This window comes from Microtus oregoni, unplaced genomic scaffold (genome assembly GCF_018167655.1).
Source record: "Microtus oregoni isolate MIOR12 unplaced genomic scaffold, Mior012 000111F_ref0000342, whole genome shotgun sequence".
Classification (NCBI taxonomy): Eukaryota; Metazoa; Chordata; class Mammalia; order Rodentia; family Cricetidae; genus Microtus; species Microtus oregoni.
The window spans coordinates 171,841-243,929 of record NW_024544729.1 but is presented as its reverse complement, the minus strand read 5'-3'; positions in this window follow the sequence as shown (position 1 = coordinate 243,929).

Genomic DNA, 72,089 nt, shown 5'->3' with positions numbered 1-72,089 from the left:
TCTCAAAATTCTACAAAATCTTGCATTGTAGTAATCAAATATTTCTTCTAGGACCTAACATAAAACAGAAGAACATTTGTCTATGCCAGAGATGAGAGGTGTTTGAGTAGCTATATTTTATCACTCTATACAAGAATCCATCTGTTCTCATTGCCAGATAGTGCTAGGTTTTTAAACCAAAACAGCATGTTCTTTTAAAGGAGAGAATTTGTTCAAGCACACTGTTGTTCTCCCTGCTGAACAGTTTGAATCAGAAAGTCTGGCTGGCATCCTAAGAATTTGCATCACTAACAAGTTATTATTGGTGCTGTTGCTGGACCACATGTTTTAAAATTGATACATTGACAAAAATAAAATGATAAGAGACTAAAATAAGAATATGAATGTATGAATTTTTAAAGATGAATTTTATTTTTATTTTTTGAATGTATGTATGAGTGTCTGTATGTATATATACAATGTGTATATGGTGGGTGTTCACAGAAACCTGAAGAGTGTATCAGATCCCTTGCAGCTACAGTTATGATTCATTGTAAGTCACCCAAAGTGAGTGAAGCAAACCACACTTGGGTTTTCTCAAAGAGCAGCAATTGTTTTTAATTACTGAACAATCTCTCCAGCTTCAAGGCATAAATTTTTAATCAATAGTGAAAATAGATTTTTAAAAAGTTTTAGAGATATTTTCACTATCTTGATATTTCTAACTTAAGCAAAATTTTATATGAGACAGTATGCTGATTGTATTTCTATTAAAGATGAGGAAATAATGGAATGGAAATCTTGAAATACAATCTGTCTCTCCCTGCACTCTTTTCTTCATCTGACAGAGCAACAACCGGATATCTCTTGTCACAAAATGAAGTCTCCAGTTTTGGGAGTGGGTTACATACAATTGAGTTATTTACCAAACGTGTGCCATAGGGGGCCCAAAAAAACTAAGAAAGTTGCCAAGTCTATAATAGATTACTCTCCTCAAACTGAAGGCCAGATCCTATTGCTGAAAACAACACCCACACAAATCATTTAACGTGAAAAAGTTGAGCTGGTTCCTAAACAGAGCTTTCACTCCTATGTTCTAGCATCTTTGTACAGGAAGGTACTCTGCACACTACCAAAATAGAAACAGAAACACCGATCCAGACACAAGAGCTTTGATCTACAATGGTCTCTTGCCTGTAAAATATGCTAGTATAATAATGGCGCAAAGTGTGTAGAAGTAACCAATCAATATCTGATTTAATTTAAGGCCCACTCCATAAGATAGAACCCATACCTGACACTGCTTGAGTGATCAAGAACCTGAGACTAGATAGCTCGAGAACCTAAGAGAAAACCAAATAATATTGGTTTACTGAAAGAATATGGCAATAAAATGACCCCAATGACGCATTCTGCTATGCTTATAGAACAGTGCCTTGCTCAGACATCATTGGAGAAGCTTCCTCTTACAGCAGATAGGAACACAAACAAAGACACACAGCCAGACACTATGCAGCCCTATATGGGATGTCTCCCTCAAATTCCTTCCCTCAGGTCTCGGGGAACTCTGGGCAACAAGAGGTGGGTAGAGTGTAAGAGCCAAAGGGGATGGAGGACACAAATAATCTAGGTGCTCTAAATCAACATAACTGATGCACATATGAACTCACAGAGACTGTGGCAGAATGCAGAGGGCCTGCATGTGTGTGCACCAGATGGTCTAAAAGAGCGGAAAAGAGCAGACACATGCACACATCCTTAAACCAGAAGCTATCTCCAATTGATAAACACTTGTGAATGAAAATTTAGTTTACTCCATGGGAGCCTCAAGAGGGTAGGCTGCTGGTGAAGTGGTAGATGACCAACGGAAAATGAATTTAGTGGCATCTTTGGAGGTTCTTTATCTCATAATGCCATATCAGGGCTTTTAAAAGACTAAACTTTATCTTATTTATTTTATTTTTGCAATATATAGACTATCCTTTTCTTTTTACCCTACAGGTCCTTTTAAGACTTGCAGTTTAGTGTTCTTTTAGGGACCCTGGGCATGTGAATGAGTGAATCTCTGTGTCTATATCTGTTTCCTTTGCCTTTTCTTGAGCTTTTTTCCTTCTGTGTGTTTTTTTTACTATTTGCTGTGTTTGTTTCTATTTTATCTTATGTTTTTTATTATTATGCCTTATATGCCTGTTTGTCTTCTAATTAGTGAAAAAAGGGGGTGGATCTGGATAGAGGGATAGGTGAAGAGGAAATAATAGGGGTAGAGTGAGGGAAAAACATATCAGGACATAATATGTGAGTAAAAAACAATTTCAATAAAAGGGATAAAACAAAAAGCAGGCAAAACAAACAAATATTGGAAACTAAGCTATTCAGAAATATTATTTCTGTTTTAGTCAGGGTTCTCTAGAGTAACAGAATTTTCAGAATGAATCTCTCTAGATATATAAAGGGGATTTATTAGAGTGATTTGAAGGTTGTGGTCAAACTAATCTAACAGTGGCTGATATAAATAGAAAGTCCCATTAATTCAGTAGTTTCTCATTACACAAGACTGGATGTCACAGCTAGTCTTCAGTAGACTCTAGACTCCCAAAGAAGTAGGCTCTAATGCCAGTGAAGTAGTGGTCTTAATAGCAAGGCAAGAGCAAACAGGCAAAGAGAGAGAGATTCCTACTTCCACATCCTTATAGACTTCAAGCAGAAGGTGTGACTCAGATTAGAGGTAGTTTTTCACAGCTCAAATGATCTGGATTAAAGGCATGTGTCTCCCATCCTCAAGACTCAGATTAGAAGTAGACATTCTTCATATTTCGAATTAAGCAAAAGTCCCTCACAGGTATGCCCTCTATTTTGGGGTTTAGCTAATTCCAGAAGTTGGTAACTAAGAAAAGCCAACAGAATTTCCAAGGACAAATCCTAAAGTAACCATCCGAGTTTCAATGTTATGTAAATTCAATCAGCTAGAGTTTTTTTTTTCATTTTATCTTATTGTTTTTCTCTCAAACACCAACAAAGTTGTCTCAATCTTCTTTCTGAGTGTATTTCTACATTGTTTCATCAACATGTCTGATAACCCAAAAGAGAGAACTTCACTTTCCTCAGGTGTTAAGGAATTTTTCCAGGAAGAAGACAAATCATTGACCAGTTTAACCTTAGATATATCCTGATCTTATCCTGCACCTGGTGAGATTTTTGTTTTGTGGTTTTCCAAAAATAATACAGGTGGCAAGCACATTTCATACATTTCTGAGGAAAGGAGAGAAACAAATTATGCTCAAGTGGTTTCATGGATTAAGAGCAAGAAAAGCTGTCATCTCTCATTCCCACGAGAGTCCCTATTGCTACTTCACCTTCATTTTGTATCAGTCTTCTTATTCCATTAATTTTGGGTCAAATCCTTGCTTAACTCTATATTCAAAGATGTTAACTATGTAAGGTATGTTCTTCTAAAGCTGGTGATTCTCCGTTTTCAGGACAGAAGGCTTTAAGTTAAAAATTGATAATATATGTTCAATATTTGCAACTGCAGCATCTATCAAGAGATTATGGGCCGGCTTTTGCAGCTATAAGTTTTCAGAGTCTGGGTGAAACTGACCCATCTTGCCTATCCATCTTATCTTTTTGATAACAACTGGAGATAAAAAATTATCAGATAGTATCAGGACAGGAATAGATTAGGTCCTTGTTTAGAGCTGGAAACACCCTTGGTTTTGTCTTGGCTGGAAGAGCTCTTGTTTGTGATCTGTTTATTTTGATACTTTTTGTTTCCTTCTATATAACTTATATAGGTACCTCTGTATGTGTGACTCTTCAAAACTTCACTTTTTTCTGTATCATTCTTCTTTGAAACTTTGTATCTTAAAGGTACACTGCAGCCTGGGGGGGGGGGAGTTCATCAATACACATCTTGTAACAAGAATGAAACTAATCCCCAAACAACATAATTATTTTTGTGGTTAATAGAATTCCTTTGATGTATTTTGCAATAATTTTCAATCAGGATAATTTGGCAAGGCTGTCTAACTATGCATACATCTTTCTGTGCCCCATTCTTTATTCTTTTAGTTTCCTGGGCAAAGAGGCTGGATCTTGTATACTGTACCTGTCTCTCATCATGAAATCAGGCTCCTCAATTACCACCCTGGCCTGGTTATTCTGTTATTTAAACAAATTTTTAAAAATTTTGTATTGAGAAAAAAAAAAGTTTCCGCCTCCTCCCAGTCTACCATTTCCCTCCCCCTCCTCCCACTCCTCTCTCCGTCCTCCCATTCCTCTCCCCCTCCCTCTCCAGTCCAAAGAGCAGTCAGGGTTCCCTGCCCTGTGGAAAGTCCAAAGTCCTCCCCGCTCCATCCATGTCTAGGAAGGTGAGCATCCAAACTGGCTAGACTCCCACAAAGCCAGAACATGAAGTAGGATCAAAACCCCGTGCCATTGTCCTTGGATTCTCATCAGCCCTCATTGTCCTCCATGTTCAGAGTCCGGTTTTATCCCATGCTTTTTCAGTCACAGTCCAGCTGGCTTTGGTGAGCTCCCAATAGATCAGCCCCACTGTCACAGTGGGTGGGTGCACCCCTCGTGGTCCTGACTTCCTTGTTCATGTTCTCCCTTCTTCTGCTCCTCATTGGGACCTTGGGAACTCAGTCCGGTGCTCCAGTGTGGGTCTCTGTCTCTATCTCCATCCATCGCCAGATGAAGGTTCTATGGTGATATGCAAGATATTTGTCAGTATTGCTATAGGATAGGGGCATTTCAGATTCCCTATCCTCAGCTGCCCAAGGAACTAACTGGGGACATTGCCTTGGGCACCTGGGAGCCACTCTAGGTTCAAGTCTCTTGCCAACCCTAAGGTGGCTCCCTTAACTAAGAATTGTGCTTCCGTGCTCCCCTATCCAGCCTTCCTTTATCCCAATCCTCCTGTTTCCCCAAGTTCCTCCCATCCTCCCCTTCTCACTTTTCTCTCCCCATCTCCCCTTACCCCCATCCCACCCCACCCCCAAGATCCCAATTTTTTGCCCGGCAATATTGTCTACTTCCCATAACCAGGAGGATAGCTATATGTTTTTCTTTGGGTTCACCTTCTTATTTAGCTACTTTAGGATCACAAACGATAGACTCACTGACCATTATTTATGGCTAGAAACCAACTATGAGTGAGTACATCCCATGTTCCTCTTTTTGGGTCTGGGTTACCTAACTCAGGATTGTTTTCTATTTCCATCCATTTGCATGGAAAATTCGAGAAGTCGTTTTTTACCGCAGAGTAGTACTCTAATGTGTATATATTCCACACATTCGACATCCATTCTTCCATTGAAGGACATCTAGGTTGTTTCCAGGTTCTGGCTGTTACAAATAATGCTGCTATGAACATAGTTGAACAAATGCTTTTGTCATATGATAAGGCATCTCTTGGGTATATTCCCAAGAGTGGTATTGCTGGGTCCAGGGGTAGGTTGATCCCGAATTTCCTGAGAAACCGCCACACTGCTTTCCAAAGTGGTTGCACAAGTTTGCATTCCCACCAGCAATGGAAGAGGGTACCCCTTTCTCCACAACCTCTCCAGCAAAGGCTATCATTGGTGTTTTTGATTTTAGCCATTCTGACAGGTGTAAGATGATATCTCAAATTTGTTTTGATTTGCATTTCCCTGATCGCTAAGGAGGATGAGCATGACCTTAAGTGTCTTTTGGCCATTTGAATTTCTTCTGTTGAGAATTCTCTGTTCAGTTCAGTGTCCCATTTTTTAATTGGGTTAATTAGCATTTTACAGTCTAGTTTATTGAGTTCTCTATATTTATACTTTCCTAGTTTCAGGTAAAGCAGGGACTTTTGCCATAAAATACTGGTTTAAAAAAATAACACTCTGGCGTAGAATCATCCTATATAGCTTAGGATGGCTTTGGGTTTACCATTTAGAATTTATTTCCAGAGCACAGTAATTAGAAGTTGCTTTTAATTAGCAACTTAAAAATCTTTGCTTCCTTAAGAATTAAAATTTAGCCAGGCAGTAGTAGTAGCCAATCCCTTTAATCCCAGCACTTGGAAGGCAGAGGCAGGCAGATCTCTGTTAGTTCAAGGCCAGACTGGTCTACAGAGTGAGATTCAGAATAGCCAGGGATACACAACATAGGGAAACCTTATCTCAAAAACCAATAAGAGAATTAAAATTTAAAACAAACAAAAAATTATCAGTGTGTGAACATTTAATCTTCAATTATATAAATCAACTGCAAGAATAATATAATAATAGTATGATGTGGGAGTGTCATATCAATCTGTTGCTTTCATTGGTTAATTAATAAAGAAACTGCTTGGGCTGATAGTTTAGAACATAGGTGGGTGGAGTAAACAGAACAGAATGCTGGAAGAGGAAGTGAGCTAAGACACCATCCCTCTCTTCTCCAGGGCAGACACGATGAAGCTCTGAATCCAGGATGGACGTAGGCTAGAATCTTCCTGTTAAGCACACCTCATGGTGCTACACACATTAAAAGAAATGGACCAAGCAGTGTTTATATGAATACAGTTTGTGTGTTGTTATTTTGGGTAAAGATAGCTGGTGGCTGGGAGCCGGGCAGCAGGAACGCAGCCTGCAGCTCCTACAACAATAGTAAACATGGAAGTGTACTATGTTGTTCCTGAATAATAGTTTCTACTTGTTATTATTTTTCTGTTGTAACAATGATGTAAGTTTAATTCCTTTCCAATTTATTTATGAAATTGATGCTCAGTTTGTAACTATTGTCAAGATTCACAAATAATAAGTATCAAAGGAGAAGACAAAGACATTTTCATGTCTTTCTGACTTCAAGAGTAGGCATTAGACTAATTTATTGTGTGCATTGTTTCCTTGGATAAAAAAACTTTGCTTGGCCAGGCAGTGGTAGTGCACGCCTTTAATCCCAGCACTCGGGAGGCAGAGGCAGGCGGATCTCTGTGAGTTCGAGGCCAGCCTGGTCTAGAAGAGCTAGTTCCAGGACAGGAACCAAAAAGCTACAGAGAAACCCTGTCTTGAAAATCAAAAAAAAAAAAAAAAACAAACAAAAAAAAACTTGGCTTGATTCAACACTAAAAAGACTGACAGCTGTATCATAACAGCTCTGTGGTAGCATTTTTGTATTGCTAAATCAGGTTGTTACAATAGAGCAAAAAATAGTTTGCTAATCTTATGACTTTCTAATAGTGAATCCAATTCATGTGTATATTAGTATGATCCTGGAACATTTAGGAAAAGAAGTAGTTCATTAAAATTCAAGGGCTACGAAAGCTGAAAGAATTGCATAGGATTTTATGCTTGTGACTAAGACAAATATATTGTTTCCAGCCTTCTAGAAATGAGCCATCATTTTAAACTGTCTAGTTGGTGTAACAAATAACTGATGCTATTTTTCTTCTTTTTTATTATTATTATTATTAAAAATTTCCACCTCCTCCCATTTCCCTCCCCCATCCCCCCACTTCCCCTCTCCCTCCCTCTCCAGTCCAAAGAGCAGTCAGGATTCCCTGCCCTGTGGGAAGTCCAAGGTCCTCCCTGCTCCATTCATGTCTAGGAAGGTGAGCATCCTAACAGACTAGGCTCTCACAAAGCCAATACATGCAGTAGGATCAAAACCCAGTGTCATTATCCTTGGCTTCTCAGTCAGCACTCATTGTCTGCAATGTTCAGGGAATCCAGTTTGATCACATGCTCCATCAGTCCCAGTCCAGCTGGCCTTGGTGAGCTCCCAATAGATCAGCCCCTCTGTCTCAGTGGGTGGGTACACCCCTCGTGGTCCTGACTTCCTTGCTCATGTTCTCCCTCCTTCTGCTACTCATTTGGACCTTGGGAGCTCAGTCCAGTGCTCCAATGTGGGTCTCTGTCTCTATCTCCATCCATCACCAGATGAAGGTTCTATGGTGATATGTAAGATATTCATCAGTATGGCTATAGGATAGGGCCATTTCAGATTCCCTATCCTCAGCTGTCCAAGGAACTAGCCATGGACATCTCCTTGGACACCTGGGAACCCCTCTAGAGTCAAGTCTCTTGCCAAGCCTAAAATGGCTCCCTTAATTAAGATAATATACTTCCCTGTTCCCATATCAACCCTTCCTCCATCCCAACCCTCCCATTCCCACAAGCTCTCACCATCCTCCCCTTCTCACTTTTCTCTCAGGGCCTCTCTCTGCTATTTTTAAGACTTTTACAATTATGGTCCCATCATTAGTACTATTTCTTAGCTGTCATTATTTGTTTCGAAACAAAGACATTTTCCCATCACTACATTATGCTGAACTATTCCCAGGTCTAAAACTTACTTTTTAGCTGATATCCCCATGCATGATTTCCCATCAAATAGTTCAAAGATGGGCCATCTTAAAGCACTTTAAATATGTTCTAAAATCTAAATCTAGAAGACATTCAACTCTTAATATAATTCTGTTATCATTTATTACATTTTAAAATCATTGAGATTATTATTATATTTTAGGTAGAGAGAGGAAAAGAGTGTTGACAGACAGGTATTGAGTTGAATTGTCTTTGATATTGTGAAAAAGAGATTCAGCCTTGCAAGGCAAATCAACCTAGACACTTTTAAGGTTCATGAGAGAGAAGGAGGTTTTCTACTCTAAGAAAGCACGTCAGTTAGTATATGACCTATACTACATGACAGAGGTAGGGATTGAGTCATGTGTGACATAAACTATATGATAGAGGTCACTCTTTCTCAGGGTAAGGAATGACGGCATGTTTAATGTATGACCTCTATAAACAGGACAATGGTTCTACCCTGGTGGGAAGGAGGAAGATGTTAATGTGTTTTTGTCCTGCTTGCAGCCCTTTCTGTTCAGGGCCTGAAAGAAAGCATGGTGTAAGTAACTACTTTGAATGCCAGATGAAAGTCCTTTTCTTATTTTAGTAATAAGTGATTTCTTTAATTGTATATTTATAGCTATAAAATCTAATTATCAGTGTGCACATTCAATTTTTATTACTTTTTGATCACTTCTCACTTTTCTTTTGTTTCATCCTTACTTACTCCCTTTCTTTTATCATCACTTTCCTTACTTTCTAAATTAAATTTTTGCTTTCAGGCTAGCATACAAAGTAATAACTTTCATTATGCCATCTTCATACAGAAAAAGCAGACATAAAATGTGTAGAAAAATAATATGGACACAATATCTATATCTATCAGTGCTAATAATATTAAGAACTGTGCTTTCTTAACCTAGGAATACATCTCAGTTATTAATCCATAGTTGAATGGTATTTATTAATGGCCTAACATATAGGATAGTTTTATAGCTCAAATGTATATAAGAGTCTAGATGTGTATACTTACTTTGCTTCTGTAATCTCTGCTGGAAACCTAGTGTTTTTCCTTCTTCAATAGATATTTATTTTGTAACACTATTTGTGATACCTATTTCATCATCACCGGAACTGCCAAAGAAAAAAAAAACGAAACAAAAATCTAAAGCATGACTATGATAAAAGGACACTGTACAAGTTTTGGTTCTTGTGAATGTGAACTTATTAAAAAATTGCAGTCTTTGGAGATAATAAAAGATTAAGGCTTGTTTAGTCAGGAAACTACAATCCTCTTTGCTGTAATGTCATTTGCCTGCCCTGACAACCTAGGTGGGGGTCATATATTCTTAGTTGATCAGTTAAAATGATAAGTAGTAGTGAAAAGCAGAAATTTGTTCATTGTAGCCACATATCAATAGTATGTTGGCAGAAGAAAAAGGCACCCATGTATGTCTCTTTAGAATATCTTCATTCCTTTCAGGATGACTACACAGTTAGAAAGCTAACAAAGCTTACAAGGTTCCGCAAGGTTAGAAAGTCACAAAATTCACAAGTCTAATCCCCTTAGTTGTAAGAGCAGTAAGAAGTGTTAGGAAATGTAGACTCCAATCAAACAAGCTCCCTGCCACTTCCATAAGAAGCTAAACAGATTAAATATTCATGAATTCTCACCCATGCTAAGGTAGGAGTTTTGGTTGTGAAGCAGCCTTTAAGTTGCCCATAATCCTGTAAGTAACCCTTCACTCATGTTTCTATAAGTAACTCCCATATATTCATAGGTTCACTGAGGTATAACTGGGTGAAATCCTGTCAGTCACTGGTGCCCTATGTATTGTGAATAAACATCATTCACAACTCCCTAGGAAAAGTTTCACAACAGGATTGTATTAAAATAAATAATGTGCAGCAAAGAAAACAATGAACAAAATGGATTGCTGGTATATAAAAATGGGCTCAGCATCCCTGAAATACCAGTTGTGCAAATTAAAAGTACAATGGCATATCAATTTATATATGTGAGAATGCCTATTATCAAAAGGATGGAAGACAAAACTGAGAGAGAGAGAGAGAGAGAGAGAGAGAGAGAGAGAGAGAGAGAGAGAGAGAGAGTTAAGGGATTAATAATACATGCTACTCTAGGAGAAATATCTGGTTCTGTTCTAAATTCTCATGTCAATAGGTTCTAGGGTAATCTGACACATCTATCCTCTACAGGCACCTGCACCATTCATGTATACATACTGAGACACACACACACACACACACACACACACACACACACACACACACACATTGAAATAATAAAAATCTTTAAAAAGAATATAGAATAGGGGTTGGGGAAGATAGTAACTACAAGTACACTGTTGATTGCCATGCAAATTTGTACTGCCATTGTGAAGAACAGTGTAAAGTTTCTTCACAAAAAAACAAGCGAACAAAACAGAATTACCATCTTTTATAGTAATACTGCTTTTCTATGTGTTGGAGATCAGAGATATTTGCCCTATTCTGTTTGCTGAAGCTTGATTCTGAAAAACTAAGGCATGGAGTGATGTGGGAGTGTCATATATCAATCTGTTGATTTCATTGGTTAAGCAATAAAGAAACTGCTTGGCCCTGATAGGTTAAAATATAGGTGGGAGGAGTAAACAGAACAGAATCCTGGGCAGACCCAGGGATAGCTCTGCTCTCTGAGGCACACGCAATGAAGCTCCAACCCAGGATGGATGTAGGCTTGAATCTCCCTGGTAAGCCACCTCGTGGGCTACACAGATGATTAGAAATGGGCTAGTCCAGGTGCGAGAATTAGCCTAGAAGAGGCTAGATAGAAATGGGCCAAGCAGTGCTTAAAAGAATACAGTGTCCGTGTAATTATTTCGGGGTATAAGCTAGCCAGGCAACCGGGGTGCTGGGGACGCAGCCCGCCCGTTCCCTGTTACGACAATGGAGGAAACAATAATGGAGAAGCATTAATAAGAATAGAGGGATAATTAAATAAAATCTGCATGTTTATACAATGGCATATTATTTAGCTTTTAAAAAGACAGAAGTCTTTTTTATTTGCAACAACATAAGTGGAAATGGAGGAAAACATGCTAAGTGAAATGACTGAGACACAGGAAGAGAAATATTAGCTTGCTTAACCTATATTTGTGATCTGAAAGAGGCGGGGCTGTAGAAATAGCAGCAAAAACAAGAGTTGCAAAGGGAAGGGAGATAGAGTAAGGGTAAATGATGACAAAAGGGCCCAAGTTTCAGTTCTGTAAGATATATAAGATCTTGGGACTTGCCCTATAGCCTAGCATTCATAGCAAAAAAATGACTCATTGTGTACTTAAAATTTCCTAAAAGTGTACATGTTATATGAAAATAATAATGAGAACAAAAAAAGGAAAATTGATAGACTATAAATATGACATGGTTTCATAAACGTGTTTATTCTCCAAGTAATACAGACATATACAGTAAATATGTACAGCTTCTGAGATAACAGTCACAGTTCTAAAATTGCTTTTAAAAAACAATGAATCTTGTTAACACTAAAGCGGTATATTTGTGTATTCAGAATTCATTCTCAAATCAGTAGTAGACTCGCCCTCTCACTTTACCTTTAGCAAGTGAATTTAAAATTATGCAGACTCTAATTTATTAAAATTTACTACTGAAGTGGGAATGACATGGATTTCTTTCTACTTCTCAGTATGGGACTGCAGTTTTATTAGAATGGTTGCCCTGTGAGCTCAGCAAGGAGCACGTTATAATTAGATGAGTATTACAATGGAGACTCTGTTAATGGGATTTTTGCGAAACAGTAAAAAGGAAAACCTACAAGAGTACGTCTATTAGACTCTGTGTAAGTAAGGGAAACCTGTCTTAGGGGACTACTAAAGTAACTAGTATAAATTAGTTAACTGAAGGTCAAATAAAATGACATGATATGCCTTGGGGAACACTATGAAAGTAACCATTGCAGACAAGGGACTGATGGTCAGGTCTGCTTCTGCATAGTTCTAATAAGAAAGTGAAGATGGCTATTAGAATAGCAGAGATTCTCTCTTTCTTTTGGTAGAAACTTGAAAGCTACTTATCAACAAACTCTATCAAAACATATTTATTCTGTACATTCAAAGTATGAAATAATAAAGCATCCCATAAAGAAAATATTTCTCTACCATGTATTTGATGTCATTTTTCTTTGAAATTGAACAAAATGCATATTTTAAGCATTTGGTTTTTTTTATATATGCAAAATATGCTAATTCTCTAAAAATCAGTATATAAAAAATATAAGACAAATCATATTCAATAGTACAATTGAGGAAATTTTTCTGTTTCTTTTTAATTTATTTACATTTTATTCTTATGAATGACATTAATATACTTATTATGTGTACCTGTTTTTATCCCCATCAATTTCATTGACTATTTTAATTTAGTTGGTCATTTTATGTCTGTGATTTATTTTTTTCATTATCTTGGAAAAATCATATAAAGAAACCTTGGAAATGATTACAGAAACTTTCATCTAATCAGTATGAATTTCCTCCAAGGGAATTAAAAGAAAACCAAATTGTTGGTTTTTTTTTTCCTTCCTTATTGAGCACAAGTCTGCTCTGCCTTGTTAGGATACAAAAGATAATCCTATTCCCTAAAAAAGAATAAGAACAGATAACATGAGAGGTGTCATGCTAGTTGATGCTTCATTTTCAGTGCCTAGTTTCAGAATTGGGATTGTTCTACATGTCCTTCAGGGATATGAGAGCCGGAGGAGTAAGAACGAGGAATGGAGTAGGGACTTTAACCTTGTAGATTTTATTTCCGTATGAGAAAATTAACTTACTATAGTCAGACATTCAGCTTATATATGGTAGTGTATGATAGACTTTTCTTGGGAAGTCACAACAAACTGTCTATTCACCCCAGAAAGGGAATTTATGACAGGCCAAAGTGATGATTGCAAGAAAATTCAGCTTTGTGAACCAATGAACTTGTATTGGGGTTACTGACAGGTTTATGAATGAGGGGCTATTTAAAATGAGCAGGGATGACTTGAAATCAGGTACATTACCAGGTAGCCCACATTAACACAGATGATGACTCACAAATGTGCCACCCAGGAGCTCTCTCTGCACAGCTTGCAAAGAGCTCAACAGTCAATCAGAATACATTTTCTCTCTGCAGTTAGGCTGATCACAGTTCCCCAAATCTCAGCAATTGTTTGCTCCTTTTACATTGCTGGAGAGGGGCCTTACATTGTTTTTTAATCTTAGACTTATGACCTTTGGTTTACCACCTGAGACTGGTGAACTTTTTCCTCCCCCCTGGAGGGAATGTTTTAATTTAGAAGAACAACACATGGTAAACTTCAAAGTCTCAACACCTACTCTAAGACAAAATGGGTTCCATGTGGATTTGTTGACTCCTTACTGTTTACATTTGAGCAATCATAGTCAGGGTGTTCAAGATTATGACTTAATTATTTTCTGTTCAATGTTTGTTGTTATTTACAGAAATGGGAAAACTGAATGGTACTGCTCCAACACAAACAGCATATTTTTTTCTATTTCCTTGAAAAGAAAGCTGCTAACTAAGCTAGAGAAAAAGACACCTAGCACCTGTGAAATTAAAGAAATGTGGAAATTCTGTATGTGTTTGTTCCCTAAACAGGAAGATGAAAGGAAGCTAATTATTTTAGCTTACTGTCTGTGAACAACAGCACTTCTTCTCCTACTTCATTTTTGGGACTGCATGTCAACTAAGGAGTTGATTGCATAGGAGTTATGTGTAAACACTAAGAGATAATGACTTATTATTGCTATTGTCTCTCTTTTGAGACAAGGTCTCACTTGACTGGTCTGGAGCTTGTTATGTAGATCAGGCTGACTTCAAACTCATAGAGATGTGCCTCCATCTGCTTCATCAGCACTAGGATTAAAGGCATGTACCACCATTTTCAGCTCACCTTTTTTTATTACTTTTAATGTTGAAATTAAAAGTGCATTACAGGACGCTTAGATATGTTCAGATTCGTTGCCTCACCCTTCTGTGAATACATGAAATTGGTCTTAAGTTTTAAAGATGAAATAGTATGACCCTAGGACATTTTGCTCCTCAATTTAAAGCAAAGGTATAAGCAATGGATTTGGATCTGTTGATCAAATTTTAAATGAATAAATTCACAAGGTGTATTAGCTATTTTCCTCTTGCTGTGACAAAAATACCTGACAATGGCAGTTTAATGAATGATGGAGTCATTTTAGTTCACAATTTAAGACGGTATATTCAATCATGACAAGGAAGGTATTAGAAAATTCACGGTCGCATGGATGTTGTTAGGACTGCATACACATAGAGGCTGTGAAGTGGAGATCAGGGAACCTTGGCACTCAGTTTACTTATGTTTTTGTTGTTCTTTCTGTTTATTCATTCTGTGATGCAACCCATGGGATAATGCCATCCACATTCAGGTTGTATTTTCTATTTTCTATTAAGACACTCAGGAATTGCCCTCACCAATATGTCAAAGATGTGAGTCCTAAGTGATTCCAAATCCAATCAATTTGAGATATATATTATATATAATTTATTAATTAACTATATTAATTAAATCACTGCTTGGTCTATTAGTTCTAGCTTTTTATTGGCTAGCTCTTACATAATAAATTAACCAATTTCTATTAATCTGTGTATCACCATGTGGCTCTGGTTTACTGGCAAGGTTCTGGCACTTCTGTCTCCTGCGGCAGCTACAGAGCTTCTCCCTGACTCCGCCTTCTTCTTCCCAATATCCAGTTTGGTTTTCACCACCTAGCTCTAATCTGCCCTGTCACAGGCCAAAGCATCTTCTTTATTTATTAACCAATAAAAGGAACACATATACAGACAGACTTCCCACATCATGGCCCAGCAGTTAAGACCACTTGTTGTTTTTTCAGAGGAACAGGGGTCATTTCCTAACACCCACATTGGGCAGCTGACAACCATCTGTAACTCCAGCTTCAAAAACATCCAATGCCCTCTTGTGATTTCCCCAGGTACATCCAAGTGGTTCATATTCAAACATATGGGGGAAGATACCAGTATACATATATTTTTGAAAATCACATTTTGAAATATTTTTAATGGTTATATCAAACAAGATCCTGAACTGTAGCTGCTACCAGTAATATTACACATTTTGTTGTAAACAATATTAATAATTAAAATTATTTGAATTTGTGTTGTTCATGTTTAATTATTGGTACATGGAATTATTCTTACTGATAATTTAAAATCAAAATTGACCCCTCTATTTGCCAACATTAGTGTCTATTTTACTTTTGTGCTTTGCATATGCTTTCCTCAAAATGTTTTAGGGTTTTCTTTGTGTCTGTTGATCTTGGGAGCACAGAATAGTGCTAAGGAAATATTAAAATGTTTTAAGAGAAGTAAAAGTAGTTTAGTGAAATCTGTCTGTACAGATACGAGCTAGTTAATTTCCTTTACTTAAAAACTGAACTAAACCATAAGCCTTGTGAAAGAGAGAGAGAGAGAGAGAGAGAGAAAGAGATACTAAATGTGAGAATTAGACATTCATTTTTTCCTTCTTATTTGCATCAAGTATAAGCACACTGAAACCAACTTCTCAGTCAAATGGTGGCAATGCACACCTTCAATTCTAGCACTCAGGAGACAAAGGCAGATGGATATCTGAGTTCAAGGTTAGCCTGGTCTATAGAGTAAGTTCTAATTCAGTCAAGGAAATACAGAGAATACCCATTTCCACTTCCCACTCCTAAAAAGATCTCCAGATGTTACCATGGTGAACATATCTCCAAACTGTCTTTCTCTTTCTCTTTCAAGCTGACGCTCTTTTGAAAACTGATCCTTTTACATTTGCATTGGTGTATAAAAAGGCCACCAGAATTACATGATTGTATCATGGGATAGTACTTCTAGTATTATTCTATTCTTTCATTATGACATGATAATACCTAATACTTTCTGAAAAGATAATTAGTTTAGGTTGTGAATACAAACATGGATCATGGAATAGGATTGCTGCTTTCAGATTCTGGCTCTGCTAGTAACTCTTGTAAGCATACTCCTAAGCATCTCTTTGTTAACACAGATCAAAAAATACATTTTATCATAAGGGAAATAATTTTACCTATAACTTATGCTTTTATGAATATAAAGTAAGGTACATATTCAGATTCTACAGTAAATAGTCACATATATAGTCAATGTGTCTTGATTATGAGACATGAAGAAAAATACTTAAACATACTAATGTTTATAATCCTAACATGGGTGTCACTGTCCACACTATTCACACACCTGAGAGATTATTCACATTCAGTTTCACCCCTCATTGACTTTAGCCTTCAATTTATTTGGAATAATCATGGCTCTGTGGTACTGAGTTTGACGATGGCAGCAGGAAGAAACAAATGTGTCAACAGTGGATGTTGATTTCATTTAATACTTCCAGTAGTAATCTGAGATATAATTCTAATTATTTAACAGAATCTCCTAAGGTTCATATAAGTCAACTACTCTGACCCAAATAACACAGTTAATAAGAGTAATAAATGCCAGAACAGGAATTTACTTCTAATATCAGATTATATATATATTTAGTTTCAACAGGAAAAAGGAAAACATTTTTAGAGGATTTTTTACTAAGGAAAATTGAGTTCCACATGTGCTTGAAAGGTCACAGGTACTGGCATTTCTCAAACTTCACAGCTTCTAGAAATTTCTAGAAGCTGGATTAGAAAAGATTGTAAAGCATCCTTAGTAAAAAATTGACATCTCCTGAAAAAAAAAATTTGAAAGTATACAATTCTTTATACAGGACAATATACATTGTTTCATTTTTTTTACTTACCAAATTTAATCATTAAAATTCTGCAGCAGTAGGCATTAATGCCTGGCATTGAAAGGTGTATTTAACATGGTATACAACAGTATCTTCTATGTCTTGATCACCAAAATAGACAGACAGAATGCAATCCAAATACTTACTTGCCAAATGAGATTACAATTTAAAATGTTTATCACATTAGAACTAAGATATTATAACCCAAATCTAGGAATTGACTACAAGGACCTCAGAAATATATAGGCAGAGGATAATGAGCCTATAGTCCACGATCCCAGAGAAGCTAGGTAACAAGGAGAACCCTAAGAGAAACATATATGGGAAGGAGAAACAGACAAGTTCTCTAGAAAAGCTTGTGATTACAAAAGGGTAGAAGAAAGGGTGAAAAGGGGAGGAAGAGAGAAGAAGGGGAAGGAAAAGGAGAACACAAGGGAACAGGATGCTCATGAAGGGGGAAGGACAGAGGGGGGAGAACAAGAAAAGAGATACCATGATTGACAGAACAATTAAAGGGCTAGTGGAAAAATATGGTACTAGGAAAATTTTCAGGAACCTAGAATTATGACCCCAGATAAGACTCTAAGCAACAGTGGAGAGGGCTCCTAAACTGGCCTTCCTCTGTAATCAGATTGATTACCTTAACTGTTGACACAGGTTTCTGTCCCTCCTGGTCCTGCAGCCATTCTTTTATCAGGAAGGCATTCTCATCTTGTGCCCTCTGTGTCTGGGTCACAACTGAAGATTTCACCTTTCCTCTTCCCAGAATTCTCCTGTTCTCATTGACCCACCTCTATTTCTTGCTTGGTCGCCCTGCCTATACTTCCTGCCTGTCTACTGGCTACTCAGCATTTTACAAATAATTTTACAGCATTTTACAAATAATACAAGTGACAGTATACAAGACCATTCTCCCACAGCAATTCCCCCCTTTTTTTTCAAAACAAAAACTCTGAATCTAATCTCCTTTGTTTAGCTCTTTCCCAACCATTATTCATAACCAACACTCTAAACAAAGACAAACATCCATAATTTGTTGCCTGAGATTTCTGTCCTGCCCAATCCCACAGTCACTTAGTCCCAAAGAAACACACAGAGATCTAGATTAATTATAAACTGGTTGGCCTATTAGCTCAGGTTTCTTATTAACTCTTATAACTTACATTAGCCCATAATTCTTCTCTGTGCTAGCCACATGACTTGGTACTTTTTTATCAGTGAGGCATTCTCATCTTCCTTCCTCTGTGTCTGGATGATGACTGCAGACTGCACCTTTCCTCTTGCCATAATTCTCCTGTTCTTATCTCCTGTATCTGCTTCTTGCCTGGTGGCTCCACCTATACTTCCTGTCTGGCTACTGGCCAATCAGCATTTTACTAACACAATATAAGTGATAAGATACAAGACCATTGTCCCACAGCACTTAACTATAATCATAAAATCTTCCTTCAGCAACTGATGGAAGCAGATGCAGAGATCCGCAGTTAGCACTGTATCGAGTTCCTGGAGTCCAGTCATAGAGAGGGAGGAGCACTAATATGAGCAAAAGGGTCGAGACCATGATGGGGATACCTACAGAAACTACTGACCTGAGCTAGTTGGAGCTCACTGACTCTGGATTGAATGCTGGGGAAACTGTGTAGGACCAAAGTAGGCCTTCTGAATATAGGTGACAGTTGTGTGACTTGGATAGTTTGTGAGGCGACTAGCAGTGGAGCCAGTCTTTAACCACAGTGCTTGAACTGGCTCTTGGAGGTCATTCTCTTTGTAGGGATACCTTGCTCAGCCTAGACATAGGGGGGATGGCCTTGGCCCTACCTTGAAGTGATGTGTCAGACTTTGTTGGTTCCTCATGGGAAGCCTTACTCTCTCTGAGGAGTGGATGTGGCAGGGGGAACATGTGGACTGAAGGGAAGGATAGGATAGGAGGAAGGAAGGGAGTGGGAAAAAGGGATAGCCATGTAAAATGAGAAAAAAATTTGTATTAAAAATTCTTATATCAAAAATTTAACAGAAAAAGTATCAATACACGCAAGAAAACTGTGCCTTCACTTCACTAATAACAGTTTATAATATCATTTTATGCTTACATAATTAAAGGTTTTATAAAAATAATTTCAAAAAAATCTTTAAAATGAATGATTTTCATAGTATTTTCCACATAAAAAGTATAAATATAAAGTCTTAAATATACCACATGCTATTAAAGTTAATATTCACTATTTGAATTTATTGCAGGAGATGCCCTCAACTACATATATATTTTAGCACAATTTGGTACATATACAATTTTAAAAGATCAGGTACTCCTATCAAATGAATTCCTTTAGAAAATTACATTTGATTCCATTATGAAAAAAAGGCAAAACTTTTCCATATTTTCAGAGAACTTGGTATACACTTGGTATAATACAAATGGAAATTTGTATTTTTCTGTGTTTTATATGATGCAGTTTGCTTTGTTATTAATTTTGTGTTGTTTGTCAGCACATGTATTTTTGGTAGCTGTGTACTATACTACTGTTTGTATAATTCTATAGTTTGGCACAAAGAGATGGAAAAAACTGCAATTGATTCAAGTTGATCTATAATTTTATAGTAATACATTGATAAATAAGGATACCCAAATAAATATTTTTTTTTCAGTTTTGGCTTGTTAAATGACAGATAGATATTAGGAGCTTTTAGTAATTATTTAATGAAAATTAATGTGTCCTGGCTATTATTGCTGTCTACCAAACCTCTTCAGAATCTTAAAAATAAGTTGACAATTTTATTGTGTGCCTAGATTGTGTGAATTAGAAATTTAGGTACCAGAGCAGACATGGTCTAACATTGCTCTTTGACCTCTGGGATCTAAATTGTGAAACCAAAGGCATCCCTTAAACATCTGTATTACTTTAAATTTCCCCATAGTTACATTCCATTTCAGATGCTATTCCAGAAAGAATAGAGAAGAAAGTGAAGGAAATGATCAAAACTGACAGCATGTTAATTGGCAGATTATCATTATGGGCAGTTGGGAACAATCTGCTGGGGCCCATCACTCTATAGAGAACTAAGAAAACAGAGCTTTTAACCAAGTACAATTTCTATCGTTTGAGGACTTATACCAAGTTCATTTGCAGCTAGCATTTGCTCCCACTGGCAAGGAAGCCTTCAAATAGAGGAGAGAGACTTTCCAAGCCCTGGAGGCAAGGAACTGTCAAATTATGTGGGAATCATCTACCATAACAGCCATTGGAGTTCTTGTGGACCTAGGGAATATAGCATAGGATATCAACAACATCTGTTCCATCTACTTTATTGTTCGATAATTATTTTTATAAATATGTTTGCACACATTTTATAATAAGCATATGAGCTAAAAGATTTACAAAAATGAATGATGTTTTTTATTCCACGTATTTTGAGCCTTAAACTGCATACTTCCAGAGGTAATTATTTCCACCTCTTAGTATTTACATCTACATTTCTAAGAAATATAAACATTTTGATATCTCAGTTTTGTAATTCATGTGTTGTTCTGCTATTTCAGCAGTTAAGGATGGTGAATTGTTTTGAGAATAATTTGTTTCCAAGAAGAGGAAATAGCATTTGATCATCCGAGTTAATTGCCAATTTGAATAATTATAACATTCTGGCTCAAATATAATCTTTTCATAATTTTGAAGATAGTCTTTAATTGTCTTCTGGTTTCCAGATGCTAGCATTGGGAGTTACTGTCATTATAAGCACCACATCTTTGCAGTGTCTATGCTCAGCTATTTTGTTGTTGTTTGTTTGTTTGTTTTTGCTTATTTTAACATTCTTTGCTAGAGAGTTTATGGTGTTCCCATTAATACTCAAATATTAGTATTTTCTGAATTTGGTGGTTGGTGTGGTGTCCAGTATTCTCTAATCTGGCCCATTATACCTATTAATCTTTATGTTTGTGCCTTAAATTTCTGGAAATTTAATTGTTTTTATTTTATTTTCAAATTTATTGGTAAAAATTTATTTCTAGCCATTTTCTCCTCTACCTTCCTTCTATGTAACTTTCATAAATTAAATAAAAACTTTCTAGTTTGACCATTTCCTTTATTCTTCTGTTTTGCAGATCTTACTGATTTAACTACTCATTGAATGTATTGAATCTGTATTTTGGTGACGGTGGTTTTAATTTCAACGAAAATAATTTATAACCTATTATTTCTGATATAAGTTACTTTCCAGGTCCATATATGTCATAACCCTATGAATACTATCACAGCAATATTTGTTTTATTTTCCTAAGTACACTATTACAGTTTATTAGGATTTTCTATTGCATTCATGAATTTTTATTCTGCAGTATTGTTTGTACCTTTGTTTCATTTTCTCCCTTTCACCTTAGAAGCTTTACTCAGTGTTTCTGTTATCTCTTATCTAGAAGAGATCAGATATACATGCAACTGCTACAACATAATTACAGTTTCACTTAAGGATGACCAGAGAGTAGGTGAGCAATCAGAGAAATAGTTCTGTGTTGTAGTCCTAAATGCTATGTAACTCTCTCCTTGAAATATATTATTATGTATCATCCTGATAAATATGACTTCTATTATATATGATTTTAGATTTAAAGCTGTTTTTGAAGAAAACGGTCCATCTTATCAGTTTTAGACTTTTCTTTTAGTTGCTTTGCTTTCCTTATTTTGGGATTTGGTAGACAAGACTTCACAAAATTCAAAATCAATTTGGAACTTGTTATACAGACCGAGTCATCCTGTCGCCACCCCCCTATGGCTGGCATTACATGTGTGTACCACCATATTCAGCTTAACTGATTCTTAAAAGATAGTCTCATCCAAAAATTAATAGGTCTGGAGACATGGATCAGTAAATAGAAACACTTGCTTCTCTTGCAAAGAAGACCCAGGTTTGATTTCCAGCACCCACATTAGGTGGCTCATAACTATGTATAACTACTTCGGGGGACTGACATTTTCCTTTGGCCTCTGCTAGCATCATCAGGCAGAAGGTACACTCAGGCCCATACATATACACATAGAATCATAAAATGAATGTTTTTGAGTACCTGTGAATTACATAATGATAGATATATATCAACTGTTTCAGTAATCCATTCATACAGAATGCACTAGAAAGTATCATCAGGGATTAGTTCTAATCATGGGATGGAAAATTGGTTTGACATTCTTTAAAATTAGATATAAAATGATAGGTTAGACACTATGTATTTTTTAACCACAACTAAAAGAAATATAAGAGAAAAGAATCAAAACAAACAAAAACACTGATTTTTTAAAGATATTGGACATACAACAAAAAGAACCATGATCCTTGAGAAATGAATAACTTCTTCAATCTCCAAGGCACAGTGAAGGTGAGATCAAAGCCCATCTTCCAAGACTCCCTCGCATTACACATGAAGGAGAGAATATAGGAAAAATGTGGTATCTTTGTTTTTAGGAGAGAGTAATAAATGGGTAGTTTCACAGAAATTGATGGAGGAAGGTCATTGGTTAACTATAATAAAAAAACTGCTTGGCCCTCATAGGTTAAAACATAGTTGGGAAGCGTAAACAGAACAGAAGGCTGGGAGGAGGAGGAAGTGAGCTCAGACACTATGCTTCCCCTCTCTGGGCCAGATGCGATGAAGCAAGCCGCCAGGTCAGACATGCTGAATCTTTCCCAGTAAGCGCACCTAGTGGTGCTACACAGAATATTAGAAATGGGTTAGATCAATATGTAAGAGCTAGCCAATAAGAGGCTGGAACTAATGGGCCAAGCAGTGTTTAAAAGAATACAGTTTGTGTGTTGTTATTTCTGGTGTAAAGCTAGCCGTGTGGGAGCCGGGCAGGACAAAAACAGGCCTGCAGCTCCCACAACAAGAAATAAATAGGTATCCAAACACAAGAGGCATAAAGAACTTCAAAGGAACATGATCAGAGAAGAAACTCTCCAGGACACAGTAGAATCAGGATATCAAAACCACAAAGTAAGCAAATATCTCTAAAAATATTGAAAGAGGAACCCACTTATGAACACAGTTGGAAATACCAGAATTACTCCAGAGTGTATAGCACAAAATAAAATATTTTATGCTCTGATAGTAAGCAACAATGATTTAAGAATGTCATGCCTTGCAAAACTATCTTTCAAAATTAATGAAGAAATAAAACCTTAGTCCTACACATAAAATTATGAGCTAATAAGGAATGCAGAGAGCAGGGGAAATGGTCTTCGAAGTGAAAGATACAATAGGTTATTCAATGTCAAATGGTCAGCCCTGAAAAATACATACAAGTACATTATACAGACTGAACAGGTTATATTTAGAAATATATAGGTTATATTATGCATTACATATTATATATTATGTTATATATGTGTGTAATAACATTAATGCAAAAAGAGATCACAAATTTGAAAGAGAGCAAGGAGGAGAATGAGAGAGTTTGGAAGGAAGAAAGAGAAGTAAGAAAAAAATGGTAATTATATAATTCCAATTTTCAAATGAAAATAAAAAAGGTACAGCAAGTCTTAATGAAAGTGACAAGTCATAACAAATATATAACAATTGTAAACCTTTATACACCAAATATTGGAGTCTATATTTAGATAAAAAAGAAACCTAAAAGCCATTAACCGCCACATAGGTCCAAACAAAAGAGCAGTAGGAACTTTGTTTTTCTTTTTTAACTTAAAAAATTGACTCTAATAGAATCATAGTATAAATGCCTCAGTGTTTTAACTTGAAATCGGGACACTGGTATTTTGCAAAACACTATTCTTGGTGTTTGAACATGCCACCTCCCCTATCCTCTCCCATTCCACACATTGCTTCCATTCCAGGAAACTTCTCTTCTAAAGTATTTTCTGCCACTACAGTGTCCACTGTACTTATCAGTTAGGCTGCCCCAGCAGCATCCAGTAATGCAGTTCTTTCTTTTTTTTTTTAAATTTTTATTTAATTATTTATTTTTTTGTTGAAAAAAATTTCTGCCTCCTCCCCGCCTCCCATTTCTCTCCCACTACTCTTCCCCTCTCCCCACTCCTCTCCCCCTCTCCCCACTCCTCTCCCCCTCTTCTTATCCCCCTCTCCCTCCCTCTCGAGTCTGAAGAGCAGTCCAGATTCCCTGCTCTGTGGGAAGTCCAAGGTCCACCCCCCTCCATCCAGGTCCAGGAAGGTGAGCATCCAAACAGGCTAGCCTCCCACAAAGCCAGAACATAAAGTAGGATCAAAACCTAGTACTATTGTCCTTGGCTTCTCATCAGCCTTCATTGTCCACTATGTTCAGAGAGTCAGATTTTATCCCATGCTTATTCGGTCACAGTCCAGCTGGCCTTGGTGAGCTCCCATTAGATCAGCCCAACTGTCACAGTGGGTGCGTGCACCCCTAGAGGTCCTAACTTCCTTGCTCATGTTCTCCCTCCTTCTGTTCCTCATTTGGACCTTGGGAGCTCAGTCCAGTGCTCCAATGTGGGTCTCTGTCTCTATCTCCATCCATCGCCAGATGAAGGTTCTATGGTGATATGCAAGATATTCATCAGTATGGCTATAGGATAGGGTCATTTCAGGTTCCCTCTCCTCAGTTGCCCAAGGTACTAGCTGGGGACATCTCCCTGGACACCTGGGAGCCCCTCTAGAGTCAAGACTCTTGCCAACGCTAAGATGGCTCCCTTAATTAGGATATATACTTCCCTGCTTCCCATATCCACCCTTCCTCCACCCAAACCATCCCATTCCCCCAAGCTCCCCCCATCCTCCCCTTCTCACTTTTTTCACCCCATTTCCCCTTACCCCCATCCGACCTCACCCCCAAGTTCCCAGTTTTTGCCCTTCAATCTTGTCTACTTCCCATATCCAGGCAGATGACTATTTGTTTTTCTTTGGGTTCATCTTCTTACTTAGCTTCTCTAGGATCACAAATTATAGGCTCAATGTCCTTTATTTATGGATAGAAACCAATTATGAGTGAGTACATCCCATATTCATCTTTTTGGGTCTGGGTTACCTCACTCAGGATAGTGTTTTCTATTTCCACCCATTTGCATGCAAAATTCAAGATGTCATTGTTGTTTACCGCTGAGTAGTACTCTAATATGTATATATTCCACACTTTCTTCATCCATTCTTCTATTGAAGGGCATCTAGGTTGTTTTCAGGTTCTGGTTATTACAAATAATGCTGCTATTAACATAGTTGAACAAATGCTTTTGTAGTATGATAGGGCATCTCTTAGGTATATTCCCAAGAGTGGGATTAAGTCTCAACAAAAGAAATTCAAATGGCCAAAAGACACTTAAAGCCATGCTCAACCTCCTTAGCGATCAGGGAAATGCAAATTAAAACAACTATGAGATACCATCTTACATCTGTCAGAATGGCTAAAATCAAAAACACCAATGATAGCCTTTGCTGGAGAGATTGGGGAGTAAGGGGTACACTCATCCATTGCTGGTGAGAATGCAAACTTGCGCAACCACTTTGGAAATCAGTGTGGCAATTTCTCAGGAAATTCGGGATCAACCTACCCCAAGACCCAGTAATGCAGTTCTTGCAAACATTGTGCAATCAGTGATTTCCCTTTCCACCATGTTCACAAAATTCCTGAGCATAGCATCATAACCAACTTCTGAGAAACTCTGAAGAATTTTTTTCATCTATAAAAGATCCTTCAATACCAGCATTCTTGGCAATAGTCATTGTAAATACATGGCTGCTCTTAGAATAATTTTTATATCTACTTTCTGATCTTCATTACTAAGTTTTAATGAATCAAGACCTAGGATTCACCAAAGCAGACAATCCCCTCCTGAAACAATGCCTTCTTTAACCACTGTTCTCATAGAATTGAGGGCATTTGTAACTTTGTCTTCTCCTTCACTTCAACATACTTGTCTCTTCAATCTTAAGCACACCTACTCCATCTAAATCAATTGATTTTGCAACAGTGACCCCATCTTTTTTAAGTCTTCATTTCTGTTACTGACAGCATCTTTAACAACTTTAGTTTCATTATTTTTGTAACTTTGGGAGCCCTCCCCATTTCTTTTCAATAATCTCTATTCTCAGTTGGGAGGCAGAGGCAGACAGATTTCAGTGAGTTCGAGGTCAGTATGGTTTACAAAGGGTTTTTCAGGACAGCCATGAGTGTTGCACAGGGAAAACTTGTCTCAGAAAAAAATTCAGAGGTACAAAATATTATGGATGATCTGTATCACAAACAGAGTTATAGACATAGACATTAACACAGAAACAGACAGAGATATAGACATAGATATAAAAGGTACAACCATAGATGATATATATGATCTAGACAAAGAATTTTTCACACAACAGATAAACATTTTTATCTCAACTTGACTCAAGCTGAAGTTATGTGAAAGGAGCAAACCTCAATTAAAAATATTCCTTCATAAGATCTGGCTGTAGCCAAACCTGCAGGAAATTTCCTTAATTAGGCATTGATGTGGATAGGCTAAAACTATTGTGGGCAATACTGTCCCTGGACTGGTGGTCTTGGGTTCTGGAAAGTAGGATAAGTAAGGTACAGGAAACAAACTAGTAAGCAGCACTGATCTATGGCTTATTTATCAATTACTGCCTTCAGCTTTCTGCTGTGCTTGAGTTCCTGCCCCGATTACTTTGATGATGAGCTGTTAAATGGAACTGTGAATGAAATAAACCCTTTCCTTCTGAAGTTGATTTTTGTCATAGTGTTTCATAATACTTGTAGTAATTCTAACTAAAACAACACAGAACCTTCTCCAAAACTGAAAACAGCACAGGATATATATGGGTCAAGGCTTAGCAATACAAAATATTGAAATGATTTCCTGTCTGCATTTAGATTGTAATGAAGTAAAACTAGAAATTAACAACAAAAGAAACTACAGAAACGAAAAAATATTTGGAATTAAACAACACATTTTGTGTGAACACTGGGTCATTCAAGAAATCATAGAGGTTGAGCTTCACTACAAAATATTAGTACAAAATAGCCTTAATTTATGCTAATGGTCTATTTTCCATGAGAAAAATAAAAAGAATATTCCTTTCAAAATACTTCCCCCAAATAAAGTATTTAGGAATATTTCTAACTAATGAAAGGTTTCTACAAAAAAAAACCTGCAAGATATTGAAAAAGGAAATCACGTAAGAGAAGAGAAGATGGAAAAATATTCCATTTTTCTCTATAGGCCATATTAATATTGTGGGAATGTCTGTCCTACCAAAATCAATATAAAGAACCAATACAATACCTATCAAAATCCCTGTCATGTTTTATAAGTTTAAGATATTAATACAAGAACATATGAAACCACAAAAGATCATGCACAGCCAAAGCAATCATAAAGATTAAAAACAGTGTTGGAGGTAATACAATAACCAACCTCAAATTATGTTATAGTGATAAGCCTGGTAATGGTATAAAAACAAACAGGTAGACAAAAAAAAAAGAGTATAGGCAACCTGGAAATAAAACAGCAATTTTTTAGCAAAGTTTGAAAAAAAAAACGTACTTCAGATAATTATAGCCTATTCAACAAATCATTCTGACAAAAACTGGATTTCTATCTGAAGAATAAGAATATTAAGTTTATATATTTCACGTTGTATAAAATGAAATCAAAATGGATCAAAGATCTTAATTTTAAACCTGAAACTCTGAAGCTTTTAGGAACCTTACAGGATGCCTTTCAAGATTCTGAGGAAGGCAGGGGCTTTTTGAAATAGATCAATAGAAAAGAAATTAACCTCCAGTATCAACAGATGGGTCTACATGAAAATACAGGTCTCTGTACAGCAAAGGAAACTATCTTTACCAGCCACACTTCAGACAAGGGCCTAATACCTGAAATTTACAAAGAATCACAGAAATTAAATCTCAAGGGAATAAAATAAATGTCAATTGACAAATGGTCAAAAAGAGATACAAGTGGTCAAAATGTGTTTTAAAATGTGTTCAATATCCCTCTCAAGAAAATGCAAATTAAAACTACATTGAGACACCACCTAGTTGTAGACTGTGAAGAAATGTATCTCTTATTTTCTGTTGGTGGGAGTGCAAATAATACAGCCATTGTGGAAATAAGTTAGAAGAGTTCTCAAAAAATTAAAAAGAGAACTACCATGTGATCCAGCTACTTCACTCCTTGTCATACACCCAACTCCATATCCTACCATGGAGATATTTGCATATCCCATGCTTATTGCAAAGAATTATAATCAACCTAGTTGTTCATCTGTAGGTGAATAGCTAACAACAATTTGATATATATCTAACTGTATATATCTATATCATCTATCTCTCTGTTTCTATATCTATAAATATAACTTGCCATTAATGAAGAAGGAAGTTTAACATTTTTGAGGAAAATGGGTGGAACTGAAATGTATAATACTAGGTGAAATTAAACCATGTCAGGGAAAAATAAACCGCAAGTTCCCTTTCATATTCATAATATAGGCTATAAGAATCTGTTTAAATAAGGTGTCTAGTGTTTTTATTTATGTACAAGGTTTTTTCCCAATGATGTTTATAAAATTAAGAAAAAATAGTGGAGATTCTCATAAGAGAGAAATAAATTCATTAGATCTGAAAATGGATCCCTTCAATTCTCCCTAGAATACTAATTCTTAGAGTACTTATAGTGCAAGAAATATCCAAAGATATGGAAAGAACCCACTCAAAGGATGCAGTTTCATAATTAGGACCTGTCTACAGTAACAAGGCCAAAAAATTCCAACTGATATGTCAAAAGTGTATTTTCAGAAATATTACCTTATCAGTGAATAAACTTAGTGCCAAGCTAAATGTTGTTTTACTCTTGCCTAGCAACATGCACCTTTGAATAGAAGGGGTATTTGCTGATTAGAAGAAATTACAAATGAACTTCTGATGTGTTTAGAAACATTCCATTTATTGACATATCATGTAATTACAAGGGTTGTTGCATTAACAAGTTGATCAGATCAGATATATGAGTCAATCAAGGTATTTTAAAAATAGTTTTTTAAAAAATATAATCACATGTAACATCTAAACATTTTACTTGGACGTAAAAAAGAGTCTTTGAGATCACCAAAGAGGACAGGTAATAGAAAACTCAGATGGCTACTAAGGATTTCTGCTTACTGTAGCCACTATATATCCAATCCTTTGTATGTGTGTATGTGTAATCTCTGCCTAGTGACTTGATTTGAACAAGGCAAATGTGACAGGCTATTACATCTAAGATAAGGTTAAAAGGGACTCTTCCTTCTGTTTTATCTGTGCTCTCTCTTTCAATTTCTTGTTTTCTTTAACCATATGTCATTTTGTGAACTACCAATGTCATTTTGTGAACTACCAATGAACCCCAAAGAACAGGGAACTAACTGAAGGAGACTGATGGCCAACAGGCAGTGAGAAACTGATCCCTCACAACATCAGTGTAAGTGAGATTGAAAACATCTTGTCCTATTCAAGTCTGGCGGATGTGGGGTTCCGCAGCTGTAGCTGACTACAGATTTGTAAGAGTCCTTAAGTTCATGACACTTAGCTAAGATTCACCCAGGTAATCCTCGGCAACTGTGAGATAATAAATGTTGTTTGAAGGCACTGGGGATAAATTTTTAAGCAAGTATAGGTAATTTGAAAAGAGCAGCCTGGTATTTCCTGAATGTGTCACTTTTGAATAAAACAGGGCAAGAAATTGATAAAATGAAGAGAGGACAAACAAGAACACCCTTAAATTTGTGCTTCAGGGAATTATGATGTTACTCATTCTGCTAGGGGTTAGCATATGCCACAAACTGTCACTAATATCCTGTATGTGCAACAATGCTATTCTCTAAACCAATTTTCTGAACTATTGTTATATAACCTCTCAGTGGAAATCAATAACCAAAGCAATAGGTAACATACCGATACAGCACACAGCTAATTCTGACTGCAAGGGCACAAACTTCAAATTTACTAAAACTGAGAAAAAAATAATCTCTCATGCACAAACCTGTGTAGGATACAAATTACTTTGCAAATAGCCCTTGGAATGGTATAACTGAGTCATATGATAGATCTATTTCTAGCTTTTTGAGGAGCCTCCACATTGACACTCGTGACCACACAAGCTTGCAATCCCATCAGTGCTCAGTAAGTGTTCTTCTTTCCCCATATACATTTCAATCATCTTTTTTAAAAAACTTAGCCATTTGAAACAGGTAAATTGGACTCTCAGTCACTTTAATTTGCATTTCCCTGAGGGCTAAAATAGTTGCACATTGAAAGTAATATTTCTCAATCATTTTTATTTCTTAGTTTGAGAACTCTCTGGTTAATTACGTGCTCCAGTTTTAATTAGGTTATTTGTTTTTATGTTATTGTTTATTAGATATTTCTTTTAGGATTTTGTATATTTTGTACATTTACCTTCTGTCAGATTTTGTCATAGTTTATTTTTCTGTTGCTATGATAAAGACCATGACTAAAAGTAACTTGGGAAGGAAAGGACTTATTTCATCATACAAGTTACAATCCATCAATGAAGGAAGCCAAGAAAGGAACCTGGAGATAGGGACGAAAGCAGAGATCATTTTGGAACACTGCTAACTGGCTTTTTCTCCTTGGTTTGCTCAGTCTGTTTTCTTATACCGTTCCAGACCACTTGCAAGCATTGGGCTCTCCCACATCAAACACTAATCAAGAAAATGACCCCACAGATTTGCCTATAAGTCAATCTGAGGTATTTTCTCCACAGAAGTGTCACAACAGAAAAAAATACTACTATAGTTTTATATTCAGTGCTTACAAACTTTATGGTCCTATATTATTTGTAATGGATTTAAAACATCTTAACTCCTTAGCTATACTCTGCAATTTAGGCAGATAGTAGACAAATAATGTGTTAAGATTAAAAGGTGACTGCAGTTAGTGTAACTATTCAAAGGAAAAGTTTGTTTTTTTTTTCTACAGCATGACTGGGTTTATTTTATTTTGAATGTCTTTAGCTATGCTCCCTTGAGCTATTTCTTCCAAAAATTTACTGGAGAAGTATATTAATGGCACTATCATAAATTTAACATAATGTATTCTTCTTTCATTTCAATTAATCCTTTGATATAATAGGTTAGTCTAACTTGTCTCTTCCTTTTGGTTGTTATAAGTGTTGGTTTAAATAAAAATGCATACATTTAACCATAAGAAACAACTTTACTGGCAGGGACCTTGAAATGCCATAGAGTTGTGGCAGTAAACATGGCTACAGCCAGTACCTCAACCATGAGGTTGGAAAGCTAAGGAATGGGCTGGATCTAGCTGCCAAAGCCACAGCTTTAATCCCACCCATATTGCTCAGTAATTTAAAGGCTCGTGTGGTCAGAAAAAGAGAGATATACAGTAAAGAGAGATTCAAAGACAAAGAAAATTTCTAAATGGTTTACAGTGTGTTAAAAATATATGCAAGCTAAATGTTAAAGTTCTTAAAAATAAAAAAAAATGGGAGAAAGAGAGTAGTTGGGTGTGGTAATACACACCTTTAATCCCAACACTTGGGAGGCAGAGGGAGATTGACCTCTGTGACTTCAAGTTGTGGTAGCACACGCCTTTAATCCCAATGCCTGGGAGGCAGAGACAGGTGGATCTCTGAGAGTTCAAGGACAGCATTGTCTACAGAGTTATTCCAGGTCAAAGATACAGAGAACCTGTCTCAAAAAGCAAAAAATAAAAGTAAAAATAAACAAAATAGAGGTTAAAATAAAGCGCACAAAGATGGAAAATACACAGAGAATTTTGATACTGTATGCTATTATGCTCTCTTTGAATTGTTTGAATGCTGAGCAAGAAGCAACAGCTGCTAAAAGATATTTGTTTATAAATGCTGCTGAAATAATCCAACATAGATATTTTGAAAATGCCTTGACTTTGAAATTTGGATTTAAGGACATGATGCTTTGGAAAGGAGTTTCTTATTTTGTTTTCACAGAGGGTGAGAGTCTGTGGATCGCTTCTATCCCAGTATGGTATGATGGACCACGCTCTCCTGAAGGGTTGCTGTGAACACCTTCAGAAAATTGCTTCGCTCAACTGCCAACTGAGATGAAACTAGCACACAGGTTATACCATGAAAGACCTAATTAACGACGCCCCCCTTCACCAGGAAGCAGTTTGGAGAGAAAAAAACTGCGCCCATGTTCCTAAATATGGTTTATAAATGCTCTTTTACATTTAAAGGGGGATATGATATAGATATGAATAATTTGCATTAGTATAGATTTTGCTTTAGTGATAGAGATTTAAGGTCAATTTTGTTATATGTATATGTATTTCTGATCTTGATTAAGGTATTGTGATTGTGTAGTTCACTTAAAAATGTAGTGTATATAGGTTGTTAACGGATAATCAATAATAGCCAAGCTTGTAGTCATGTTAGTTAAGATTTTCTAGATGTACATAAATATATTTTAGATAGACATTCTTCATATCTTTCAAAGATTACAGAATAGGACATTTAATGTTTTAATAACTTAGTATTTTTCATGACAATGAGACACTCCACTCCTGGCAGCACCAATCTACTTCAAGAAGAAGATGGTCATCGAAGAGGCTCCTTATGGAGTTTGATAGCCATTTGGGCAAGAAACTGCTCTTGCCTGGACTGTTGCATAAACTGGACACAAAGAACCCACAGAGAGAGGACTGCTGAACTTGCCTAAAGGTGAGATGATCTTTTGGGGTTCCTGATTCATGAGTCTGCAAGACATTCTGCAGGACACAGCAGATAGTGACTGAACTGACTTTGAAATGTCCTGCTTCATGGAAATGTCTCTGGATACCATGGGCCTGTAGGCTGAAGATGGATGCCCCAACGGTACAGAGGAACTTTGGGTGATTGTCCAGGCAGCAAAATGTCTCTGTCATTTCTAGAGTTTGAAAGTTCCTTATTTCTTGTTTGCTTAGGTAATATTGTATCTTTCTGGAGTCTTTGATGGAGTTGAAGAATAGTTAGTTATAGTTATAGTTTTCCTTAGTTATGATAAAGATAAAATAGATATAAATATTGTAATTTTTACTTGTTAACTGTTTTGTTATATGTAATTTTGCTCTGTTAAAGTTAAAGCCTTCCTTTTTTTTGTTAAAACAGAAAAAGGGGAAATTATGGAGGAAGGTCATTGGTTAAAAAATAAAGAAACTGCCTTGGCCCATTTTATTGGTTAGAACATCGGTGGGTGGGGTTAACAGAACAGAACGCTAGGAGGAAGAGGAAGTGAGCTCAGAGATGCCATGCTCCCCTCTTCTGGGCAGATGTGGTAGCTCTGCCCTCTGAGGCAGATGCGATCAAGCCCCGGCCCAGGATGGACGTAGGCTAGAATCTTCCCAGTAAGCACACCTCGGTGCTACACACTTTATTAGAAACGGGCTAGTCCAGGTGTGAGAGTTAGCCGAGAAGAGGCTAGATATAATGGGCCAAGCAGTGTTTAAAAGAGTACAGTGTCCATGTAATTATTTTGGGGCATAAACTAGCAGGTGGCCGGGGCACTGGGGACACAGCCCCACCGCTCCAATTACAACAAATTTTCAAACAAATTTTATCATGTAATTTCATTTATTATTTCTAAAAGTAATATGCTTAAAAATAAAAGCCTGGTTTTTGTAATTCCTACTTGTTATCCATGCACTTGGGAAGTGCAGTCAAAATAATAAGTAATTCAAAGTCATCTTTAGCTACATAACATCTTTGAAGACAGCCTAGGATATTATACATAAAAGAGAAAAGGAGTGGAAAAAACATAAGATAGACAATAAAAATCATGACAAAATTCTATGATTTCAGATATATTTTAAATTCAGACTTAGACCTTACTGCCATAACTATACTTGGGTAGTTTGTCATTTATCATTTTGTAATAAATCTTCCAAATTTAATATTTAGTTTGTCATTTATATTTCTGTAACAAATCTCCACAAATTTAGTATTTAGTGGCCTAAGCAACAATATTTCTTGTATCACATTTTCTGAAATTAGTTAATTAGAGGTAGGTCTGGCTCAGAGTATCTTATGATGCTAGCTGTAGCTTCAGTTACCAACATCTTGACTCCAACTAGAGAATCTGCATGAAATTATTCTACCTGTCTCTAATCAACAATCTTCCATTTCTCTAAATGTGAACTCTTCTATAGGATCTTTCAGAATGTGGCAATCAAACTAACAAGCAAATCCAGAAAAGGGAGGAGAGATTATAAGAAAGGAGGTAAAGTTAGTGACAATCTTAGAAGCCAGTATGTACAAATAATGTGCAATCTAAATTTACTTGGACAAGAAGTGCCAATGAATAATATAAAATAAGTACAATAAGTAATATAAACTAAGAATCTTTATGTTGGTGGTATATTTTCTGCAAGGGTTTATAAAGTTAAAAATTCTGTATCTGATATTGTTATAAAGTTATGAGGGCTAACAGTCAACAAGGAAACTTAGTACAAAAGTGAACTGGAAGTCACAAGGTCAAATTACAAACATAATTTTGTGAGAAAACAGATAACAAAACAGAAAGAAAGGATGATAAATTAGAATAATGTGGGCCTACCTTTAGTCTGTCTATTTTCTATGATGTGGGAAATTACAAGATCAATTTGACTCCTTTCCTGTGGAGATGTTCATGACCTGGCCCAACAATCAGGGACATAAAAGAATTTCCTAGCAGAATTATTTGGCAGATATATCTGTTATGGTGTGCTTCAAAAGGAAAACCTTTATTCAAGTGCTTAAGGCGTTATTAAGTTTTCCAGAGTTTGTAGGCTTTCTGTAATTTGTGTTGTTTTTGAATTCCAGCTTTAAGCCATGGTGATACAATAAAATCAGGGATTTATTCCATTTTTTGTATCTTTTGAGATTTGCTTTGTGATCAATTATGTAGTCAATTTTAGAGAACGTTCCATGAGGTGCTGAGAAGGTGTATTCTCTTGTATTTGGGTGAAATGTTCTACAGATATCTGTTAGGTTCATTTGAGTCGTAATATCTGATAGTTCCCTTATTTACCTGCTTAGTTTTTGTCTGGAAGACTTGTCCATTGGGAAGAGTGGGGTGTTGAAAACTCCCACTGTTAGTATGTGGGATTCAATGTGTGATTTAAGCTTTAGTTTCTTTTACAAATGAAGATGTCCTTGTATTGGGAGTACAAATATTCAGAATTGAGACTTCATCTTGATGGATTTTTTTGATGAATATAAAATGTCCTCTATCTCTTCTGAATAATTTTAATTTGAAGTCTTTTTGGTTAGATATTAGGAAAGCTATACCAGCTCGCTTCTTAGGACCATTAGATTGGAAAATCTTTTTTCTACGCTTTTCTCAACAAAATACTTATAAAGTGAATTTAGCAAGATTATATGTTATGATCAAGTGACCTCTTCATCAAAGAAATGCAAGATTGGTTCAACACATGCAAATCAGTAAATCATATATACGAAGTCAAGGATGAGATCTACATAATTATTTCATTAAATGCTGAAAAACTGTGACAAAATTCAACATGTTCTCTTGATAAAAGTTCTGGAGACTTTAGGACTAACTAAATAGAATATACCTCAAAATAATAAGGCCTGTATATAACAATCTTATACCAAGCATTATTATTAATTGGAGAAAAAATGAGAGAATATCTTTTAAAATTAGAAATGAAATAAGAATGTCCACTCCTTCTTTTATTTGACATAGTTCTCAAAGTCTTACCTAAAGCAATTAGACAAGAAAGGCATAAAGGGTATAATGATAGGAAGGGAAAAACTCAAACTATCCCTACTTGGTAAGATTGCCATTTTTACTATGTTAATTCTGACTACCCAAAAGCATGGGAGATCTTTCCACTTTCTGGTGTCTTCTTCAATTTCTTTCTTTAAAGATTTAAAGTTGTTGTCATACAAATCTTTCACTTGATTGGTTAGAGTTACTCCACGATATTTTATGCTATTTGTGGAAATTGTGAATGGTAGAGAACTCTCAACGGAGGAATCTAAAATGGCTGAAAGAAACTTAGGAAAGTGTTCAACATCCTTAATCATCAGAGAAATGCAAATCAAAACAACTCTGAGATTCCATCTTACATGTGTAAGAATGGTCAAGATAAAAAACACTGGCAACAACTTATGCTGGAACGGTTCTGGGGAAAGAGAATACTTCTGCATTGCTTGTGGGAATGCAAGCTTGTACAGCCCCTTTGTGGTGTAGGAGGTCCTTCTGTATTTGTGTTGCTTTCATTGGTTAATCAATAAAGAAACTGCTTTTCCTGATAGGATAGAACTTAGGTAGGTGGAGAAGACAGAACTAAATTCTGGGAGGAAAAAAACAGAGTCAGAGAGACACCATGGTGCCATCAGAGACAGACGTGCTGACTCTTTTCTGGTAGGTGACTGCCACGTGGTGATACAAATTAATATAAATGGGTTAAATCAAGATGTGCGAATTAACCAATAAGAGGCTAAAGATAATGAGCCAAGCAGTAATTTAATGAGTACAGTTTCTGTGTGATTATTTCGGGTATAAGCTAGCCAGGTGGCCAGAACAAGGGGCTCCACTCCCTGTAACACCTTTGCATGTCAGTGTGGTGATTTCTCAGAAAATTAGGAAACAACCTTCCTCAAGACCCAGTAATACCACTTTTCAATAGATATCCAAAGGATGTTCAATTGTGCCACAAAGACATTTGCTCAACTATGCTCATAGCCAGAACCTGGAAACAACCTAAATGCCCCTCGACCAAAGAATGAATAAGGAAAATGTGGTACGTTTACACAATAGGATGCTACACAGCAGAAAAAAAATAATGACATCTTGAATTTTGCAGGAAAATGGATGGAGCTAGAAAACATCATTTTGAGTGAGGTAACACAGACACAGAAAGACAATTATCACATGTACTCACTCATAGGTGGTTTTTAAACATAAAACAATGAAAACCAGCCTACAAATCACAATCCCAGCGAACTTAGACAAGAATGATGACCCTAAGAAAGACATACATGTATCTAATCTACATGGGAAGTAGATAAAGAAAAGATCTCCTGAGTAAATTGGGAGCATGGAGACCTTAGGGGAGGGTCAAAGGAGAGGGGAGAAGCAGGGAGGGGAGCAAAGAAAAATGTAGAGCTCAATACAAATCAATAAAATAAGAAAAAAAGAAGAAAAGAAACAATGTTTTTGAGTTTTCCTATACTTTACTTGTTGCAGATTTTTCTGAAATTGATGACTTTAGTTTTGTTTGTATTTGCTGCTGGTTTGATAGAGGGTCTCTCTATATCTACCTTACTGTCCTGAAACTAATTATGCAGACCAGACTGACCATGAATTTTCAGAGGTTCACCAACCTCTAATTCCCAAGTACTGAGATTAAAGACGTATATCTTTATGCCTAACTAGAAATTAACAACATTGAAATGATATTTTGTGACCAAGTCAAAAAATTAAAATAAAATAGAATAATGCACATGTTCAGCAGCTCATTAGATAGTGTTTAGTTGACACACATGTAGAAATGTATCTGTAATGCAGTTAGTAGCAGAATAAGATAGCAGAAAATAAGTAGCAGAATAAGATAGAAGAAAAGAAGGGGTATGGAAGAGAGTAAAAACATTCAACATATATCTAATGAGAATGCTAGGAGGTAAGAAAGGGAATGTGTACAGAGGCAATGGGGTAATATTAATATTCTTATTTATTAGACTTGTTTCTTTAATGAAACTTGATTTTTATGTATCTAAAGAATTATAACCAAGCCAAATACTATACAGCTTATATTTATCATTCAGATATATGATTCTCACTGATTTATCTATGATCCTCTGTTAAAAACTAATTCACTGTGCTTTATAGGTCTATTATTAGAATTCTACTAATGTATTTGTGTAATCTTTCACTAGTACCTTACTATATGAATTATTTTAGATTCATAGTAAACCTTGAAGCCATGCAACAGTGGTGCATTGACTTTGTTCTTTTTCAAGATTATGCTAGTTATACTGAATCTTTTGACTCTATACATACACTTTTAGGATTGCTTTGTTGATTTCTAAAAATAACTTGCTGTGATTTTGAAGGGAATTAAATACAATCAGTAGATTGATTTGGGAAGAATTGAGATCCTAACAAAAGTCTTCCTGTTTATACACATGAAATTTCTATTGTTTTAGATCTTGAATTTTTCTGCCACAGTTTAGTCATTTTTCCTATAGATTTTGTATGTTTTAATAGAGTCATACATAAGCACTTAATTTTTGGCATTTTTGTATTTTTAAATTTCAACTTTTTAATGCTGACAGATACAGAGAAATTAGATGTTATATTGATTTTGCAATTTGTAAACATAGTATAAAAAGTTTTTAAAATAACTGTCATTTTCAATATTTTCATGTAAATATTGTATGTGCAAATGATAGCAATTTTATGAATTCCATTGAATCTATCTATGCTGATTTAATTTCATTATATTTTAATATAATTTCATTATATTATTACATTAGGTAGAGCCTGTAACAAGTTCAGATTTCTTATTTAATCCAATAATGAATGTATTTAAAAGTATTTTTAATACTCTGGTAAGGATAAAATTCTATTAAGTAATCCTATGTACCTATGTAGATTTTGCTTCTTTATTTCACCGTGTAATGCCTCTCTTTGACAATGTTTATTACTTAGAAGTGTGTTTTATCTGAAATTGATACAACTATGTTAGTTTTATTTTATGTTATCTAACATTCATCAGACTAGAATCTAGTAACCATTGAATTCCCTGCTTCATTGATTTCAATGTTTTGTGTTGTTTTGTTTTTGAGACAGGGTTTCTCTGTGTAGCCTTGGATGCTCTGGAACTCACTTTGTAGACCAGGCTGGCCTCAAACTCACAGAGATCTACCTTCATCTGCTTCCCTACTGCTGGGATTAAAGGCCACCACCACCCAGATGATTTCAGGTTTTTTAGGGGGGTTGTTTGTTGTTTTGTTTTTTTAGCTTCCCTGTATAAGTATGAATGAATAACATTTGTCTTTCTGTGTCTGACTTAATTCACTTAGTAATACTTTTAATTTCCCTCTTTCTTGCTCCAAATGTCAGGACTTGATTCTTTTTTAGTGAGTAATGTAGCATCCCATTGTGGATACACACCACATTGTGGATACATTCACACCTAGTGGACAGCAAATGTTGGTTATTATGAGTAGTGCTCTAATAAACAAGCAAGTGAAGATGCCTTTTCACAGAATGTTTTCAATTCTCTTTTTTCTTTTTGCTTAGTTGATTTTGAGCCTCTGTATTGTTTTGCTTTAATGATTTTACACAATGTAAAGGAGTTTCTCTATGTCTACAAAGATTATATAAAATAGAATTACATTTAATTGTAATTTATTTAATAGTATATGTGTCTGTGTGACAATTTGTATCCCTGATTGCAGGTGCCCACAGAGGTCAGAGAAGTACTTCAATCACCTAGACATGGAGATACAGGTGATTGTGAGTTTTCAAAAATGTCGCTGGAAGCCACTCAGGTCCTCTGGAAGAGCAGTAAGCACACGTAATAACCTAGCTTTTCTTTAGCTCCTCATTATTGTTTTGATTTGTATTTCCTTGATGATTAGTTGAAGAGAAATTTATTTCATAAATTTGCACAGTCTCTATTGTATATTCTTTCCTGAGAAAAGTCAACTCAGATCATCCATCCACCTTTTAATCGGACTATCTATGTATTTACATGATGCTTTTTGTACTTATTTACGTTTTTGCATATTTGGGTAGTAATCCCTAGACAGAAGAATCATTTGAGGTGGCCAGAGAGATGGTTCAGAGGTTAAGAACACTGGATGCTATTCCAGAGGTCCACAGTTCAATTCCCAGCAACCACATACTAACTCACAGTCATCTATAATGAGATCTGATGCCCTCTTCTGGCATAAAGCACCATATACATAAAATAAATAAACCTTAGAAGAATCACTTGAAAATATTTTCTTTACTTCAATGGTTAGCTATTTGATTTTATTTCTTTCTTTTACTTCCTTACTCTCCTTCCAGTCCCTGCCCCTACCTCCCCTCTGTGACACCACACCTTCTGCCATTCACTCCTCCTCCATTTCTATTAAAAAAAGGACAGGCTTCCTATGGATATAAACAAAACATGGCAAATCAATTTGTAGTAAATCTAAGCATCTGGCCCTAACTGCAGTCTGTCCTGCCTATGGAATGTGCTGCTGTAAGGTTGCAACAGAGATTTTTGAGAACGGCCAAAATCCTATGACCTTGCAATGACAATGAGCCCACCTCTGACACTGACACTGCTTGGTGTGCCAGGACCCAGAGGCTGGATGGTCCAGAGACCTAGGATAGAACAAAACAAGACTAGAGAAAAGAATGTCCATGCAATATCTAACAATACTCTGCTATTCTCATAGATTGGTATTTTGTCTAATATTCATCAGAGAGATTTCATGCAGCAACTGGTCTAAACAGATACAGCAACCCACAGCCAAACATTAGACCAAGCTGGGGGACCATATTGGAGAGAGGAAGGAAGGACTGTAGGATCCAGATGAGTCAAGTACAGCACAAGAAAATCCACAGAAACAGCTAGCCTGGGCTCAAAGGAGATCACAGAGACCAAACAGAAAACCAGGGAGCCTGCATAGGACTGACCTAGGCATTCTGCATATTTGTGACAGTTGTATAGCTTGGTCTACTTGTGGAACCCCTTGCAATGGGAGCAGAAGCTGTCTCTGACTCTCCTTTTGGTTTTTGGGACCCTATCCCTCATGTCTTTTCTTTATAATTTATTTTAAGACAAATGTCACTTTAATGATTTCTTCAACTTTTATATACCTAAAAAAGTATTTTTTATTGCCCTTTCCATTACAATGTTTGTAAATCGCCCCCTAAACACTCTGTTCATGATCATAGAGATGTTTCCTCATAAATGATAATCTGCTATCAAAAGTCAGAAGTCTTATGTGCTAGAGGTATGAATTGAAGGCAAATCTATGCTTCATATGGTTAGAACTCTGGGTTTAACCTACAGTACCTTTCCTACCAAATAAGAAATGCATGGCAATAGACACCTTGAATATAATATCTCTCAGTTTGGGTTTCTTTTTTTCTTCGTGCATTTAAAATACCCAGGGTTTCATTAATCTGAATTCCCTTACTTTCCCAGGTTTTGGCAAACTTTGGCCATTATTTCTTTAAATAAGATTTCATAAGTTTTCTTCTTTACTTTTTTTGCTTCATCACAATTAAAATACTACTATAAAGAATCTGTTTTCTTCTGTCTATTTTCTTTTTTTTTATTGAATGAATACAAATGATGTATTTCAAGTTCACTGATTCTCCTATTTAATCAAATATGCTGTGGAAATGCTCTAATCAATTATCCATGTCAGTTACTGTGTTTTTCAGCTACAAACATCTATTTGATTCTTGGTAGCATTTTCCATGTTGGAGACTGGAGTCTCCAATTGACTGAGTGATAAGAAGATCTACCTGAAACTCCAGAGGACTCAGTACCCACATGTTGGCTATCAACTACTGTCTCAGGGGATTTAATTTTCTCTTCCACTTTCTGTAGTCATTGAGCATGTATTTAGTACACATACTAGCATTCAGTCAAAACACTCACACATGAAATAAAATTTTTAAAATTAAAAGAGAAGTTTTAAATTCCACATCATTTTTACATTAAATGGCAACTTAAGAACACATGCCATTTCTAATGGATATTTTGAAATATTTGTCAGAGATCTGTCCATTTCTTTTTTAGAAGCTCATTACACATTGCTCCTGGTAATGTCAGTCTATAAAACTGCATGTCTTCTTGTTCTACAATATCAATATATGCCATTTGTTTTATTTATTATGTGTAGCAACAATCATCTACACATGGTGGTTCCTCACCAGGTAACACAGAAACCAGCAATTCTCTTTAAAAAGTCATAGGCTAGACTCTATACATCTGCTCCTCTCCTTCCCTACGAAAAGTATACTCCTGACTAGGGCCTCTTATGACTCGGATGAGCCATTTGGCAACATAAAAACACATTATATATTTTTTTTAATCTTCAGCAACCTAAACTACACAGTTTCCATCAGTATCTCTTAAATGAGGTGAGGCTGAAACCAGTCTCTTGGGAGAGCATGCAAAATCTGTATTAATAAAAAAGGCTCCACTCTGCCCTTTGCCTTCAAGGACGTGACAAGCATGGGTATTATCTCATAATACTGAACGATTCATACTAACTGAAATGTAGAATGTAATTTTTCTTCTTGCCTATTCAATATATCTATTCTTGCTTTTGTGGTTCCCTAGGGCACCATCACTTCATAACTGGATTCTGGATTTCTTAAAAAGGTATTCTGTTGTGTGTATTATTATTAAAATTGTGATTGGTAGGGGAATGAGGTCTGTGGCTTCCTACCATTTCTTTGTGTAGTGGCATTTCACTTGTATTTTAATAAATAAAACTTGCCTGAGAATCAGAAAAGTAAAACAGCCACACTGGCCAGCCTTATAAACCAGTCAACAATAATACCCACCCCACCTCTTGAGAATGTAAATGTAAAGGAAAATCCTTTACTTTTGAAGGATAACTTTCCCAGATGCAGAATTTTAGGTTTGTAGGTTTTATTTTTCAATGTTTTAAATGCTTTATTTTAAGCTGTTCTTACTTGCCTGATTTCTGTCAAGAAATCTAACACAAGATTTAGCTTTCTTCTGTATAATCACGAAAACTTTTCTTCCTTTCTTTTTTTCTGCTTTTCTAAGGTTGAGAAACTTTTTACAGGAAGACGTGATTTAATCTTATGTCTCTTCAAATTTAGTGAACACTTGTAGTGGCAACCAGTGATACATGAAATTTAGAATATCTTTGAGTTCAGTAAAGGCTTTCTGTTTTGCCTCTGGTTGTAATTCAGGAGTTAGGGTGTTGAACACTCAGGACCACACCAAACTTCTACTGAGTCAGTGGCCTCTGGGTTCTTGTCTCATGTATATGATATTTAGGGACCAAAAAGGGTGAGTTTTCAGAAGTTTTGTTATCAATTTATATGTGGGGGTTTAGGAGACAGAGGGAAGAGAGAGCTCCTATTAAGCAGCAGTAGGTCTTTAGGAATGAGACACTATAGAGCTGCTAGTCTGGGAGTTTTAATTTTTTACTTGAACACATTTTAGTTAAAATAAAATTGAATCACTTACCCCTTACCTTTTCTGCATTCAGCCTCTCCAAGATTTCCTCCCATTGACCCCTTCCATTGTCCCAAATGTCTTCCCACTCCCAAATTGAAACCCTCCTTTCTTTTGATTATAATCATAACATACATATGTGTAAATGTATCACATAATACAATCTGCTGAGCCTGTTTTTATTGCATATATATATATATATATATATATATATATATATATGGTTTCAGGGATGACTGATTTTGTTGCATAACCAGTTAAAGGGTTTAGAATTCATGAACTCTATACCGACAGATGTGAAGCCTCCATAGGACTGAATTAAGCCCTCTGTATGTGGGAGACAGCAGTGAAGCTTAAACTATCTGAGGAAACCCTGACAATAGGATCAGAATCTATCCCTGGCACAGGAGCTAGCTTGTTGGAGCCCATTCCCTCTAGTGGGAATGTTCCATCTTAATGCAGGGGGAGGTACTTGTTCCTGCCTTATCTTAATGTGTCAGACTTTGTTGACCCCCCATCTGATCCTCTATCCATTGTGGATGAGAGGTGGGCTGTAAGGCAAAAGGGGATGGTAGGAAGGGTAAGAGGGAGAAATGTGGTTGGAATGTAAAATTAAATTTAAAAAAATAATAAAGAAAATATTTTAATGTAAAAACAGTCATGTTCTTTTTGACTGGCCTTTAATCATTATCATACTGCATTATTTTTGCAATCATGAATAAAGTTGAAATGTGCATTCATATACAAGTATTAACAAAATGTAAGGATTTATTTTCCTTTAGTATGAATCTAGGCATTGAATTGAATAGTAGGCAAGTTTTTAATTTAGTGCCTCTTATTCCCCGAAACTACCGTTCTTTCTGTTATTTGTAAGTCAGAAAATATACTCTGCCTACTATTGTTGTCATTTATTATCTTGCTTTAGTTTAATGTCTGATAATAGAGTTCACTGAAGGAAGGCAGAAGGGGTTTAGTAGTAAAGAGATTCTGCTACTAAATCTCCCATTTCTCTCTCTCTCTCTCTCTCTCTCTCTCTCTCTCTCTCTCTCTCTCTCTCTCTCTCTCTCTCTCTCTCTCTCTCTCTCTCCCTCTCTCCCTCCCTCCCTCCCTGCGCTATCATCACAGGATAAACTATGTGTCAGAAATTTTCCATTTTCACTCAAAACAGCAGGTAGATGTGTTCCTATAGTAGCCACATTCTCTCTTCAGAATTATGAATCACAGTCTTGTAGAAGCTGCTGCTCTAAAAACCTCTAAATGAATTTATTTTACTCTGATCCCCGAGGCTGGAAGGTTTCTACTAAGCTGTTCTTACTATATTTTAGAATATTTTTTCCTTTTCTTTTAGTAGATAACTATGGGTTATATTTTTTTTTTATCTGTATTCAAATGGTTTCTGTGGTTTCTACTATTGTGGGATAATACTCTTGTATCCTATAAGATTTGTCATTTGTATTGATTTAATAAAATGCTGATTGGCTCTTAACCAGGCAGGAAGCATACAAGGTGACCAGGCTAGGAGAATTCTTGAAAGAGGAGAGGCTCACTCTATAGTCACCAACCAGAAGCAGAGGAAGCAAGATGAGAATTCCTCACTGATAAAAGCTGTAGGACAAGGCTGGACAAAATCTTCAGTCTACAAATGGTGCCCATGTGGGACATCTACATCCACAGAAAACCTGAGAGAACTTGGAAAGAATTCTAGACAAAAAAAGAACAGAGTTACGCATGGTTTTTTGGTAGCAATATTTTCTTGGGTGGACTCTGTTTGCTAGAGGCAAGTATATCTCCTTTAAGAGAGGCTTCCTGACTCGTGTTAGTAACAAACACCTTCCAGCTCATTTAAGAGGCCCTGCCACCAAACAATTAAATGGTGTTTAAGAAGAACTGCTGGCACGCTTCTTGGTGGTGGCATGGGCCTAGAAACTTCACTGAGTTGTGGTAAAAAATGTGGCTCCCACCAGTACCTCTGCCATGAAGCTAGACTCTCAGAAAGCCAGGGAGTGGGACTGATCCAGCAGCCAAAGCATGTTGTCAGAAAAAGGGAGATATACAGTAAAGACATACTCAGGTGAAACAAAAACCTCTAAATAGTTTGGAGTGTGTTTGAAAATATATGTAGACTTAGGAGAGAAAAGAAAAGGATAGATAAAGTCCTTAAAAAAAGAAATAGAGTAGTCTGGTATGGTGACATATGCCTTTAATCTCAGCACTAGAGAGGCAGTGGCAGGCAGACCTCAATAAGTTTCAGGCCAGCCTGGTCTACAGAGTGAGATCCAGGACAACAAAAGAAAACAAACTCTGTCTCAAAAAATAAAACAAAAATAAAAGAAAGAGGGTTTTTAAAAAAGCAATGTAAAGATGGAAAACACATAATATGTATATTGTATGCTATTGTGTTGTCTTTGAAGCATTTAGCTGCTGAAAAAGGAACAACAGCTGCCAAGAGACATTTGTTTATAAATGTTCTTGGATTGATCCAACCTATATATTTTGAAAATGCCTTCAAGTCAAAATTTAAGTCAAAAGACATGTTACTTTGGAGAACAGGTTTTACTTTTGTTTCCACAGGAAATGAGAGGCTGTGGATTAATTCTGGGTTAAGAAAAACCAATTTTAATATAGGAAAACCCCCTGTAAAACTCCAATAGAAGCAGATGGCACAGATGATAAAATATTTCAGAGCAACTCTGTTGGAGTTTCCTCTGAGTTCAACATTCAGAACAGCCTGAAGACTAATGGCTGAGATGATCCAGCCTCACAGAATACTCCAGTCGGGGCTTGACCATAATCTTAAATTTTCTTTGGGATTCCACAAGATTATTAGTGCCCCCAATAATCAGGAAGTAACCTAGAAAACTACATCCACATTCCCAAAAACTGAATTATGGAAGTTTGTTTTTCTTAAGTGTATTGGTTACAAGTTGTTATGGAAAATGGTCAAGGAAAAAGCTAAACAAAGGAGATTGGATTCAAAATTCTTCTTTTGAAAAGAAAAAAAAAGAGGAAGTGCTGTGGGATAATGCTCTTGTGCCCTGTAAAGATTCATCAATCATATTGGTTTAATAAAACATTGATTGTCCAATAGTCAGGCAAGTGTAGGCAGGGTGACCAGACTAGGGGAATTCTGGGAAGAAGAGAGGCTCAGTCTGTAGTCACCAGCCAGAAGCAGAGGAAACAAGATGAGAATCTCTCACTGATAAAATGTTGTAGGACCAGGCAGGACAGAAACTTCCATCTGCATTCTACTTTCAGAAAATTATATAAAAATAAATGATAGAGCCTATGTGTTATTATTTTGTTTGAAACGTCCATGAATTATTGGGAAGTTGTTATATCACTTTAACCTTGAATCAGAAATATATGTATCTTAACTAATACTTGATACTTCCAATCCTTTTAAATTTAGTCAGTCTGGTGAGTGTACAATGATGTCTTTTGTAATTTTAATTTGCATTTCCCTAAAGTTAGGCCCAATTTCATATTTTATCATTCCTTATGATATATTTTTAAGTAAAATTGTTTAAAAACAAACAGAAAAACAAAAGTTTCTCTCAGTGGTTAAAAATATTGGGCAGTCTACAGGGATTCTCTTCTATTTGTTTAGAATGCTAGTTTTGGAATTTTTGCAGATTATATTTGGTAGTATACCTTAAGGTGTAAAGGAAGTGAACAAACCAAAATATAACTTAAGAGCTTAAAAATATCATTGGTATCCTGAATCACATCATATTTAATTGATTTTATCAACAGCTTGGAAATAGCTCATATTTAGGAGTTTCCAACATGCTTTATCAACAGACATGATTTTGTTCTTGTCCATAGGTTATACTGTTTTGTTTTAGTTACCTATGCTCAAAATTGGACTGTTACCTCGGAGGACTTAAAAAAAAAAAACATAATGGCTAGATTTCATTACCTATGAGCTAAAGCAAGCAAGAAACATAACCTTTGCTTCCATCTTCTAAGGAAAAGTATTTGTACTTTCTAGGAGATTATATAATGCTAATTCCAGATAGTTCAAAATAAGGGTTATTATTACTCAAATATATTCCTCTCTCCCTTTTCACTTTATTTCCTCATTTCCTGGAATCAATCTTCCCTCCTTCCTTTTTTTCTTCCTTTCTTCCTTTCTTTCTTTCTTTCTTTCTTTCTTTTTTTCTTTCTGTGGTTCTTATTTGAAGAGTTTTTGGGTGCTTTTGTTTGTTTGCTTGTTTGTTGTGTTTTGTTGTTGTTGTTGTTGTTTTTTTTTTAAGGATCTCCTTGCATTACAGTGCAGGCTGTCCTGGATCTCACTCTATAGACCAGGCTGGCCTTGAACTCACAAAGACCTGGCTGCTTCTGTCTCTCAAGTGCTAGGATTAAAGGCATGTACCACAAATGCTTGATCCAAACATTTCTTATATCAACTCTTTCTTTAAAACTTTGTTTTGAAAGAAACATAAATAAATATGGGGTTTTGTTATGTAGCTGTTGTATTTTACTAGGGAATCTGCTAAGTCACAGTAAATGACTCACAGTCATGTAGAAGTTCTGAATATACCTAAGAATATTTAGTACTTGGGTAAAGCTTAAATGATTTGCTCATCTTAACAAAGCTTGACAGAACTAAGCCACACAAGAATAAAGAACTTGTAATCATACCTAGTTCACCCTTTCATTTGAGTATTTTAAAATGTTTATTAATTTGTAAGAATTTTAGATAAAATATTTTGAATATATTTGCCACAACTCCTTCCAGATACACCCTCCTACATCCACACCCATTTTTAACTTTCTGTCCTTTTTTTTTAAAAAAAAACCCACTTTATCAAGTCCAATTTGTGCTGCACATGCACTTATGGGTAAAGGACCACTCTCTAGGGTATGGTCAACCTACTAGGACCATACTCTTAAAGAAATGAGTCTCTCTTCCTCCAAGCAACCATAGTTCCTCAATTAGCAGTAGGTGTTCATGAGTCTCTCCATTCTCCATGTTAGAATGTTGATTTGCTTGGTCTTGTGCATGTCTCATTCAGGCAGCCACAGAAACTGTCAGTTCATGAGTGCATAGGACCTGAGAAGACACTCTTGCTCTCAATCTCCCTAACCTTTGGCTCTAATAGTCTTTCTATTCCCACTTCCATAATAGTCCCTGAGCCTTAGTAGAGGATGATAATAGAATTGCCCCATTTGTAGATGAGCATACCAAATACATTTACCCCCTGCACTTTGATAAGCTGTGAGTTACTACATTAACCACCATCCACTGTACAATGGATCTTCTCTCATAAAGTCTGAGAGCAAATCTATGGGCATAAATGACAGATTGATACCATGTCCATTTAGCAGAATAATGCTAGTCATAATGGCTAAAGTTACCAAAAGACAGCAAATGCTGTTTGAGGAAGAGGGAACTAGGACCTCTCAGGCACTGTTAGTGTGAATGAAAATTGGTGCATCACTATAGAAATCAGTGTGACAGTTCCTACAAAAGTAGAAGGAGAGATTTCATATGTCCTGGATATACCACCTTCTGGGCATGTACCCAAAGATCTCTTTTTGACTAAAGAGACACACACCCATTTAAGTTCACAGCTACTTTGTTCACAAAAACTCAGACATTTTCAAGTTTAGATATTACTGTCAACTTGATAAAAACCTAGAATCCCTTAGGAAAAGAGAACTTCTTGAAGAAATACCTTGATCAGATTGTTTTGTGGCCATGTTGATAGATTGTCCCAATTGATGATTGATGTGGAAGAAACCAGCTGACTATGGGCGGTAAAGGTGGCTTGGACTGTAGAGAAAAACTAGTTGATCAAAAGCCAGTGAATAAGCACTGTATGCAACATTCCTCCACGATTTCTGCTTTTGTTTTTCCCTGAATTCTATCAATGATGGATTTTGACATGAATTTGTAAACTGAAATAAACCCTTTGCTTCCCAGTTTGTTTTTAGTCAGAATATTTTGTCACAGCAACAGTAACCCAAACTGGAGCAAACATAGAAACAGCTTAGATGTCCACACACAGATGAATAATGGGAATGTGGTACTATGTACCCAATGAAATTTTATCAGCTGCAAAGAGAAATGAAAATTGCAGATAAATAGACTGAGCTGAAAAGCATAGTACTGAATGAGAAGAAATTCAAACCTTGCATATTCTTATTCATATGAGATTCTTAGTATCAAATATTTAGATTTGTGTGTTTAACTGGAATACTCATAGAATCCAAGAAACTAGAAAGAACAACTGTCATGGAAGGAGAAAAACTATCTTAAAAGAGTTAGAAATAGGAGAACACAAATGTTGTGAAGGGAAGAGGGAGAATAATGGGGTAGGAGGTTTAGGTGTGCTTAGGAATAGGCGACAGGGCAGAGGAACAGGTAATAAGAGAAATAATAGTAAGAATATTTGAAAAATGTATATGGAAATCTAAAAGAGACAGACAGATAGAGACAGACAGGGATACAGAGACAGAGGAGATGGAGACACAGAAGGAGAGATAGAGGGATGAACATGTGTGTTCATGTATGTATGTGTGTACATAGAAGAGTTTAATCGGAATTACACTACACAGAGGATAATTCTCCTCCCAGAAGGCATATGTTGTTAAACAAAAGTTTAGTGCCAGGTGTAGGATGACTTCCCTTCAGTAGTTGGTCAGAGGTTTCAAGAAGACTCCCTAAACAATACAAACGATTGCTTTTGGTCTTAATTACCTACCAGAACTCAATGATAAGATTCTGTTGCTGAACAACCCATATATGTTGGTCTCAGGGAATAGAAAAATAAAATTGTTGCTGAAAAGAAAGCTTTCTCACAAATAGCCAGTTTTTGTTTGTTTGTTTGCTCTTCAACCAGAAGGTACTATGTAGACTGTCAGAGGAAAAAATGACATCAACAGTCTATCTGCCCTGTGGACCCTGTGAGCTACAATAGGGACCAACATTACAGGATAAATTCATAGGTATAATAGTGGTGTGAATGTTGTGTGCATAGTTAAGTCCCTCTAATTGGATTTAAGGAAAGTTTAACAGGAAGAAATGCATACCTGGTATTGTAAATCTGTCCAATATCTGTGGTTAGGGAAGCAAACAGATCCCTGGGCTGAACTTACTATTATTTTGATGAATTTTTAAGTAATTTTGCATTATGCAGGTGAAATTTTCTATAATTGTGTAATAGTTGGTATTTGAAAATTGTGACATTTATTTTCAAACAATTTGCAATTCCTCAACTATCTTAAAATGGATTGAATCTTACAATTGTATATGGAGTTTAAGTGCTTTTCTTTTTTTAATTGATTTTATTGAGCTATACATTTTTCTCTGCTCCCCTCCCTATCTCTCCCCTCTCATTTGACCCTATTCCATGGTCCCTGTGCTTCCAATTTACTCAGGAGATCTTGTCTTTAACTAATTTCCATGTAGATTAGATCCATGTATGTCTCTCTTAGGGTCCATGTATGTCTCTCTTCCTCACTGTTGTTTAGGTTCTCTGGTATTGTGATTTGTAGTCTGGTTTTCTTTGTTTTGTGTCTAAAAGTCACTTATGAGTGAGTATATATGATAATTTCTTTCTGGGTCTGGTTTACCTCACTCAATATGATGTTTTCTAGCTCCATCCATTTGCCTGCAAATTTCAATGTGTCATTATTTTCTCTGTTGTGAAGTACTCTGTTGTGTAAATGTACCAGGTTTTCCTTATCCATTCTACAGTCAAGGGGTATTTAGGTTGTTTAAGGGTTCTGGCTATGACAAACAGTGCTGTTATGAAGATAGTTGAGCATATGTCCTTGCGGCATGATTGAGCATCATTTGGTTATCTACCCCAAAGTGGTATTGATGGGTCTTGAGGAAGATTCTTTCCTAAATTTCTGACAAATTGCCATGCTGATATCCAAAGGGACTATACCAGCTTGCACTCCCACCAGCAATGCAGAAGTGTTCCCTTTACCTCACGTCCTCTCCAGCATAAGTTGTCATTTGTGTTTTTGTTCTTGGCCATTCTTACAGGTGTAAGATGGAATCTCAGAGTTGTTTTAATTTCCAAATGAATCAAAGACCTCAACATAAAGCCAGCCACACTGAACCTCATAGGAGAGAAAGTGGGAAGTACATTTGAATGCATTGGCACAAGAGACCACTTCCTAAATATAACCCCAGTAGCACAGACACTGAGAGAAACAATTAATAAATGAAACCTCCTGAAACTGAAAAGTTTCTGTGAAGCAAAGGACACAGTCAACAAGATGAAACGACAGCCTACAGAATAGGAATAGATCTTCGCCAACCCTACATCAGGCAGAGGGCTGACCTCCAAAATATACAAAGAACTCAAGAAATTGGTCATCAAAAGGACAAATAACCCAATAAAAAACAACAAAAAAATGGAGTACAGACCTAAACAGAGAACTCTCAACAGAGGAATCTAATTGGCTGAAAGACACTTAAGGAAATGCTCAACATCCTTAAGTCATCAGAGAAATGTTAATCAAAACAACTCTGAGATTCCATCTTACACCTGTAAGAATGGCCAAGATGAAAAACACTGATGACAATTTATGCAGGAGAGGACATGTGGTAAAGGGAGCACTCCTGCATTGCTAGTGGGAGTGCAAGCTGGTACAACCACTTTGGAAATCAGTATGGTGATTTGTCAGAAAATTAGGAAACAACCTTCCTCAAGACCCAGCAATACCTCTTTGGGGTATATATCCAAAGGATGCTCAATCATGCCGCAAGGACATGTGCTCAACTATGTTCATAGCAGCATTGTTTCCCATAGCCAGAACCTGGAAACAACCGAAATGCCCCTTGACCAAAGAATGGATAAGGAAAATGTGATACATTTACTCAATGGAGTACTACACAGCAGAAAAAAATGATGTCTTAAAAATTGTAGTCAAATTGATAGGTTTAGACAACATCATATTGAGTGAGGTAACCCAGACCCAGAAAGACAAATGTCATAAATACTCACTCATAAGTGGCATTTAGACATAAAACAAAGAAATCAGCCTACAAATCACAATCCCAGAGGACCTAGACAACAATGAGGACCCTAAGAGTGACATACATGGATCTAGTCTACATGGGACATTTAAAGGAGATCTCCTGAGTAAATTGGGAGCGTGGGGAAAGTTGAAGAGGAGGGGAGAAAAAGGGAGGGGAGCAAAGAAAAAAGCTCAGTAACATCAATATAAAAAGAGAAATACTTGTGACTGTAGGAAATAATACAGGCATATTTTTCTTTACACAATATCACTCTCTTGTTTATTTTCCACTTTCTTATATTGATATAGTATCTTTAAAAATATAGTGTATAATCACAACAAAAGCATTGCCTTTGCTACAGTCATTGATACTTTTCAGATTGTCCTCATTTTCAAGAGTAAAAAATGGTATGTGTTCTTTCACTCTACCCAGATTCATCAACGTATAAATTTGTATAACCATAAACTCATACTAGGTAGATAGTGATTATCTTGACATAATGTTATTTTATTATCATTTCCTTTCCCCTTGCCTTCATTTCTCTATGGTAATTTTTGTGATATTCAACAATGACAAACCTGTTTTCCATTCTTTTAACCTTGATATACAAAAACATTTATATAAACAATTTCCCATAGTCAAATGTGAAAATATTTTTTTCCCTGGGATAACTTTCTTAACCTTTATAAAAATTGTTGTATTTTTTAATTTTATAGTAGAATCAGTGGATGATTTATTTTTTGAATAATATCTGAACTCTTTAGTTTAAGGTTACTATATATGTTTATTTGAGTGGGTTAGTAATCTATGATGACAACACTAGATTCATATAAAATTCCACTGCATGTTTTATAAGAAATATCTAAAATATTTTATAATTTGAAATTATAATATAATTAATTACATTATTTCTCTCTCTTTCCTTCCTCCAAACTTCACATATATTCCTCCCTGACCTCTTTCAAATTTATGGCCTCTTTAAAAAATAATTGTTGTTTTACATACACATGTACTAAATACATAATTAGTCTGTACAATGAGAGTAATGAGGAAATATATTTTGCAGACTCCAACAATATCTACCCTTTTCATTGTTCATTTTATATTGACAGATTTATCCAATAAAATATTTATTTATAACTACAGAAATTGAAGAAAGCACAAATGTACAATTTGGCCTAAGTAAAATGCTTATATTATATGACAATACATTCTTTAGTAGTATGGAAATAAAATAATGATAGTACTTCTAGATAATGTTATGTGAGTAATTGTATTTTTTGCTAAGTTTATATATGGAGGATATAACCTCCTGTAATACAGAATGTGACTATATTCACAGAACGAATATGACAAAAAGTAATTAAGTTGAAGTGACATTATTAGCATAGCCTTATCAATATGCCCATTACCTTCATATTAAAAAGAAATTTCTGCAGATATAAATTGAGATAAAGCCATATGAAACCTAGAAGAAGGCAAGAAGAAAAGTATCTGAAGAAATCAGCATAGTCAAAATTTATTCTTGGACTCATAGTTTTAAAATGACAGAAAACAACCTTTTTATTGTTAATGTCATAGAATTGTCAAAAATTGATTTTTCAATGTTTGAAAAAATTTCACACTTTGATCATCTTTCTTCTTCTGCAGCTTCTCTCAGATCTTTCACTCACACAAATTATCATTCTTCTTTCTCTTAAAGATCAAACCAACCAACCAACCAAACACAAAATAAGCACACACACAAACTAATATGGTTTCCACCTTGTTTTGACAAACTACTCCTGAGCATGAGGCTTTTTCTATAGTATGATTCATATAACTAATTCAAAAATCCTAGTAAAGAGAAATGGAATTTACTCCATTCCTAACAAAGAAAAATATTTTATTCCTAATGCCATATATTCTTTTGTTACTTTGACACAGTAGTCATGATAAACTTATATAAATGGGCATGATGGTTTGAATAAAAATGTTCCCCCATAGGCTCGTAGATTTGACATTTGGCTCCCAGTTTCATAGACTCTCTAGGAAGAAATAGGAGGTGTAATCTTATTAGAGAAGTTGTGTCCCTGGGGATTGGCTTTGAGGTGTCAAAATTCCTAGCCAACTTTGACACAGCTTCCTCTAATAACAACTTGCTCATTGGAGATGTATTCACAGCTACTTCTCCAGCACCATACCTGCTTGCCTGTTGTCATGCTTTCTACCACGATGATCATGTACTAACCATCTGAAACTGTAAGTAAACCTCCAATTAGAAGCCTCATTTTATACATTGCCTTGGTAATGGTGCTTCTTCATAGCATTAGAATGGTAAATAAGTCAATATGAAAAAAATACATTGCTAAACTTTATGTATATATTTATGGATATGTTATTTTTTGATTATTTGGAGCATTATATAAATTTTATATATATTCTATGATATCATTAATGTACTGAAATTTAATATGGGAAAATGTGAACACAAATTATTTGTAGATTGTAATATAGAATAATTTCTGTTTTATGCTCTGTATTTTGCATATTTCTTCCCCCTAAAATGCACATTCTGGTAATTTATTGTAAATATTTAAAATAAAATTATTAGTACCCCAGAAAACTCAAGATTTATAAGTATTTTGGCTATCAATTAGTTAAAACCAGTTTTTCATCACATAAAAATACATCTCAATGATAAAATCAATGACATTAATATAATTTTAAGGAATATGTATATTCATCTACATGTGAATGCTTTTAAAAATATAGAGGGTCAATTTTACTTTTGTCTTGTTTTGTTTTCTTGGCACAGCTGAGTAATAAACCATTGACCTGTCAAGATGTTAGGCAAGTACTCAAGTACTCCACCACCAAGTTTTATCCTCACCTCAGAGATTATTTAGTCTTAGCAGAAAACTGATTCATATATATGTATGTGTGTAACATATATATTATATATGTTAAAAGCTTTCCATTCTTAAATTTTATTATATTTTAGAATAGCACAATATTAATAATAATATCTAAAATGAAGAGATTTTGAATATATACTTTACTGCATCAGGCTGCTGTTATCAGAAGAGTCAGGTTTAAGAAGCCTTTTAATACTCTAACTCAAAAAAATCTATTTGAGGGCAGTTTTACAATTTTAAACTAATTAACACTTTAGTTAAATATCCATATACAACAAAAATGAATTGTCAGCTTTTTCATTACATGTTTCAAATGTTGTGCCACATGGTTTAATTTGTGAATTTCAAATGAAAGTGGAATTTCTCAAAGGTTCCGAGGTAGTACTAATTTGTAACTCTTTTCAGTCTAAATAAAAGACATCTCTTACGTCTTGTAGGGAATAATCTAAACCAAACTGCCTGGCATTTCCACTTAGTCCAAAGAACTGACTGAAAATGCTGAATTGTCAGCAAAGCTTTGATGTAAATCAGTCGTCACAAGAGAGTTGGGGGAGAACATAATGGAACCATCAGCTCATCACAGGGAAGCTTTCTTCTGTTAAAGAAAAAACTGTTCTGTCATGCTTCTTCTGAATTAAAGGCTCTGTTAGCCTTATTACTTTAAGATAAATTTATTCTTCACTCAATATTAAGGCAACCAACAATAAAAAGCAATTATTGATTTTCCATAATTAAACAGAATTAAAACATGTGGGAAATAAAATATTGCTCTGCTAGTAAAGTTGTGTTTTCAACATTTAAAAAATCATGTTTAAGTTCATAATTATCTCCAATGAATCAAAAGTAAAATAAAGTGGGGGGAAGGTAGCATACCCTTGAAGTCATTTTCTGGGAAAAAACTAAATGCTTATGTTTTCTCTTTTGAAAAACTACTTCCAACAGACTAAATGTCTACGTGTTTCCTAACAAAAGGTATTCTTCAACAAAGCAGCACAGAGATCACTTGTAGAGCTTGCTAGAAAAATCAGATGCTTGAGTCTCAATTCTGACTAGCAGAACCAGAATACACCCTAAAAGTGTCTTAAACATTATACACAAAACGAGATTTCAATTTGAGGAACTTAAAAGCTTTTCAAAGCAATAAAGAAATTTACTGTTTTTGCTCAAGCTGGTGCAGACAAAAGCATGGGAAAACAGCAACTGGTGAAGAAGGTTCACTTTGCATAAGCTCTTTCCAGTTATTTTACCTGTGTTTTTGGTGATTTTGGTAACTGTAGATTTCTTTTCTAGTCAAAAGGGAAAAAAAGTCAATGTTTTGCCCAACTCTTCACACAACGAAGATGCTTTTTTGCCTAAAAGATATTGTGTCAGGCCAAGTATGGTGGCACACATCTTTAATCTCAGTATTCTAAATAGAGAGGCAGGTGATTTTCTTGGAGTTCAAGGCCAGGCTGGTCTATATACCTAGTTCTAGGCCTGCCATGGGGCTACTCAGCTAGGGAGCTCTTTCTCAACAAACCAACCAACCTAATAAACAAAAGGACATTTTTATCAATGAAGGTGTACTCAGATGTAAATGATGAAATCCCCAGTAGGAATGGCTGAAAAAAACAGGAAAAAGCATAAAGTCTCTATCCCTTTCTTCCTCCTTCCCTCCCTCCCTCCCTCTCTATATTCTCTTTCTGTTCTCTTTCCCTCCTCTCCCTCATTCAGTAGCCAAAAATGGTCTTAGTTTTCTTAATCCTACTAAACAAACCATATTCAGAATAAGGACAGGAAACCTACACAAAAACAATCATAATATTCTTTAGTGACATGACAATAACAATAACTAGCAAAAAACACATAAAAATTCCAGGATAATGGTTTCAATGTGGAAGAAGGCAACAGGTCCAAATGTATTGTGATAGCATTATAATAAATATAAATTTTATTCTTCTTTAAATTTCTTATGTGCAAAATTACATATGTTATACATCACAATAAAGAGAAAATCAATTTGCTGGACAGTGGTGGAACACACCTCTAATCTGAGCACTTGGGAGGCAGAGGCAGTTGGATCTCTGTGAATTAGAGGCCAGCCTGGTCTATAAGAGCTAGTTCCACAATAGGCAGCAAAGCTGCACAGAGAAATTCTATCTTGAAAAAGTAAAAAACAGCACAACAAAACAGAGAAAATCAATAAGATTTAAAATAAAATTCATCCATTCCTCTTCTGTCGGTTATTTATGACAATATAAAACATTTTTTTCTTTTTTCTTCTTCCTCTAGTACTGAGAAATGAGCAAGGACTTCATGTAAGCTTAACAAATTCCCTTTTTCTTAAACTATACTTTCTTAAGGAACAAGCCCTCTACCACAGAATTATATCTCTGGCCTTCCTCTTCTTCTCCTTTCCATCCTGCTTCTTCTCCCTAACTAGAAGGTGACATTTACAGTGTCAAGGGCCATTTTTGATCACTACTGCCCACTCATTCCTTTTTACATCCATTTCTTGGCAAGGGATAGTCCACCAACAGGATTTCTGATCTCCCATTCTGATAAAAAGCAATGTGGTTTGATGCCCCTACCTGTACAGTTGTGTTTGAACCAGGTTCTCTAATGGATAGACAATAGCTTTGGCTCATTGAATCTAGGTGACATCCCCCTCACAAATGTTGTAGTGCCCATCTGGGAGTAAAGAAAACTTCTAGCACCTTAGACTTCAGTCTACAGTGTCCCTGAGTCAAAATGGGCTTCCTACTCCCTTTTTTTCTATTTCTAATAATGTTCATTTTGAGTTTGGCAAGAGAATGTCTAGATGCCCATCCCAGATGCTGAGATTACTCATATAACAGCCATGTGATGATGAATATAGGATCAAGCATACAGTTCATAGGGCAGAGGATGTCTTATTCAAGACTGGGCTTTCCAGGAAGTCCAAAATAAGTTTGAGCCTGCAAGAATTTGACTTCTTTACTTGTCAACAATGAGTACATTTATACTTGCTGTACATAATTTTTTTCCTTTACACCAGATGCAGGGTAACTTCATGTGTTACTGAATTATCAATGTCCAGTAAAGGGCTTACCAAGGGTATATATCAAGGAATGGAAACTACAACCTACCTGAAGCACTTTTGGAAATCTTAACATCTGCAGGGCAATGGTGGCGCACGCCTTTAATCCCAGCACTCGGGAGGCAGAGGTAGGTGGATCTCTGTGAGTTCGAGACCAGCCTGGTCTACAAGAGCTAGTTCCAGGACAGGCTCCGAAACCACAGAGAAACCCTGTCTCGAAAAACCAAAAAAAAAAAAAAAAAAAGAAATCTTAACATCTTGGAAAAGTAATTGGTTGTTTCTATACTCTGAGATTGACTCTTCTTTTTTGCTGGGGTGTGTTTTCTCCTTCTCTTACCTGCCTTATATCTTTCAGTGTTTTTGGAGTTACCAGGTATTAAATTATCTTTAGAACCATTAGAAAACATTTTGACCATCCTCTTTCATGGATCTGTGGCTAACATGCTACTATGTAGACCTGTCTGCTTGTAGACTAACATAGGTCCTTAAACATAGCAGTTAGAGCTAACATTTCTCTGTAGTCACCATTTGTCATAATATTTGGCCTGGGATAACAACAATATAAATTACCATCTTTTGTGATAGAGGTCTATTTTATAAGGCAGAATTCTGGTTGAGTTTTTAGATTTGCCACTTGATGACTTGGCCAAGTTCCACTTCCACTGTTATCTTGCTGCTCAATTAAATGGTCTTTGGAGCCCAATAATTGAGTACTGAATTGGGTGCATAAGTTTACTTCAAGAGAAGTGGAGTATTATAGGCTTCTAATATCTGGAACCTGGTCTTGGGTGGTTCAGGTACAACAATGCTCCTCAATTTGTGGGCTGCAATGATTTTGGGGGTCAAACGACACTTTCACAGGGGTTGCATATCAGATGTTTGCATTAGGATTCATAACAGTATCAAAATTACAGTTATGAAGTAACAATAAAAATAATTTTATGATTGGGAGCCACTACAAGATTAGGAACTATATAAAAGAGATGAAGATTTATGGCTAGAAACCAATTATGAATGAGTACATCCCATATTCATCTTTTTGGGTCTGGGTTACCTCACTCAAGATAGTATTTTCTATTTCCATCCATTTGCATGCAAAATTTGAGAAGTCATTGTTTTTTACCGCTGAGTAGTACTCTAATGTGTATATATTCCACACTTTCTTCATCCATTCTTCAATTGAAGGAAATCTAGGTTGTTTCCAGGTTCTGGCTATTATAAATAATGCTGCTATGAACATAGTTGAACAAATGCCCTTGTCATAGGATTGGACATCTCTTGGGTATATTCCCAAGAGTGGTATTGCTGGGTCCAGGGGTAAGTTGAATTTCCTGAGAAACCGAAACACTGCTTTCCAAAGTGGTTGCACAAGTTTGCATTCCCACCAGCAATGGATGAGGAAACCCCTTCCTCCACAACCTCTCCAGCAAAGGTTATCGTTGGTGTTTTTGACTTTAGCCATTCTCACAGGTGTAAGATGATATCTCAAAGTTGTTTTGATTTGCATTTTCCTGATTGCTAAGGAGGTTGAGCATGACCTTAAGTGTCTTTTGGCCATTTGAACTTCTTCTGTTGAGAATTCTCTTTTCAGATCAGTGCCCCATTTTTTAATTGGGTTAATTAGCATTTTAAAGTCTAGTTTCTTGAGTTCTTTATATATTTTGGAGATCAGACCTTTGTCTGTTGCGGAATTGGTGAAGATCTTCTCCCATTCAGTGGATTGCCTTTTTGTCTTAGTGACAGTGTCCTTTGCTTTATAGAAGCTTCTCAGTTTTAGTAGGTCCCATTTATTCAATTTGATATCCTAAAAATCTAAATAAGAAGGTGAACCCAAAGAAAAACATATAGCTATCCTCCTGGGTAGGGGAAGTAGACAAGATCGCCAGGCAAAAAATCGGGATCTTAAGGGTGGTTGGGAGGGGTGGTAAGGGGAGATGGGGAGAGAAAAGTGAGAAGGGTAGGATGGGGAGAACTTGGGGCAACGGGATGATTGGGATAAAGGAAGGTTGGATAGGGGAGCATGGAAGCACATATCTTAATTAAGGGAGCCATCTTTGGTTTGTCAAGAGACTTGGACCTAGAGGGGCTTCCAGGTGCCCAAGGCGAGGTCCCCAGTTAGTTCCTGGGGCAGCTGAAGATTGGGAACCTGAAATGATCCTATCCTATAGCCATACTGATGAATATTTTGCATATCACCGTAGAACCTTCATCTGGCTATGGATGGAGATAGAGACAGAGACCCTCACTGGAGCATTGGACTGAGCTCCCAAAGTCCCAATGAGGAACAGAAGGAGGGAGAAGATGAGCAAGGAAGTCAGGACCAAGAGGGGTGCACCCACCCACGGAGACAGTGGGGCTGATCTATTGGGAGCTCACCAAGGCCAGCTGGACTGTGACTGAAAAAGCAGGGGATAAAACCGGACTCTCTGAATATGGCAAACAATGAGGGCTGCTGAGAAGCCAAGGACAATGGCACTGGGTTTTGATCCTACTACATGTTCTGGCTTTGTGGGAGCCTAGCCAGTCTGGATGTTCACCTTCCTAGACCAGGACGGAGGGGGGAGGACTTTGGACTTTCCACAGGGCAGGGAACCCTGACTGCTCTCCAGACTTGAGAGGGAGGGGGAGAGGAGTGGGGGGACGGAGAGAGGAGGGGGGGGGTGGGGGGGAGGAGTGGGAGGCTGGGCGGAGTCGGAAAATTTTTTTCTCAATAAAAAAAAAGAAAAAAAAAGAAAGAACCAACTCTTCATTTCATTGATACATTATAATTTATTTCATTTAAATTTCATTAATTTCACCCCTGAAATTATTGTTTAATTTTTATTATCTTTTCCTGTCTGTACAGATCTCTTCCTGTATTCATACAAACACAAACATGTATGATTTGTATTGTCGCTTCTTGCCTATTCCTTTGGGAGTGCTGTTTGTTCTTATTTTTCCAATGCTTTCATGTGAAACTTTAAAATAACAATTTGAGTTCTCACCAGCATCTTGATGAAGCTCTTATTGTTCTAAACAGTCCTATCATAACTGCTTCAACTGAGTCCCAATGATTTTGGTATTTTTTCTCTTTTATTTTCATTCAGTTCTAGGAGGTTTTAAGATTCCTCCTGGATTTCTCCCTTGACGGAGTTTTCATTCACAGTGTGCTGTTCTGTTGTCATGAATTTGGATACTTTCTTCTGTTTCTGTTGTTGCTGATATACAATTTTATTCATTTGTGGTAGGATAGGATGCAGGGTTTTTTTTTTTCAGTTTCCCAAAGTTTATTGAGTCTTGCTTTGTGCTCTAAAATATACTTGATTTTTCTAAAGTTTTGTCTTGTATCCATTCTTTCCTACTGTCATCCTGTTTCTTTTGGATAAATATTTTATTTTTTTAACTCACTTGTTGGTTGAATTTAAATGAATAAGGCAAACATTCAGAAACTTATTAGTTTCATTAAAAGCTTTTGAAAATTTAAAAAAAAAGAGATGAAGAATTAAGACGGTTGAAAATCACTGACATACATGGATTGTGTAAGAGGAGAAATAACACTGGAAACTTTACTTCTCTATCCTACTTTGATGTCTTTCTTCCAGTCCCATCTGCATTTTTTTTTTCAGTTTTTCAAGACAGGGTTTCTCTGTGTAGCTTTGGTGCCTATTCTGCAACTAGCTCTTGTAGACCAGGCTGGCCTCGAACTCACAGAGATCTGCCTGCCTCTGCCTCCCAAGTGCTGGAGTTAAACCATGCACCACCACCACCTGGCCCTATCAGCATACTTGATGCATCTATAAAATTACATAAAATTAAGAACTAAATACTTTGATATTTTGTTAGAGAGGTTCAAACTCAAGGTTTTACTAGAGAACTGAGCCTTTTTTGCATATTTTTAACTTTTAATTAAAAATTTCCACCTCCTCCCCTTCTCCCATTTCCCTCCCCCTCTCCCTATCCCCCCCCTCCCTCTCCAGTTCAAAGAGCAGTCAGGGTTCCCTGTCCTGTGGAAAGTCCAAGGTCCTCCCCCCTCCATCCAGGTCTAGGAAGGTGAGCATCCAAACAGACTAGGCTCCCACAAAGCCAGTACATGCAGTAGGATCAAAACCCAGTGCCGTTGTCCTTGGCTTTTCAGTCAGCACTCCTTGTCCGCCACATTCAGAGAGTCCGGTTTGATCACATGCTCCATCAGTCCCAGTCCAGCTGACTTTGGTGAGCTCCCATTAGATCAGCCCCCAGCGTCTCAGTGGGTGGGCACACCCCTCGTGGTCCTGACTTCCTTGCTCATAGAACTGAGCCTTTTTAGACTCTTATTTTCTTTACATGTTATTTACATTTACTTCCCTTCATTTAGATACATTATGATCCACACAATGCACACAGAGAAAGAACATGTGAGTTTTTGTCTTTCTGAGTTTTATTTATATACTTTTTCAAACCCATTTATTTTCTGCAAATTTCTAAATTTATTTTTCTTTATAGCTGAGTAAAATAATATCATTCTATATATATTTTTTCACTATCCCATCATTTATTAATGGGTATTGTGGGTATTTGTTTGTTATTTTGGATAAAAGAGCCATAAGTATGAATATCTTTATGATAGGACACAGAGACAATGAGTGGTATGGAAGTTCTATTTTTTTTTTATTTGAGAAAACACCATACTGGTACTATAATCTACCAGTTTGCACTCCAATGATCAATAAAGAGGAGTTCCTTTTTAAGAATTTTGAGTATTCCTTAATGGAGACTGAAACTTAATACAGATGTTAACATTACCTCCCTTTCTACCTAAACCTACCAAAGAGAAAAACTGAGGCAGCAGCATATGCCAAATAGAGAGGAAGAGAAGAGTTACCTGAAGGCCAATATCAAGAAGATCACATTTCATACAAGGTTCTGGGAATCCTGAAATCCTTTAGTGAGTTATTTGATGTTTCCTGAGATTATTAAGTATAATGAACTGTCAGTTGTACTGACCTCATCTATATGGTCAATTTCTTCTTTTAATTCATGTGACATCCAAACACATCAGAAAAGAAAAATAGTCTTTACTATTTTACAAATTGCATCTAAAGGATTTCTTGCTATGACTTCACCCACATTCTGCCTTGATGCCTTAGCAGATAGTAAATGATTCCCCAACATCTTTGGGCCTGAGAAAATTGTTAAATGCCTTTTGATCTATGGTTCCAGTACCTGCACATTTCAGCACTTCCTAAAGTAATGTCCAAGTTGAACATTGATCTTCTCATCATTCAGGGAAAGCTGCTTTGCTGTCTGCCTCTACCTTAAATCCTCAACCTCATCCTCTACGTTGGCTGGGAGCCTGCTTCATATTGGAACTAGAAATAGCTATTATATACAAAGTCCTACATTAGAATGATCACAAGTTGGCTGCAGTTCAGCATTATCATTAGGAGACCAAGATCTTTGGAGAAATTTATCACAATGGCCTTGTCTTTAAGCTAGCTCCTTTTCATGCTCATATATTTTGGAATCCTCATATGTAATTGACCAGGACTTAGGCTCAAATCATATTGAGTGAGAAGAATGATACTTTTTTGTAATTACTATTCTTTTTTGAGTGTTAGCCAGATCTATTCATTTATGCCTCCCCCTTCAGGTTGTCCCATATCCACAGGAAGTAGCCAGAATTGAGCCGGTGCCCATAAATACAAAGCGTCTGTGATCTTTGGGTGGAAGCATCACTTGAGCTCCTGGCTTCCATATATCAAAAGAGTCTGGAATGTTTAGAAGTTCCATCTTATGCTCCCTCCCCTGGGAGTTGCCTCAGTCCAGACTCCATTATGCCTGCCAAACAATGACCCCTCCCCAGAGATGCTCAAGACCATTCCCATAGGGTATTTAAATTGCATCCCAGAGAACAAACATGTGGGTTTCTGATCTTCCCTCACCATTCCTCTCTCTAAGGAGCATTGGTATCCATTAAACTTGGGCTTTTTGTGACCGAAAAAGCATGGGATAAAACCGGACTCTCTGAACATGGCGAACAATGAGGGCTGATGAGACACCAAGGACAATGGCACGGGGTTTTGATCCTACGTAATGTGCTGGCTTTGTGGGAGCCTAGCCAGTTTGGATGTTCACCTTCCTAGATATGGACAGAGGGGGGAGGACCTAGGACTTACCACAGGGCAGGGATCCCGGACTGCTCTGTGGACTGGAGAGGGAGGGGGAGAGGAGTGGGGGGAGGGGGAGAAGGGTGGGAGGAGGGGGAGGGAAATGGGAGGCTGGGAGGAGGTGGAAACTTGTTTTTTGTTTATGTTTTTTTTTCTTCTTTCCTCAATAAAAAAAAAAGTTAAAAAAAAACTTGGGCTTTTTCTAATTTGGTTTGATTTGGTCTGATTTGGATTATTGCATCAGCAAAGAGGTTTATTGGGGCACAGTTTTCACAATCATTTTGGCAATTAGGGCATAGTTTTCTCCAAACTGCTTCCTGCATTTTGTTGAGTAAAGTATTTTTGGGTTTCATGGAGACCTTTCGGGGGCTCTTGTTCCATCAAATCACATTAGCCTGGAAGGTTTCCATAGGTTCTCATGTTCTATGAAAACAAACGCAGAATCTCTTTTTCAAAGTAACATATCCTTAGACTCAAATATTTTAGTCAAGATACCTTTATGTTGCTTTAGCTTAGCAACCTTCACAATCAAATGTCTCTCTGCAGTTAGCTTATTAACAGTCAAGAAATTCAAAGAAAACACAAAATACACATATTTCAGAATCTTTGTGTATATTCCATCTTTATGTGTGACTTGTTTTTTACTCTATTACTTTTTAATATTTATTTTAGTACCTTTAGTCCTTTAATCTATAACTGTCTGTACTCTTTCTTCTCTCTCTCCCCTAAACCCGTGTACATTTATCCAACATTGTAACCATTTAGAGGTCTTTTTTGTCTGAATTTGTCTGTGTATCTGTAATGTTTTTTTGACCAGGAACACTTTTAAGAATGCTAAGCAGCATGACTAAGACTAACCCCATGCCTCATCCAACATGGCAGAGCTGTATTTACTGCCAGCCCTGTGAGCCATGCTCATTGCCCCAGCTCCAGGGATGCAGTAGGTCTATTAAGCAACTTTTAACGCTCTGCTCACAAACCTCATTTAAGTGTTCTGTAGCAGGACCTCCCCAAAGAGCCAAAGGCATTAGTGCTACCAGTATGAACCAGCAAGCCATTTCTTAAAGAAGTCACACCTCTGCTTGCAGCCAGCAAACAGAGTTAATCTGAAAAACTACAGCTTCAATTGAGTCCTGTTTTTATGAGTCTAGAAGCCCCTTTTTAAAGCTTTCTTAGGCTTTATGTGGATGAACATATGTTGCAGAACATTAGGTGCCATTATGTAAGCAGAGACTGTGCTTTGTTTCCCAGTGAATTTTTGGGTCTGTGTGACTGGGAAACAAAGTGCAGTCTCTGCTTATGGGAATTCATACTACGTAGTTTTAAATGAGTTAAGTACTTTGACAATTACTTACAGTGTTTTTCACCTTTTCTAAGTTTGTGACCCTTTAATACAGTTATTCATGTTGCAGTGACCCCCAAAGCATTAATTTTTCTTTTACAGATTCTTTACTTTACTTTCACTATTGTTATGAATCATGTAAAGATCTGATATGAAAATGCCTGCTATGTGACCCCCAAAAGGGTCACAAACCACAGGTTAAGAACCACTGTTTTAACATACTTAAGTACTTTGTACTAGGCTACTGTTTTCTCTCATTATTCATATTAAAACCATTCCCTGATGAGTCTCTTTACCATTACTGTAATAATAATAATAATGTGATGTTTATAGTCTTAACTTTTTCTATGAAATTTAGAAGTTATGCATTTTAAAGCACTATTTCTCCAATTGTGGACTCAAGACTCATTGAGTCAAGATTTGGAGGCAGATGTTAAAGAAATAAAATAACCAATGTTTCTAAGAAAATTGATTCAGATATCTCATGATGCACATTAACTTGATATAAATTCCACTCCCCTGCCCACTGTTTTTACATTAGAAGGCCATGAGAATTACAATAGAGCAAAGTAAATTTCATAGTGGCAATTTTAAGAAAGTGAAATGATAATATACCAAATAAAAGAAAATATTTGTAACCAATACAGATAATAAGTAACTTTTATATATAAAAGATGAAAATAAATCAAAGAGCAAGAAAGAAATTAAATAACCAAAGAAAAATTGCAAATAACTAACTGGGTCATAGAAATAATCAATTTCATTAATCATTAAAGAAATACAATTGAAAATTAAATTGAGATTTGATTCCTGTATTACTTGCTTTTCTCATTGTATTACAAGTATCTGAAAAAAAGGAATAGTACCTGTTCATTTGTGCCTACAGTTTAAGGTTAATAAGGGATAATGTCAATTATGTCAAAAAGAGATTGCAATTTGGGAGTACGATTTAGCAAGTTACACTGTGTCTGTAGTCAGGAACTTTAGTTCTCAGTTTCCTTTATCCATTCTTACATTTTAATCAGTCCAGGACTCAGTCCTTGAGATATATCTGCTCAGTCGTTTCACGCCTCTAATCTACTTAGCCCATGTTTGTCTTAAAGGACAAAATAATCATTTTTAATTATGTTCAAATCACACAAGTTAAAATTCACCGTTTGGAGATAGGCAATATGGTGTTTTAATACATGAAATATTACCTTTAAGATGAGTTTGTATCAGAAGAATATATCCTGGTGTTCTGTCCCTGTTGTCAAGTCCCACCCCAGGTCCAATGAATAAGAGTTAATAACATGGGTTATGGGGCTGGAGAGATGGTTCAGAGGTTAAGAGCATTGCCTGCTCTTGCAATGGTCCTGAGTTCAATTCCCAGCAACCACATGGTGGCTCACAACCATCTGTAATGTGGTCTGTTGCCCTCTTCTGGCCTTCAGGCATACACACAGACAGAATATTGTATACATAATAAATAAGTAAATATTAAAAAAAAAAGACATGGGTTATTCCCACATCTTTATGAACTTAAATACATAGAACCTACACAAAATGTACTGATTTTATAAACATGTTTTAAAAATTGACTTGAGTTATTTTATGGGTCCATACCTCATTTAATGTTACTTCTAGTAGTTTCCCATTGCATTTGTGGTAGTACATTGCTCTGTATGCAGTTATTCAAGAATATTTGATTTGTTAACAGATTCATGCTTTTAAAATATTAGAAATATTTATGGGTAAGTATGATTTCATTTTTTTCTGGGTAAATACCTAAAGTGAGATTTTTTTAGTTGAATCATAAAAGTATGTTTAATTTTATGAAAAATTGTCACATGTCTACAAAATTTTAGAAAATGCAAATGATTCCATATCGATAAAACACATCAATGATAGTAATATTAAGTAATAGCAACAAAAAGAAAACAATTTTGTATTTAGAGGGAGATGTCATAAATTATCTTAGAAAAAGAGCAGGAAGTATATTTTACAGGTGATAAATAGTCATATATTCTTAATAGCATTGCTAATTTCAAAGAAAATACATTTCATAAAACATACAAAATTCTTCAATTATATCAATTGCAATAATATAGTATAAATTATATGTTACCAAAAAGGAAAAAAAGAAAAATGAAGACATCTATTATATATTCATCTTAGATGTCTAAGATAAAGCTTGCAACATTCTAAAATTATTAAAAATCGAATTTCTTTAAGCTTTGAAATATTTTATATTGTGGGATATTATATGAAGATATGTTATATTTGTTTATACTGTAGAATATTTGTTTAGTGATGCAAAGATGTGCTGCATTCTTTTATATATAGCATTTCTTTAATTCTGAAGCTGTGTTGCTTTGACTGTCTAAAACATATGATTGGTCTAATAAAGAGCTGCAGCCAATATCTAGACAGGAGAGAGAAATAGGGAGGGTTAGCAGGCAGATAAAATAAATAAGAAGAAGAAGAGAAAAAATGAGGAGCAAGTAAAGGAGAAGGAGAGAGAATACCAGGGGTCAGTCACCCAGTCACATAACCAGCCACAATGTAAGAAGGAACAAAAGGTATATATAATAAAAAATGGTAAAAAGAAAAAAACCCAGAGGCAAAACATAGTCAAAAAGAAATGGAATAATTTAATTTAGAAAAGCTGACTAGGAATAAACCAATCTAAGGCTGGGCATTCATAAGTAAGAATAAGTTTCTGTGTATTTATTTAGAACTTGGTTGGTGAGTAAAAAGAAAACAAAACAAAAACAAACAAAAACTTCATTTTGACTTTCCAACATGAAGATTAATATCTATATAAGGTCTGAGAATGCTAAAGAAAAAAAGAAGAAGAAACATGGCTCCTTTAAGAATTACTGCCTTAACTAAGAATTGTGCTTCCGTGCTCCCCTATCTAACCTTCCTTTATCCCAATCCTCCTTTTTCCCCAAGTTCCCCCTATCCTCCCCTTCTCCCTTTTCTCTCCCCATCTCCCCTTACCCCCATCCCACCCTACCCCCAATATCTCAATTTTCTAGCCGGCAATTTTGTCTACTTCCCATAGCCAAGAGGACAACTATATGTTTTTCCTTTGGTTCACCTTCTTACTTAGCTTCTTTGGGATCACCAATTGTAGACTCCGTGACCCTTGTTAATGGCTAGAAACCAATTATGAGTGAGAACATCCCATATTCATCTTTTTGGGTCTGGGTTACCTCACTCAGGATAGTGTTTTCTATTTCCATCCATTTGCATGCAAAATTTGAGAAGTCATTGTTTTTTACCGCAGTACTCTAATGTGTAGATATTCCACACTTTCTTCATCCATTCTTCCATTGAAGGGCATCTAGGTTGTTTCCAGGTTCTGGCTATTACAAATAATACTGCTATGAACGTAGTTGAACAAATGCTCTTGTCATATGATAGGGCATCTCTTGGGTATATTCCCAGGAGTGGTATTGCGGAGTCCAGGGGTAGGTTGATCCCGAATTTCCTGAGATACCGAAACACTGCTTTCCAAAGTGGTTGCACAAGATTGCATTCCCACCAGCAATGGATGAGGGTACCCCTTCCTCCACAGCCTCTCCAGCAAAGGCTATCATTGGAGATTTTTATTTTAGCCATTCTGACAGGTGTTAGATGATATCTCAAAGTTGTTTTGATTTGCATTTCCCTGATCGCTAAGGAGGTTGAGCATGACCTTAAATGTCTTTTGGCCATTTGAACTTCCTCTGCTGAGAATTCTCTATTCAGTTCAGTGCCCCATTTTTTAATTGGGTTAATTAGCATTTTAAAGTCTAGTTTCCTGAGTTCTCTATATATTTTGGAGATCAGACCTTTGTCTGTTGCGGGGTTGGTCAAGATCTTCTCCCAGTCAGTAGGTTGCCTTTTTGTCTTGGTGACAGTGTCCTTTGCTTTACAGAAGCTTCTCAGTTTTAGTAGGTCCCATTTATTCAATGTTGCCCTTAATGTCTGTGCTGTTGGGGTTACACATAGGAAGCGATCTCCTGTGCCCATCTCCTGTAGGGTACTTCCCACTTTCTCTTCTATCAGGTTCAGTGTGTTCGGGCTGATATTGAGGTCTTTAATCCATTTGGACTTGAGTTTTGTGCATGGTGATAGATATGGGTCTATTTTCATTCTTCTACAGGTTGACATCCAGTTATGCCAGCACCATTTGTTGAAGATGCTTTCTTTCTTCCATTGTATACTTTTGGCTCCTTTATCAAAAATGAGGTGTTCATAGGTTTGTGGGTCAAAATTCGGGTCTTGTATACGATTCCATTGGTCGACTTCTCTGGTTTTATGCCAGTACCACACTGTTTTCATCCCTGTAGCTCTGTAATAGAGTTTGAAGTCAGGGATGGTAATGCCTCCAGACAATCCTTTATTGCATAGGATTGTTTTGGCTATCCTGGGTTTTTTTTTTGTTTTTCCATATAAAGTTGATTATTGTCCTCTCAAGATCTGTGAAGAATTTTGAAGGGACCTTGATGGGGATTGCATTGAATCTATAAATTGCCTTTGGTAGAATTGCCATTTTTACTATGTTGATCCTCCCAATCCAAGAGCAAGGGAGGTCCTTCCATTTTCTGGTATACTCCTCAGTTTCTTTCTTCAATGCCTTAAAGTTGTTGTCAAATAGATCTTTCACTTCCTTGGTTAGAGTTACCCCAAGATATTTTATGCTGTTTGTGGCTATCGTGAAAGGTGAAGCTTCTCTGATTTCCCTTTCTGCTTCCATATCCTTTGTGTATAAGAGGACGACTGATTTTTTGGAATTGATCTTGTATCCTGCCACATTACTAAAGGTGTTTATCATCTGTAAAAGTTCTTTGGTGGAGTTTTGGGGGTCGCTTATGTAAACTATCATATCATCTGCAAATAACGAAAGTTTCACTTCTTCCTTTCCAATTCGAATCCCCTTGATCCCCTTATGTTGTCTTATTGCTATTGCTAGAACTTCAAGCACTATATTGAAGAGGTGTGGACAGCCTTGTCGTGTTCCTGAGTTTAGTGGGATGGTTTTAAGTTTCTCTCCATTTAATTTGATGTTAGCTGTCGGCTTGCTGTATATAGCTTTTATTATATTTAGGTATGACCCTTGTATCCCTAATCTCTCCAAGACTTTTATCATAAAGGGATGTTGAATTTTGTCAAATGCTTTTTCGGCATCTAATGAAATGATCATATGGTTTTTTTTCTTTCAGTTTATTTATATGATGGATTACATTGATAGATTTTCATATGTTGAACCAGCCCTTCATCCCTGGGATGAAGCCTACTTGATCATTATGGATAATTTTTCTAATGTGTTCTTGGATACGTTTTGCCAGTATTTTGTTGAGGATTTTGCATCGATGTTCATGAGTGAGATTGTTCTATAATTTTCTTTCTTGGTTGAGTCTTTGTGTGGTTTTGGTATCAGGGTAACTGTAGCTTCATAAAAGAATTTGGCAGTGACTCTTCTGTTTCTATATTGTGGAATACATTAAGGAGTATAGGTATTAGGTCTTCTTGGAAGTTCTGGTAGAATTCTGCATTGAAACCATCTGGTCTTGGGCTTTTTTTGGTAGGTAGGTTGGATAGTGGAGCAGGGAAGCACGTATCTTAATTAAGGGAGCCATCTTGGAGTTGGCAAGAGACTTGAACCTAGAGTGGCTCCCAGATGCCCAAGCCGAGGTCCCCAGTTAGTTCCTTTGGCAGCTGAGGATGGGGAACCTGAAATGACCCTATCCTATAGCAATACTGACAAATATCTTGCATATCATCATAGAACCATCATCTGGTGATGGATGGAGATAGAGACAGAGACCCACACTGGAGCACTGGACTGAGCTCCCAAGGTCCCAATGAGGAGCAGAAGGAGGGAGAACATGAGCAAAGAAGTCGGGACCACGAGGGGTGCACCCACCCACGGAGACAGTGGCGCTGATCTATTGGGAGCTCACCAAGGCCAGCTGGACTGTGACTGAAAAAGCATGGGATAAAACTGGACTCTCTGAGCATGGCGAACAATGAGGGCTGATGAGAAGCCAAGGACAATGGCACGGGGTTTTGAACCTACGTAATGTGCTGGCTTTGTGGGAGCCTAGCCAGTTTGGATGTTCACCTTCCTAGGAATGGACGGAGATGGGAGGACCTAGGACTTACCACAGGGCAGGGAACCCTGACTGCTCTTTGGACTGGAGAGGGTGGGGGAGAGGAGTGGGGGGAGGGGGAGAAGGGTAGGAGGAGGGGGAGAAGGGTGGGAGGAGGGCGAGGGAAATGGGATGCTGGGAGGAGGTGGAAACTTGTTTTTTTATTTCTCCTTTTCTCAATAAAAAAAATGGAAGAAAAAAAAAGGAATTACTGCCTTAGAAAAAGCCCTG